We start from the raw sequence: 51266 nt of genomic DNA, 5'->3' as shown, positions 1-51266 counted from the left end.
GATGGAAAGCTGCTGCTCAGGAGTGTCATTACTGAAACATTTGTGACACCGTGTAAATTCAATCTGTGTTAAAATGTTCTACAGTGCTACTGCTCAGTTAGCAGCTTGGTTCTGTCCATGGGAAGATATCACCCAGGACAGGCTGTGGATGAAGGGAGGAAGGGAAACCAGAAGGCTGCTGTGTGATGCAATAAAATTTTAATGAGCAAGGAATGCTTATGTTTGCAAAGCGAGATATCACAGAATATGAAAAATCTGTTTCCAGACAATTTCAGAGAATGTACAACAAATGTCCCGCTCAAAGATACTGCTGTCCTCAGCCGGCTTTCTTCTGTCAGCTGTGCAACTGCTGCTGAAGATACATGTCATTATGAGTGATGTCCATATGGAATACGCTGCCCCACGATGGTTAAAAAAAATGAGAAAGCTGGAACGGGCAACAATAGCAAACAACAAACTAGAAACTGAAGGGTAAACAACAAGTAGAAAAAAGATCAGAAATGCAAGTGGCAGTAGCTCCATTGCAGGGCTGCAGGAATGCTGAACCCACATCCTCATTGCTCTGCATATGGGCCTTCATGTGTGGCTCTTCTGAGACCTCTGATGCCTTTAGCAGGGCCCACAGCTGCTCCGCAGGAACCGGCTGTACCGGCGGGAGGAGTACGGGGTGCAGTACCCGCTGCCAACTGTGGACAGGGCTGAGCCCCCATATCCATATTGGGCCCCATATCCCAGAGAGCCCCCATAACCATAGAGGCTCCCAGAGCCGTAGAGGCCCCCCAGCCCCAGGTTGCCCCCAAAGGCGGGTGCTCCAGAGGACCCCACCACAGCTTGCTGGGGGAAGGAGCTGAGGATGGGGCCGGGGAAGGTGACGACGACAGGGGGTGGCTGGATCAGGGCCGTTGAGTCGGGGCACTGCCGGACACACGGCTCATTGCAGCTGTTAGCGAGGGGCTGGGGGCAGGCGATGTTGTTGGTAGTGGGGCACAGGTCGTAGCAAGACATTTCTTTGCAGGGATGAAGGTGATCCTGAAACACAGAGCATAGAGCTGTGTAAAAACAGAGCACAAGGTCTGCTGGAACAACAGGTCAAGGTTTGGTGCTGGGTCGTTGGGGAACAGGCAAAATGGTCAGCAGATGCATAAACAAAATTGATGATGCTGTTCACAAACTTTCCTGTCAATCAGCATTGCTCTGATCTTCCCCATTCAGTAATTCCTGCACTTGTCACATCTACCAAACCTTCTGAAATTGCTGCTTCTTTTTTTTTTTTTTTTTTTTTTTTTTTTTAAATTCACATTCCCTCCCAGAGGAACAGAGTGTCAGCAGCACCTTTTTTACTAAGCACCAGTGCTCCTCCCCAGTGAATGTGGGTTGAACTCCAGGAGCTGCAGGAGCTGCACCAGAGCTGACCTCCTCATTACACTGAATGGGACAGAATTAGGTTTTGTCTCGGGAGAGATGGGATGGAGTCAAGAACCCAGCACTGCTTTAACCACACATTTCCTCCTTTCCTGGTCCTTGTTTCTGTTCAAGCTCTTTGGGGTAGTATACTTTCAGTTGTTCTCTTTTACTTCTACGTTCTCTTAATCTCTGTAATCTCTCTGGTAAAATCCCCAAAGCATTTGAGCCTGAGGATAGATTAATATACTTGGTGTAATAAGTAAATATACCCTATAAAATATTTATATCCAAATATTTCTTGACATAGCAGTGTAAATTCATACAGAATATGGAGCAAGTTTGTAAAATGCAAGGGGACAATTTCTTTCATCAGATAAAAACACAGTTTGCAAGCAACCATTTTAGCTAAATGTCTGGTCACAAAATCTTGTGGTTGAGCACTTTTTCCAGTAAAAATAGGAAATATTAATTTGTTCATAAAGTAGTCCTGAAATGCAGAGAATCAAATCATTGAACTCGGTGTATCTGAACAGCTAATCTGGATCTGGATTTACAAATGGACATATGACAAACGCAGTGGATCAGACCACCAGTCTACTTCCATCATTATTGTCTTTGGTGAAAATAACTAAGGGTTAAATAAGCAGGTTTTAGTTTTTTCCTGTCCATAAAAAATAAATACAAGCTAGGATTATTTTGTAATAAAATCCCATGTAGATAATGCTCTTTCTTCAGCTCTCTGATTCAGTCATTAACTGAAATTGTACAGGAGAATTCTGCATTTTAAAGATTATGCCGTCTTACATTTTCAATCTGCTAACAGTACAAGAATGCCAAATATGAATTACAGTGAAATAAATGCCTCCAACTCTGGTCTTGACTTGTAAAGCCTACCAGTAACAGAACATGAAAACATACTAAAAAAAAAAAAAAAAGAGAGAGAGAAGAAGAAAGACAATCAAAAAATAGTCCTAAGAACTCTAATGTAATAGTATTGAACAGTATTCTAAGCTCCAGTGCAAAGGCATTCTGGCATTTAGGAAGAAATGAAATGGCATCAGACTTACCTGATGTAGAGGAGAGTACACAGGAGAGGAAGATGCAATACGTCTACGTACCTGCTCCTTTTATACAGTGCTTCAGATTGCCTGGGGGGTCTGAGACACACGGTACACATGAAGTCATAATCACCAACCAGCCCAAATTTGAAGCACGTATAACTTCCCAAAGTGATGAAATTGTTTTCGCTTGCTGTTTGCAAAATCATCCTAAATCTCTGAATAGCGTGATACGCACATTCCAGCTCCCAGTGCTCTTTCATCTTGAAGCCTAATTGACCAGCTTCTTTGCTGGTATCATTCCGCCCTGCTCACTGGCATTGCAGGAGGAATTAAACTGGTTCTATTTATTTAGCACTTCCTTCATTAACTTCCCTTAATGATTTTAATCAGAGCTATAACCTGCTGTCGTATACATCTTCGTATTTAAGTGCTATAAATCTAGGCTGTCATCTAATCTACTCACACATTTTGCAATGATATGTTCAGTGAGGTGGAAGGCACCTTCTGATCCTTTTCCCACCCACAGCCAAAAACATGAGAGAGGTCCTGTACCTGTGGTAATTATAGACATTGTCTAATGGTCTTTGATTTAGAAATTCTGAATTTTCATTGCTGTCTGGCAAGACCAGCAAAACCCATAATATTTTAGTACCTGAAATGGTGTTTAAACCAAAGTCTAAAGTTTTCTCTGAAGGGATATCAGTATTTTTTTCCTTATTTTTCACCTGGAATCTGCAAAGGCGCACAGAGATTATCTCACAGATCCAGCAATGTAGAATGGCTGCAAATGCAAACAGATTAATAGCTACTCTGCACAGTTCCAAAGGAGGATGTAACACAAGACAGTGATGAAGCAGGTGCAAATTTCTCAGTTTCTTTGTGAAATTATATGTTTCTGTCCACCACTGATTCCACTCAGTCTATACCTTCTCTTTCTTTTTGTTCATATGATCAAGTGTAGTTTGCCCTTAGATCTACCCCTTCACTTTAGAAAGAAATGGAAGAAAGTTTTGCTGGAGAATGTCACAGGAACAATTTTCGAGTGCTTCCGTCCCAGACTTGCTGGCTAAGTGGCAGGAAAAGCAATGGAATTATGTAAGGAATAGTTATTGCAACAAGGGACTTATTTTTTTTTCCTTCTTCTTTCTTTCATGACTATCAGGACACACTCTGCATATTGTTGCAGAGCCCAGTTTTGATGCCAAGATTTCAAATGACTTGAAATTACTCAGGCTTCCCCAATACTTAGTGGGGAGGGACAAGAATTTCTGCAAGACAATTCATCCCATCTCAAACGCTTACCTTACCAGAATTGGTATCACCCTCAAAACGTAACAATTTTTCTTTCGTTGACTATGGAGACAGACAACAAGCTCAGCTGAAACACCCAGCTTTCAAACAGGGAAGGTTTGATGAGATGTGTCCCACCCATATTCTGAAATTCTGTGTAATAAACGCTGCCTGGTCCAGCCCCAGAAATCCTCATTTGCCTATGGATCAGTTGTTTGTCAAATAATAAACACTGCAATATTTCTACCAGAAGTTAAATTATGAGGTTCTTTTTTCCAGACTGAGACGGCCCTAGGGGATCACAAGAACAATAATACTCACTAAGGTTGTTCAAATATTTTTTGTGTGTGTTTTTAAGCACTTCCCAAACCCTCCTTAGTAGTTTACACATAAGTGGTGTGTCATTATTGTAATATAAGTATGTGGTTGGATTCAAGCCGCCCAACGTTTTGAAATGTATTTATTAAATTGTACTGGTCAAGAGAACTGTTCCTGTTTCTTTTACTAGCCTTAGGACTGCAGCTGATTTTCTTTTATAATTTAAGTTTTCATTTATTTAAGATTGTGTATAAGCTCCTTCAGTGTTGATGTTGCATTAATTCACATCCCCTTCAGTGTCTGTAGCATGGAGATCTGCAACATCTGCCTCTGTCCTCATGTTTTGAAAGCTTTTCCTAGGACTTACCTAGTTTAACGGTGAGTAGTTTACCTTTCTTCTGAGTTTTAAACACATGTTCAGCTTCCTAAAAGAAATATATTTAACAAGTTGCCTGTCATCTGGTTAAGAAACTCTTTACCTTCATTGTGATCAAAGAATTTACCTCTAAAATGTGAAGAAACCATACAAATTGATCTTTCCCGTGAAAAGTGCAGGATGCTCCTGTCCAAATCTTAATTCCAACCTCATATATGGGTTGCTGATTTCACAAGAAAGACACCATGCTTTATATCAATTGCACTTTATCTAGCAAGGGTAAGGAAGGATGGAAAGAAAACCTGCATATGAAAGCAGATGGCAATTATGATTAACATTTGAGCCACCATCATTATGTCAACCAATAAAAGAAGAGGTAAATAAATGAAGCCAGCGTAATTCCTCCTGTCATTCTAATGTATTTAATGGAATGTTACCAGGAATGAATCTTGCCAATTAAGTGCTAAGATGAAAGAAATATTTGTTCTGTAATTTGCATTTCATACAGTGTTAGAATTTGAATCAACTAATAAACATAAATATTGAGCAAAACTGTTTCATCATTTTGAGGTGAACCATGTGTGATAAATGTGGGCTGGTGTTAATAAGAGTCTCAGGTTCTTCAGGCCATTTGAGGAAATGTATAAAAAGTCCCACCTCAAAACTGCCTTGTATTTACTTCTCTTGCCTCCTTCTTCCCAGAGCCAGCTATTTTCTACATATCAGACTGTTCTTTTCCTGTAAATTTAAATTAGTCCTCTTTTGTCACTTATGAGGAAGCAATGTTATATGCAGGTTTTAAGGACTAAGCTGGTGTTTTCCACAATTTATTTTATAGGAGCTACCAGCTCTCCACTAGCTCAAATCTTAATTATAATCTGCTAAACAGATACCAAAACCCCAGACTAGTGCTACAAACTGCTCTGTACTCCTGCACCACAAAGGTGGAGGAGCCACGGATGGTCGCAGCCATGTATAACAAAGGATATCTCCTCTTGATAGTTAATGACTTGCATTCCAGCTGCTGTTTCAAATTACTTTGTATGGAAGAAAGCCAAAGCTTGAAAGGGATGTAAGCAAAGATTCCTCGCTCACAGCAAAAAGGACCTCCAGGGGGTTAGGAATCAGGTGAGCCTTTGGACGGTTCATTCAATAATGCACAGCACCATGATTTTTACACTAAACTTCAGACCACATGGAACTGACTTTTATCAGAGACAACATATAGGATAAGAGCAACCATTTGTCTGAGGAAGAATGTAACTTTCTATATTCCTATGTTTCCACTAAGCAATGATTAACCATCACTTAAAAAACATTTTTCTTACAGGACTTATACAAATTTGAGGAATTACATCCAGAGCAGCAGGTTGGTCTTGGTGAGGTAGCTCCAATTAGGTGGGATGAATCTGGAACTAAATTAGTGTTGCAGAGGATCCAGACCACTGTGTCTTTCCCATTTTCATGAGATCTAAGGTTTTCTTCCTGTTCCAGGGGAATTCGTGCTGTGTTATGCTTATGCTTAGTCATGTTTCTGGTTGGCCAATTAGTGTCCAGCACTGGCACCAATAGCTGTCAGGAGCTGACTGCCCTGACCTGAGGGCAGTGGCTCAGCCACCATCCATTGTCATAACCTTGCCAGCCCAGATGCTTAGTTCCTTCCTTCAGGACAGCGTAGCGGGATCTCTGTTACCACCCACACTTAAGGGCTCTTTTTTTTTATGGGAGCTTTTGTTACGGTAGTCTTTACCACAGCAGATTTTCCTACAGATTTTCAGGTCCTGGCAGTGAGTAGAACATCCCTTCTGGCTGTTGTTTTGATACTGGATACCACTGTGGAGATGTGGGTCTTGCTGGAAGAGCTACTCAATTTACCAGAGACAACTAAATAAAAAACAAATAAAAGGCAGATTTATAGATGACTTTTTAGGTAACAAGAGCTGAAAATTGTGCTGTATGGACTGTCCAGTTACAGAGAGTGGAGCTGAGCATGTGCAGCAGCTCTTGTCTTTCTTTCTTCATATTCTGCCTTCAGTTTCTGGTCGGATGTTCTCTGAATGCTGTTACATTACGCTTAGCCATACTTCTTACTGCAGTAAAATATGTAGCCTAAGGTCTTTTGGCAGCTGAACCACATAAAGAAAACTATCTTGTGAGATAAGCATCTGCTTGAATCAGGAGATGGCTACGTGCTTTACTGATAAACTAAAAGGAAGTGCAATGTATGGTGCAGTACTTCTGTTCAGTTTTAGGCTACCTATATAATATTTACACAAATTCTATTTATATTTAATATATACAGAACGTAAAGACAATCAAAGAAGTCCCAAACCCTGGAACGCAATCAGATACAGTGTGAAATTAGGCACATGGTCCTTATTGTGTTTTTGAAGTGTCATCTGCACACAGCCAGAATTTTGGAGAGTGAGACAATTTAATCACATGGATCTATGCTGGTCTGTGCTAGAGAAACACAGAATCTGAAATTCATTTAATATCAGTCGCCAATCTTCCATTAAGAGCTGTGGAGGTCTAATTACTTGTATGACACTGGATTAGAAGTCTGCAGTGGAATAAGCAAGAGCTTAACTTTCAGAGTGTGAACATTCACTTGTTCAAAGGATTATCTCAGTAACGCATGAATGGGAAGTCTAATAAGGTAATGTGTAGAGAAGGCCAGCATTTTGTGACCATGTTGTTGCAATTGAGTGGTGAAACAGGCCTAGCAAGGGCTCCTCGTGGAGGCTTTCACTATGTGGGCAGGGTTTGCTCAATATTATTGCAGCCAGATGTACCACAGGCAACTTTATCCAGAAAAGTTGGCAAATTCAGAACGGATGAGAACACAAAACCACAACACACTTATTTTAAATGATGCAACAGAATTTTAATTAGAACGAAAACAACAAAAATATATTGCAGTATCAAGAATATATATCCAAATTGTCAGAGGTAAATGCATTTTGAAAGTTGCTCTTAAATGTCTCACTGCATTCAGTCACAGGTATGATAAAGTAGAAGATAACAAGGAATTGAAGCCATTAAGATGTCAGGAAAGAATTCAAAGGAAAAAAGGAGAGGTGTGGAGCATGCAGAAGGCACGGCACTGAACAGGATTTGTGAGTGCTTTCACAAAGCTGTCACTCATCCACTCACTGGTGAATCTGCATTTTGTATTTCACTTGTACATTATTCAGTGGCTTTTCCTGTTATGTTTAGCAGGGCCCGCAGCTGCCACGGCTGTACCTGTTGTACCAGTAGGAGTGAGGGCTGCAATAGCCATAGCCATAGGGTCTGCCGTAGCCATACAGGCCCCTGTAACCCAGGGAGGAGCCCCCATAGCCATACAGACCCCCACAGCCCAGGGAGCCATAGCCCCCATAGCCATACAGACCCCCATAGCCCAGGGACCCATAGCCACCATAGCCATACAGACCCCCATAGCCCAGGGACCCATAGCCACCATAGCCAAAGGAGCCCCTATAGCCCCCAACAATGGGTGCTCCAGAGGATCCCACAACTGAATCCTGGGGGAAGGAGCTGAGGATGGGGCCGGGGAAGGTGACGACGACTGGGGGTGGCTGGATCACAGTCGTGGAGTCAGGGCACTGACGGACACATGGCTCGTTGCAGCTGTCAGCGAGGGGCTGGGGACGGTAAACGCCAGAGGCAGAGGTGGAGCACAGGTCGTAGCAGGACATCTTGCAGGGATGGAGGTAAGCTGCAATGCACACCAATGAGTAAAGGAAAGATGCAAATACAATGGGAAAAGGAATTTGAAAACTGGACATGTGGACTAGAATAGTGGCTTTATCTTTCAGGTCTTGATTGTCCTTCCTTCAGTATTTTTCATGAAACATCTCTCACTCTTGTAAATCAGCACTGCCCAGAATGCACTCTGAGCAGTCAGCTCTTCTGTGGTCTTATTCCTAATTTCTTATCCCTGGTTCCCTTTAAGAAGCACTTCTTTGTTCTACCCCACCACCAAAAATATTATCCAGCACTTTACTTAACAAATTATTTCCAGTATATTTTGTAGCCACTCTTACAATGTCTGTGTCTGAAAGGTCATTTCATGTTTGTTTGATATTAGCAAAACCAAAACAGTGTAACCTGACAACCAGCAAAGGTTATGTGGTAAATTAATGGGTAGCTGGAAGAACAACTCTGGCATATTGACTTTTAATATGATTCCAGAAGCAATAGCTAAAATCATGCTGCCAGTATGCTGAACCTGCTATAAACATGGATTAAATAAGGCATTCCCTGCCCTGAAGTGCTTGCAAAGTAGCTTGAGAGTCACAGGGTGAATGAAAAGATTATTTGTCTGATTTCCCAGATGGGAAACTGATACACTCAGGTAACTAGGGCTAGGTTTCTACTGCAGATAAATATGTTGGGATCTGAGCAATTCAGAAAGTTTTTCACCATGGGACCTGATCCAATCTAAAAGAAAATCCATGGAAGGACTAGGAATACCACCTGTGAACAATTTTTTTCCCCACTAGAACCAATAAAATATGAGATTAGGAGAGACTTCTGGAGGTTATCTAGCTCAACTCCCTGCTCAGAGCAAGGACAGTGTAAAAGGTAGGTTAGGATTTGTTTGTTTCATCTCTGTTTTCCAATACTTCTTTAGACAATAATTCCATATTCTTTCTGGTCAAGCCCATCCCCTCAACAAATACATACATATACATATACATATACATATACATATACATATACATATACATATACATATACATATACATATACATATACATATACATATACATATACATATACATATACATATAGCAAAATCTTATATACAAAATCCTTAAAAAATTCCTAGTGTCTGAACAAGCCTTCTGCTGATGTTTTGGAAGCTGCTTTGATAGCTCAAATTTGTACTAACGGGAAACAATAATTTTTGGTTTTACCATTTTAAACCCAAATACACATATGTCCAACACCAAAAAAGAAAAACAAATTCATGGTGAAATAATTCAACATTATTAAGAATCTTAGAATATTTATGGATTATTCCAACATGAATTCCAACCGACAGAAAAGAGATACCTGAATTTTAGGAAAGAGATCACCTAGAATGGTACTTACCCTTTTCACGGAGATGAATAAAGCGAGCAAGGTGGAATGAAGAACTCTGAGTTGGGAGAGCTTTTATACAGTTCCCTAGATCATGGGGATCACCTAAGATGCAATTTGTGCATATGCATAATTGGGGCAAACCCAAAACTAATATGACACGTAGGTCCTTAAAGTTTTGCTGACTATTTATTCGTTGGTTCAAAGTCTCATGAAATATCATAGGTGCATTTCATCACAAAGCCTCTTTCATCTCAAATGGCTACATGTCATATTCATGCCTGTTATCATTCCATTCACATCCTTGGCGTTACAACAAGAATTATACTAACTCTCTTCCTTAGCATCTCCATTATTAATGGTAAAACCCGGCTGCTCACTGCATGGCTGTGGTCACCTGATGTGCACAGATTTTTCCATTCAGTGTAGGCTGTAAGATATCTGGAGATAAAATGGTCTTCATTAGAGCAACTTTTGGGGTCATCATTTTTGTCTTTATCATTTCCACTCTCAGCTACTTAACATGAGACCAATACTGCACCCAAAGGAAGCCATAGAAAACATCCTGTGGTCCTTAAATTGTTTTCTATTGTTTGGCTTTTGCTCCTGAACACAATGCTGGCCTCATCTAATGAACAAGGGACTTGGGGAACTACCTCTTGCTTTCTTTGTAGTGCATTCAGCTGTGGATTACTCTTCCTGTCCTTTTCTCAAACACTGGCAAGTCCTTTGGACCATTCTAAGCAGAAGACAGAGACAGAACACCCTTTTAAACTACTCAGAGTTTTCTAACAGGTCTCTCTCACTGTATTTCAACCCAGGCTGAAGTCTAGAGGCAAACTAATACTTATCTTTTCTGTTCCCAAGATTGCAAGGCACTTTCTTTGTGAAGCATTTGTCATTCACATTTACCAGTTTTCTGTCTCCTGATACAAAGCCTTCAGGGATCCATTTTCAGTCCATCTTCAGATCAGGCAATATTGAAGACTACTGAGAAATGAAATTAGATGAAACATGACTTGCTAAAGCTATCTAGAGATACACCGCAGTAGAGACAGAGAAATCATTTACATGTATAAAGGCTGATCATTGATAGAATTGCGACAGCAATTAAATCCTCTGTTTCTGTGGTCTGATGCGCAATTGAAAAGTATAAAGATACACTGATTATACAGCTTATGAAATGCTGTATTTTATTTAAAAATTTATATTTCATTCTATTCTTCTATGTTGAAAAAACCTGAAGATGTGCAAACCCAAAGTATTCAGCCATGATCTGATTATACCAAGGACACAAATACCTTGACTTACATATTTTAATGTGATGTCATTCCATAATTGTTAGGCACCTAAATCCAGGTACATGCCTTTAATCTAATTGTAAGAATGCATTCTCAAACCATTAGTGGATAGTTTGAGGCATTTGAAAAGACTTGTTCCCTGGAAGCTTGAAAATATTGTTGTCCAAAAAACTTCTAACCACCTCAAAGGCTGAGAAACCCAACTCAAAATTTAGAGATCATCTATGGCACAGAGTCTGCAGTATTAAAATAACACATCTGTAAACAAGGGAAGAACCAGCCTTTGTTTTGCGTGGTGTGTTCCAAGATCGTAATTGTTCCCTGTTCTCAGAAACTGCCAGCTCAGCCCTGTTCTGGACTTATGGCTTGCAGCAACAACAGTGTGTTACAGGAGGTCATGAATTCCTGAGAATCAAAGTCAGCAATTCAAAGCACTTCTGTCACATTTCAATTTTTGCACCAGAGGATCCATTTGTACTGAAAAAGCTCAAGTTTCCTAAGGCTTATTAAATATTCTCAAGTACCATTTTTGTACTGACAACATCAAACCAACAATACCTGGAAAAAGTCTCTTTGGGATCTCCAATCCCTTTGTAGCTTTCGTTAACTTCATAAATTCATTTCTTGTTCATCTCTTAAAAAATAAAAACAAGCCTCAGGAAGATAAAGGCTTCATCTCCATCTCCCATGTGAAATTCTGCAGACTTAGCCCTACACATTTTTGTAAGAGAATACAACTCGTTGAGTGACTGATGGATGGAGAAACTGATTCAGCTCATATCTGCATGAAAAGAATTCCCAGCACTCCAAAATGAAAGATTTCAGTATTTTTTCTGCTCAAGGTTAAATTTCGATTTCCACACAAGCCCTATTTAGAGACTGAAGCACACATTGCAGGTCACTGGAGTTGCTGCTGCTCTTCTGAGCAGAATTGTCCCCAATACAACCAGTGTCAAATACTACTGGAAAACATCATTGACTCCCAAGGGTGCTGTGTCTCCCAACTGTAGGTGGGGAAGATAAACATGCAGAAACCACCTCCAACCTTCCTGCAATTCACATTTACAGTCTTTAACTTCTGTCCTGACAGGTTGTAATGTGAATTATATGTACTTAAACAAAAATCCTGTCCATGACAGCAGTTTGTAATTCTGATAAACCCATGAGACACTCTTCAGGTGAGCTGTCTTAATAATTTCTGTTGTAATTTCAAGGAAGTGACTGGAATAATGCCAGGTATTAATCTTCCCCAAGTCGTCACAAAATGAAACAATTCTCTGTAATCTAAAAGTAATGTTTAGGTCCTTATTACAAACAAATTTGACAGGACTCATAAACTCCAATAACGAACACAGCAATTTCATCATCTTGACAGGTTACACATGTTTGAAATTGGGGCACGCAACCAATGTTGATCTTGTACATCCACCTGCTCCGATATAAAAGCTCTTCTCTCTCATAGCTCTTCCAAACACTTCCCTTGACTTCTTGGTGACTTGGGTAAGTCTGATTCTTCTCTACTGCTATCAATGTATCTTTTTATTCCTGGTTTCAGCTTCAGTTGATGTCCACCATCCATATTGTTGAGTGGATCTGCATTGCCTTGGGACAGAGATTCTAATGCTGGCTCTAGGGTAGCAGATACACCTATTTGGTGCGTGGGACCCTGTGGAGTCTTCAGTGTCAGAACCACTGGACCCTGAAGTGACTGGATGACTCTCCTTGTCATCTCATTTAGTTTTAGGTAGCCCTGGAAGGAGCAGGGAGTTGGACTCAATGATCCTTATGGGTCCCTTCCAACTTAAGATATTCTATGATTCTTACTTCAATGCATTTAACCTATTCCAAAGTTTGCATATGAGGTTCAATGTTTAATAAGGGCATTACCGCTGCAGCCATTCATGCAACCTGAGATGAACCAGTGATGCATCTGAGAACGTCATGTGTGTTTTCCTGGTATAGAAAATCTTCTGGCTGTCCTTTACTTTCTTGCTTTCATATTCTCCCTCAGAACCCTGCTAAAGACTTGCAGGACATAGTGAGTGGAGAAGAGTAAAATCACCCTTAGAGAAAATAACTAAGTTCAGAGAGGAAAATAGAGGTTGAATTGTTGGGTTTACCAAGAAGTCCTGGTTTTTCCTGGGAACAACAATTTGAAATGAGTTTTTTGAAAGACATTAGGGACTAAAACACTATTTATATTGAAATTGTCCAGGCTGTATCCATACAGTGGCTGCATAGGTGGGAATTAGGATAATAATGTTGCCATATGCCCTTTAGTTTCTTGTCAAATACCTTTCTGAGCAATCTGGGGAGTAACAATCCTATAATCTGTTGTTCCTACAACTCTCAGCAAAATTGGGATGAGTGGGAAGAAGAAGCTACTGTAATTAAGTTATGTATAAACTACATCTCATGTAAACCTGCTGAACACAAATCCAAGATTTCCTACTGACTCATCAAATGACCTTGGACAAAGTCACTTTGTTCTCGCTGCTTTTGCTTCTCAGTTTTCAGTTTAATGTGTAGAAATATATCTAACTTCTCTGAAGGCTATTTGTGAGGGACAACACTTTCAGAGCTAGGCATAACATTTCCTATATGTTTTTGTATTGTGTAGATGCCTTTTAGAAAATTTTGAAGAATGTCCTTTTTGAAAAAAGAGGGTTATGATTGCAAAATGGGAAATCAAGGTTTTTACTCAAAATCCTGTACTTGACTCACTATTTTATTGTAAACTGTTTAATTTTGAAGTCTCTGTGTTCTCCTTAGTTTACTCATCGGTGTGCATTGCAGCTTACCTCCATCCCTGCAAGATGTCCTGCTACGACCTGTGCTCCACCTCTGCCTCTGGCGTTTACCGTCCCCAGCCCCTCGCTGACAGCTGCAACGAGCCATGTGTCCGTCAGTGCCCTGACTCCACGACTGTGATCCAGCCACCCCCAGTCGTCGTCACCTTCCCCGGCCCCATCCTCAGCTCCTTCCCCCAGGATTCAGTTGTGGGATCCTCTGGAGCACCCATTGTTGGGGGCTATAGGGGCTCCTTTGGCTATGGTGGCTATGGGTCCCTGGGCTATGGGGGTCTGTATGGCTATGGTGGCTATGGGTCCCTGGGCTATGGGGGTCTGTATGGCTATGGGGGCTATGGCTCCCTGGGCTGTGGGGGTCTGTATGGCTATGGGAGCTCCTCCCTGGGTTACAGGGGCCTGTATGGCTATGGCAGACCCTATGGCTATGGCTATTGCAGCCCTCACTCCTACTGGTACAACAGATACAGCCATGACAGCTGCGGGCCCTGCTAAATCCCACAGAAATATCCCCTGAGTAAGGAATAACCGGGAACTGAGAGATACAATCTTGATCCACAGCAGTGGTCCCAAAGGAGGTGTTGTGAAGTCCTGATCACTGCCACCGGACTGCAGTGGAACTGGGAACACACAACACATCCTTAATTTCTTCACCCTCTACTCATGGTCTTTTGGGCTTTTTTTCCCTCTGTGTGTATAATGGGCAGGATAAAACAATCAATTTATGTTCTTATAAAATGTCACTTCACTGTTCAACCAAAGAAGAACAATTATGGAAGGAATTGCCTGCACTCTGATGCATATTCTTGATATTCTACAGTGCTTTTCTGTGAATGTTTATTGCTCATTAAAGTCATTCTACTCTGCATCAAACAAATCAACTTCTAGTTTTAATTTCTTCTGCTACGGACATACAGCTATCCTCTCTGTAAATGGGGAAAACTCACATCCTTACATGAGATGAGCCTCAGACTTCAAAAACACAGCTGAAAAAGCCCAGCTATCAGTGAAGTCAGTCACCCTTTGTTGTACTCAGTGCACACATTTGGGAACAGGAATGCTCCCTCCCCATCTGGCCTGGGTTACAATAATAACAATATGTTTAGAAATAAACCACGCTAAACCTCCATTTGTTAATGAGCCACTTGAACATCTTTGCTGATCACAGCAGGAGCAGAGCCAGTGGCTCAACTGAGGCTGGATTCAAAGCAGATTATGGGGAAAAGGGTGGTGGATTAGGCCCTCAGGTGGGATGGATGCTCCTGAGTCAGAAGGGATTTAGGGAGGTGGGGAGAGAGTGGTGAAGGGTGTTGGCTTGGAGCTGCTGAGAGGGAGATGATTGGAGGAGTTGCAACAAGGAAAAACGCTCTTCAGCAGTGGGTAAGTTCTCTAATGGACATTTTAGATGAGGAATATCATGGGAGAAGCTGAAAGTTAGAGCTGCTGAAAATGGGGTTTTCTGTTGTGAGGACTTCTTATGCAGAAGGAATTGGGAAACACAACAGTGTTAAGGATAGGTATACAGGGTTATGACTTTTTCTACCTTTTAAGCTTTCTGGGCACCATAACTCTGTTCTCTCTGTTCCAGCTGTTCTTGCTGGCATAAATGAATTAGTTCTTTAGGTAGCTGTAGGGAGTAGCTGTTTTTCAGTCAAAAACCATGCAACACCTTAGATTTCATGATTATACAGAAAGACCTTTACCCACACTTCAGATTTAAAAGTTCCATTGTATGGCCTAGGAAACTTTCTTTAAGGATTTGACAGAAAATTAATTCAACTTTCTGCAGAGACTATTACTGAGTTCAGGGTTTAAGTATTTGAGTGAGAACCTGAAGTTCAAAGAGTTGAATCAGAGACTTACCTGGAAGAAATTCTTACTGAAGTCTAATGTTTTTAAGAAAGAGTTTAAAATTAGTAAGCTACTGTTTCATTTCTCTACAACTACTAATTTGTAACCAGTGGATGTACATCCAAGAAGCTGAATTCCTCAAAAATGTGGAGAGCAGGACAGTAGTTCATTCTGTGCTGATGGCTTCACACTGCTTTTGTACACTTGAAATCCCTGATTTTTTGGACAGACTATTCATCTACGTAGTTTAGACTGTTACTGACAACTGAACAGTTTAGAAGTCTACTAAGACAAATAGCAAGGGTAAAAACATGAGAAAAAAAATACCAGAACATGGCAACTTTGATGCAATAAACTTTTAATGATAGTGAGAAAAGAAATACATTTTCCAAGTCTCCAAGAAGTACAAAACTGTTCTCCAGTCAGGGATATATTCACGTATGATTTCTTTTCTTCCCGAATCTTGGCTGTTGATTTGAACAAACAGGAACCATTCTGAGCAACTCTGTCACAGGTTTACCTCAGGCAAGATGGAACTCTGACAGGAGAAGCATTAAGACAGAAGCTGAAAGTAGAAGTGGAGAAGTTCAAAAGGGGCTAAAGGGGTGCAGCTCCCTGGTCATGGAACACAGCAGTGGAGGTTCAGACTTCTTTAGCTGTGAAACCATCACATCTCATTGGTCGATTACACTTCACTTGGGATATTTCTGTAGTATTTAGCAGGGCCCACAGCTGCCACGGTTGTACCTGCTGTACCGGTAGGAGTAAGGGCTGCAATAGCCATAGGGTCTGCCATAGCCATACAGGCCCCTGTAACCCAGGGAGGAGCCCCCATAGCCATACAGACCCCCACAGCCCAGGGAGCCATAGCCCCCATAGCCATACAGACCCCCATAGCCCAGGGACCCATAGCCACCATAGCCATACAGACCCCCATAGCCCAGGGACCCATAGCCACCATAGCCACCATAGCCCCCATAGCCCCCAACAATGGGTGCTCCAGAGGATCCCACAACTGAATCCTGGGGGAAGGAGCTGAGGATGGGGCCGGGGAAGGTGACGACGACTGGGGGTGGCTGGATCACAGTCGTGGAGTCAGGGCACTGACGGACACATGGCTCATTCCCACTGTCAGCGAGGGGCTGGGGGCGGTTGATGCCACCAACAGCAGTGGAGCACAGGTCGTAGCAAGACATCTTGCAGGGATGGAGGTCAGTCTGTAAAACATAATCGTTAATGTTAAAGAAGTGTGAAGCATTACATTATGATGAAGTCCAACAGGGAATCAGCAATACATCTGGCAAGTAAACATTTTCTATTACCATTCTTCCTAGCACTGTAACCTGGAGGTTAGTTTTGACTTTAGTATGACAAAGTCATGTAATTTTCAGTTGTATCTTTGGTACTTCCACATGAGCTAATTTTGATAGTATTACATTACTATTAGTTGATGTTTTCTACTTAATAAGTTTGATCTTTCCCATTGTAAACTCAGCAGAACTCTACTAAATGCATCTATATATAGCAATGTATATGAACTATATCTCTTAAAATAGTCAAGAAATTCTTTGAAGTGATAAAAAGTTACAAGTATGGGATTCAAAACTGCTTGATATAACCCTCTTCTGGAGCCTGTCTTTACAGGGCCTGATCATGAATGAGAAACTAAATGTTGTTTCCAGCGGCAAATAATCTACAGATCACTGGCAGCCTGGCAGTAACTGAAGAGGACTTGGTCCTAAGTTAAAATCAAGAGTTCTTGACAGCAAGTTAAGTTTAATAAAGTTTGAGAGAAATCTGACTTACCCAGTTGATGAAGGCGAGTAAGGCGAGAGAAGTGGATAGAAAGACTTAAAGCAGAGAGCTTTTATACAGCTCCATGATTGCCTGGAGGACATTAAGCATCCTATGTGTGAGTTCATAATTAGGTACCAACCCCAAATTGTAGGACACGTAGTTCCTCAAAGTGCTGAAATTGTTTTTGCTTATTGCTTGTGCGTTGCAGGCACTTCAAACCCACACATAGCGTGACATGCGCACTCCACCACAGACCTCTCTATTATCCCCAGGCTTTATGTGTGGAATTATTTTTTATTATTCCATTACTCTCTTCAACATTAAGGGAGGAAGTAAGCTGACTAGATCTATTTAAGAGTCTTGCATAATTAGGATGACAGGAAGACAGTCATTTCTTTTGTCCAGTTACAGATCTTTAGTGTAATCGACAGTATACCTGGAGACAAAATGGAATTTCTTTTTGGATCTCAAATGAAGACTGGAGACATATAACAAGGGTAAAAGCATTCTTTCTGCAGGCTTAGCACTTCTACCTCCAGCTGCTCAACATAAGGTTGGATGGTTGTCTACTAGTTGTCTTCCAGTCCTGGGAGCATAGAATTATTTCAGCTGACAGTCACAAGTCTATGGAAACTGATTTTTCTGAGTTTTTTCATGAAACTTTGCTTTCCTTTACATTTTATTGTGCTTTCTCCTCCTACTGTTACATGTTAGAGAGACATACCTAGGAACATGGGACTAAGAGATGCAAGTAAATCAGTAAGACACGACTACTGAAAGGGATTCTAGCCCTGAAACAATGAAGACAGATCCCATTGTACCCCGGGTTGGGTTTTTTTTGGCTAATAGTTCAGATTTCTGTTTCTGGACCAATGTGCACTTAAATAAAAAAGAAGGTAAAATGTATTTTTAAAGTCAATGAAAATAAGGTTCAAAAAGCATTATAAACCATGAACTGATTATGGGAAAGACCCAAGTGACCTTGACTTACCTATTTTAATGTGATAATCCCTCATAATAGTGGGGTGTATGCATTCAGGCATACTTTTTATCTAATTATGACACAGTATGTACAAGTCAGTAATGGGTGTTCATGAGGTATATGAAAATCCCTCGGAATGTTCTTGTAAAACTTGGAGATTTTTTTTTCAGTATTATAGCTCAGGAAATCTCCATATGTATCTCCAGATTTAGAAAAGCTCATAATTTAGAAATAATATGTGGTTTGAAGATAGTCACGTTGATGATTATGATAACCTTGATAATGATATAGTATTACAGTAATGGCATAAACAAAGAAAGAAACCTCAGCAAAAGCCAGCATTTGCCTTTCCCAGTGGATTCCCACCTCATAATTGCTCTCTACTGAAAGATGCCATCAATGATGGGGTTAGCTGCAAGCTCAGTTGTAGACCAGGATTAAGGACTCCTGAGGAGCAAGTTAGAAATTAAAGGAAGCTTCAGAAAAATGTACCTGCTCAAACTTGTGGATCAAACTGAGCTGAAAGTTCTCACTGATCATGATTTCAGATGTTCACTGGGAATTGGTCCACTTTTTGATGTCACTTTGATGACACTTTAGACATTTTTGTATCTAAAAGGTTGCTTTTATCTATTGGATATGCAAGTGAAACAAGAGCTGCAGAAATCCTTTAACACCTGTGAATGGTCTTTGATTTAAGCAGGAGGTCTCAGCAGTTTTGAAGAGCCAGAAGGAGCCTGTTCAATGTACCTGCAGAGATGAAACATAGAAGATGGGTAAATAGGACACCAGTAAGAATTGCATATTCTGGTATGAATCCATGGGGTTGATAAAGTTATTAGTCTGTGGCTTAGTCTGTTACTCTGAAATCTCACTTCACAGCCCTCTCAGTAAATCACAAATTTAGATCTTAATTCAATGTACACTTTAATTATTTTTAGCTTTCTATCCTGAGTAATAAAAATATAAATGTCTTCTTTCAGAACTAAATGCAGCTTTAAGCTGTAGTTTGAGGGTCAGATAAAACCTAAGACTGTTTTGGACATCCACCACTGTGTTCAGGAATGCTCACAATACAATTTGATTCAGAGACTATTGAGAATCTTGTGTGGATTCCAATATGAAATGTATCACATCTCAGATATAAACCTAAGCACACAAAAAATATTGCCCGTCTTCCTAAGGATTTAACAGTAGATTGTATTTTATCTTTAAGAAAAGAGAGAAAACTGACATAAGGGTCTTCGAAAGAAACACTTCACAACAGGTTATTTCTGATAAATGTCTGAGCATCATTGTCATATACAGCAGCAAAAGAAGAATATCTATGTATAAGCAGCTTACTGCATGGTGCAGCTCCAAAGAGAATAGAAAACTGATATTAATTTAATGAATCATGTTTTAGGATGAAAGATACATTAATTTCACCCATCATTCTTTTAGATGAAAGATCCTCGTGTGATGTAATGTGTGTGTTATGTTACGTGATAATTGAAATCAAGCAATAAACAAAACCAAAGCAAACCAATTTCATCACTTTGCAGAGCTATCAATACAAAAAATGTGCTGTGTCAACTAATTAGATCCACGTTCACAAAACCAGCCTCTCATCCCTCAGGCAGTCTGAACTGTATAAAAGCTCTCTCCACTCAGGGTTCTTCCAGTCTCTCCTCTTCACTTCTCAAGTGAATTGGGTAAGTCTGAATTTGCTCTTTATGACTATTGGAATAGCTCTTTGTTATACAGTTTAATCTAGGATGGTCTCTTGCAATTAGAACTAATGGCTAAAATTCTAGGTGAAAAGATTAAAGGCTACAAAAAGTATTAAAAGTGTTATGGACAGCTGATCTCTGCGTTCAGGATTGGCATTTAATTTCAGAGCAAACTGGAAGTTTCTTGATATGGCAAAAAATTAAGTTCATTATTATGTCACTTCCAACAGATGAAGGAATGATGGGGCTAGTTCAATATGCATTCCTCTTCTGTTTGTTTATACGGGTAACTGGAAGTTATTTGTAAAAGTTTAAATCTTAATGGTTCGTAGGGAAATGCTGAGCTTAGAAGCAAACCTTCCATTATCTCCAGTTCATTCTGTTACAGATCACTCAAAGTGCTTTTACATGAATTCAAGATAAAAGGGCATGAATACCACCAGAGATCAGGCACTGGCTTAGAGTAGGACACAGAAAAATTGAGAGATGTTGAAAATGCTCAATAAGAAATTTAATTAAGAGGGGTGATGGAGGGTATTTAAGGACCTGACAGGTGAAGCATTGGGTTTTTCACGTTAATGGGGACAAGTTGTTTGGGCTGAGACTTTTTTTCAGAAGAGTTCAGAGCCCAGAATCAAAACACTGCGTTAAGGTAGTTGTAAATATCTCAGTGCCCTGATTCAATGTTTAGAAATTGGGGACAGTAATCTTTGCAATTCCCTTGTAATGGTCTCATCAAACAAGTTACTGAGCAAATCTGAATAGACAATGATTTATAATCCCTGTTCTGACAAGGCTCAGCACAAAGGAGATCAGTGGGAATGAAGAGTTAGAGTCATGAAATCATGCATAACAACACGCTCCATTCTTGGAGTCCCAGTCCTTGCTGATCCACTGACTCACCAAAGCATCTGAGCAAATAACTTTGTTGTTCTGCTTCAATTTTCATTTCTAATAGACATAGGCAAATTGGTGCACTTTAAAACACTTGTCTGAGGAAAGACAGTGAACTCTCTAGCACTTCTATGTATGTGAATAATGTTCTGTACTTGGTAAAATCAGCTTTTGTAGATTGACCTCCATCCCTGCGAGATGTCTTGCTACGACCTGTGCTCCACTGCTGTTGGTGGCATCAATCGCCCCCAGCCCCTCGCTGACAGTGGGAATGAGCCGTGTGTCCGTCAGTGCCCTGACTCCACGACTGTGATCCAGCCACCCCCAGTCGTCGTCACCTTCCCCGGCCCCATCCTCAGCTCCTTCCCCCAGGATTCAGTTGTGGGATCCTCTGGAGCACCCATTGTTGGGGGCTATAGGGGCTCCTTTGGCTATGGTGGCTATGGGTCCCTGGGCTATGGGGGTCTGTATGGCTATGGTGGCTATGGGTCCCTGGGCTATGGGGGTCTGTATGGCTATGGGGGCTACGGCTCCCTGGGCTGTGGGGGTCTGTATGGCTATGGGAGCTCCTCCCTGGGTTACAGGGGCCTGTACGGCTACGGCAGACCCTATGGCTATTGCAGCCCTTACTCCTACCGGTACAGCAGGTACAACCGTGGCAGCTGCGGGCCCTGCTAAATACTCCAGAAATATCCCTTGACTAAAGAATGACTGGCAAATGCACGATACAATCTTGATCCTCAACTGAGCTCCTGAGTAAGGGGCAGAACATCAAAGACTTCCTCTTAGTGAAGTCAGAAGAGCTCCACTTCTCATTTCCTTCATTTGTTTCATCTCTTCTTCTTTGCCCCTGCCAGTGGACAAATGTTTAACTCCACCATCATCCCAGAGAACACTTGCTTCTCCCTGCAACTGCCACTGCCTGGCAGAAGCCTGAAGGAACAGTTTTCTTGAAGCCTGCAGGGACAACCTGCCTGTCTCTGACTTATGTATTTTTCTCCAGTGGTTCTTTCCTGCCCTTGCAATAAAACAATCCTGCATCTAAAGCCTGCCTCTCTGTTTTTCCTTTCAAGGAGCCGGGTGGGCTGCAGGGCTCCCTTGCCCTGCATGTGGCCCCTGTGAACCAGGCCAGGGCAGTCTCTTGGCACCAGCAAAGTCAGGCTGAGCTGCCTTTGGGGAGACCCCACAGCCCTGGCAGCTCTGGCCACACACAGTCCTGCTGCTAAGAAACCCATCTGCCCAATCTTTCATTGCTACTGAGCTGAAATTATCATCTCTATACTAATTATTCTAGTTGTCAGACTTCCAGTAGTTAGTCCAATTTTTGTTCACTACCTAATTTAGTGCTGAATTCCTTTTAATTTTACATCTTCCCAGATGATGTACTAGAAATCATCAAACTGTGTTCAAAAGCAAAGTAAAAAAAACATGGCCTGAAGTTCTGTCAAAGGATATTCTGAAAAGGAACAATAAGAGGAAGGTAGACAATGGGAAACAATTTTTAAGATAGGTATCTGATGAGTAAACATCAAGCACTACCTCTTTTCTTTTTTTTTTTTGTTAATCACGGCTGTGATAACAGTTGCCTCAGGGAAGTTTTGGCTGTCTGTAAGTCAGCTTGGTGAAGTAAAAAGAATATGGAGTAATGCATTACAGAGGATTTACCTGTTACTTCACTGAGACTCTTTCAAAGAAAAGCTCTGTATATGGATGTTCAATTTCTTGATCTCAACCCTTTGTCAGTGTAATGGATTAGCAAGTCTGATTTTAACAGGTAATTTCAATGTTCCCTGCCCAAATGTAACGATATGTCAGATGGCTGTGTGCTGTAAGTAGTAGCAAGTTGAAATGAAAATTAGTCTATGGTACTCATAAATCTTGCTTTTATTTTAAGAAAAGACTATTTTATTTTTAATGATTAACAAATACTTATTGAGAATATTTTGACCAGAAAAGCCCTTCACTGAAAGGTTCTTCTCTCTCTCTCTCTGCTTCATCCTTCCTGTCCCAACACTGCCTGCCCTCATGACCATGAGCTTTTTGGGAAAGATCTAGGGGGATCTGGGAAGGGACTGGATCTTGCAGGGCCCAGCTGTGAGCCCAACCCCTGCCCCACAAGCACCTGGGATATGTGAAGAGCCTGGGCAGCTGAGGTGGAGAAGAAAGGCTCCTGTCTTTTGGACACAAAGGAACAGCTCGCTCTCCCTGTTACCGCTTTCCATCCTCACATGGCTTGAGGCAAGGACGCTGCTGCCATGAATTCCCAGGAGCCCAGCAATCAACCTCCTGGCCCGTGCTGCACCAGCCCTGCATCTCCTCGGCTCGGGTACCTCTCTTGTGCTGAGAAAAGCCCTCTTTCCTCCCAGCTACTTCAGCCAGGGCAGTCCCTGGGACAGCTTTACAAAACAGGGATGTCTGGTTTCCTCTCCATTTCTCTTCTGCTCAACAACAGGATACTTGTTCTCATGCACAGCCTCTAAGAGGTACTTCAGTGTAAATCATACATGACCACAGCTGAACACCTGAGTTCTGATTGCCAACTTTTCTACAGATTCTCTCAACAAGGCAGTGTCAGGCAGGTACCAGCCAGCACCCAATTAGACGTGTATTGTGTCAGACAGCAAGGGCCTAGCCCAAGATAACAAGATTGGTGAGAGCTATTAGCACCCAGCTAACAGGATTACACAGCTTCTATTTGGGCTGGATGCCTGTTCAGGGTGAGCTCATGTCTGATTACAAAACAGTACATAGAGATACCCTTTCTGTCAGTGTCTAATGTTATATGGGAGTTATAGGAATAGAGGGAGTTTACTACACTGGTTACTCAAGGATCAGCCTCAGAAAACCTCTAATTATTTGTTTGCATCAATGGCATTGGGACATAATTTGGGAGCACTGTTTTATGTGCCACACAGAAAGCTGAGTGGCATTAAACAGAAGGGAATCAGAATTTAAGATTGGAAAAATGAGATGGCTTAACTGATGGGAGTAACATTAACGGCACGATATTCAGTAATACAGTGCAAAGCCATACACTTACTGACTACGGAGAAAAGATCTGTTGTAACACAGGCTATAATCAGAAAGAAGTGAAGAAGAGAATAAATTCTCTGAGTAGCCACAAATTGGTGATGGTAAGGTATAGGGACATAACATGCTCTTGAGTGAATCCATTGTAAATACAGAATACCAGGGCAGTGATAATATAAGAACCTGTAAAAACAAGGGGAAAAACACACCCACTTTCCCTTTTACTGGCAGCCTGTCAGTACTTCTCCAAAAGACAGGGTGAATCCAAAAAATTTGAATGGCACCAATCTCAACTTCAGTAATCTCATATGTACCTTAATAAGGGGTAAAATAATGTTGTGGGATGGGTCATCTTGAGTAAAACTAAGAAAAAGATGATCTCTGTTTTCTTTTGAACCCAAGGGAGTTTAAATTTCCCTGAATGTGATATAGTAGCAGTTTTCAAGAAGTACAAAATTTTGGTGAATAAGAGGAGAGCATCATGCTGTCTGGAAGAACATCAACAGGAGCTAAGACACCACCCAGTAATATGTGAATATTATTAGCCCAAAAATATATCTGTATGCCTATTTATATATAAGTACACATAGATTTTGTGAAGAGGCATCTGTAGTCCAACCACCTGCTCCCAATTCTTTGCTACACTTCTGTAACTGAATCATTCCTCTCACAAATTAGGGAAAAGAAGATTTTCCCTGAGCTTAGAACCATGCATATGGAGCTGCAGAAGCAGCGAGGAACCACCTCTTTGCTCCTAGAAATGGCACGTGATAACCATTGGTAAAATGGTTACCAGAGAGACCACCATTTGTCTGCCACAACTGCAGGGCAATGACATTCAGACAGGGAGAGAGGGAGATACGACATGGATGCAGGAAAACTTTATTGTGCCCAGAGGGGCAGGAAAGAGACATCCAGAGAATCTCTTTGGGACATGTTAGGGGAGGCAGAGGGATCTTCTCCAGGGCATTGTTTCTCAATCCAGATTCTCCCTTGATGCAGCAGGTCCTGAGGACTTGGCCCTGCAGCCTCACAGAGCCCTTCAGGTCCACATCCTGCCTCGTCCAACAGCTGGGAGGAGAAGGGAGGGGAGGGGAGCAGAGGGCAGGAGAAGGGGGAAGGGAAGGCCTGAGGGTGTGTGGCACTGCCAGCTGCCCAGGTGTTGACTGCGACTGCTCAGCCCTGCACGGGGGTGGTGTTGGTGTTTGGGCTGGGGCCAGCGCCTGAGGCTGGGCTGCGTCTAGCAGGGCCCACAGGTGTCCCAGAGCTTCCTGCTGTAGCGGGGCAGGGCGCAAGGGCTGCAGGCGGGAGAAGCGTAGGGTCTGCCAAAGGTGCAGAGGCCCCCTGAGCCCAGCGTGGCCCCGGCGCCATAGAGGCCTCCCAGCCCCAGGGAGCCCCCAAAGGCGGGTGCTCCGGAGGAGCCCACCACGGCTTGCTGGGGGAAGGAGCTGAGGATGGGGCCGGGGAAGGTGACGACGACGGGGGGTGGCTGGATGAAGGCCGACGAGTCGGGGCACTGCCGGGCGCACAGCTCGTTGCAGCTCTCAGCGATGGGCTGGGGGACGGCGACGCCAGTTTTTGGTGGGCACAGGTCGTAGCAAGACATCTTTGTGTGAGAGAGCTGAGCCTGAAACACACAACCCCAAGAACAGATGTCGTGAATGCGGATGAGATATCCTAGCTGTGCAGTGCCCTCTTCCCAGGGCTGCCCTGAAGCTGGAAAGGCCATAGCAACCACCATGACCTCAGTGCCCACCACTTGCCCTTAGCCCAAACAGCCCCCCTCAGTGCCCTCATCTCTACAGACCGAGGGCACACAAAGACTCCCCGAGAGTCTGGCTCTGCGAGTCACAGCCACAGGGATCCCTCCTCCTCTCGCTGTGGCTCAGCCCGCCCTGGCCGTCCAAGGCAGCTGCCACACGCCTGCTGCCCTCACAGCTCTCCTGGCCAGGGAGGCCCAAAGCTGGTCCCTGCCACAGGAGGCAGAGACACACAGGCACCCACCTTCCCTTTTCCTGAACAGAGTGAGGCAGGAGCGATGGATGCCAGTGCTCACTGAGGGCAGAGCTTTTATGCTGGGCCAGTGCGAGTGGCGAGGAGCTGGGTGACTTGGGGGCATGTGGCCCGTGGCAGACGAGCCCCTGGATCCTCCCTGCGTGGCACGGGGCTGTTGTGCTGACGCCGCTTTCTAAGCAGCCCCAACCCGCTCTATCAGCCCCTGCAATTACCCTGCTCGGATGCTTGCCAGCTGCTACCTCATGAGTCAAATGAGCCCCAGGGTCCTGATACTGGCCAAGAAAGCAGCTCGCAAAGGCATCCCGCATACCAGCGACCGCATGACGTACGCTGTGTGGCTGTAATCTACAGAGGCGCGAGGTTACGAAATGGCACAGCAAAGGCACTCCTCTGTGGCACTGCCTTCTCAGCACGATACATCACTCACAAGCCCAACAGAGCCAGCCTCCCTCTGCCTGCATGCGTTGGTCATCGACCTCAGCCAGTCTGGGGCAGAAAGACCCTCGTGTTCTTTCCTCCTGAGCTGTGTGGTGCAAGGATCAAAGATCCCCTCCTGATCCCACATGGCACAAGCTCATGCCAGCCCTGCCCCAGCTCCGCAGGTCCCTCACAGGTGTCCCGCGAGTCCCATTGCTGGGGTCCAGTGCTGGGCATGGGCTGCCCTCGGGTTGCTGGGAAGCTGGGAGTCCCATCTAAAGCCTCAGCTGCAGCTGCCCGCAGTGGGAATGGCCCCGCTGGGCTCGGGGGCTACTCTCCTCCCAGCAGAGCCCGGCTGCGGGTACAGGGCAGAGATGTCTTCCCAGGGCAGAGCACAGGGCAGGCAGGAGCTACACAAGCACGGCCCTCTCCTGCCATGCGCAGCCCCCAGCAGGGAGATGCTGCTGCCACAGCAGAAAGAGCAGGAAAGGCTCTGAGGCATCGTGTGCTGCTGTGGCGAGGGGATGCTGACTCAGGGAGGGCCAGTAGCTGGACAGCGCCGTTGTCACCATTGTCATCGGCAGGAGGGAGTGTCGCCTCTGCACATTGGCCCACGGGGTGCTGAGCAATGGCGGGGATGGTATAAAAGCTCTGCCTCTGCCAGGCTCTCCCATCCTCTGCTCTGGCCGCCTTCTCCTTGGGGAACAAGGTAAGTCCGGGAGCGCTTCTCCTCCTCGACCCCTGAGCCAGTCCCTCCACCTCAGGCGCTCCCCTCTACTGCACTCTTGCTATCTCTGTTCTCTTGCAGAGCACCATCCAAACCCACACAAAGATGTCTTGCTACGACCTGTGCCCACCAAAAACCGGCGTCGCCGTGCCCCAGCCCATCGCTGAGAGCTGCAACGAGCTGTGCGCCCGGCAGTGCCCCGACTCGTCGGCCTTCATCCAGCCGCCCCCCGTCGTCATCACCTTCCCCGGCCCCATCCTCAGCTCCTTCCCCCAGCAAGCCGTGGTGGGCTCCTCCGGAGCACCCGCCTTTGGGGGCTCCCTGGGGCTGGGGGGCCTCTACGGTGCCGGGGCCACGCAGGGCTCAGGGGGCCTCTGCACCTTTGGCAGACCCTACGCTTCTCCCGCCTGCAGCCCTTGCGCCCTGCCCCGCTACAGCAGGAAGCTCTGGGACAACTGTGGGCCCTGCTAGACTGAGCCCCAGAAAACCCAGAGACCCTGGGCCATCTCAGCCTCACTTCTCCTCTCCTTGTCCCTCCCTTCTTCTCTCTCCATGCTGCCTCTCCTCCTCCTTGCTCCTGCCCGTCCCCAGAGGCACGAAGCCACCATCCACCCACAGGGCACTTGCTTGTCTCTCCAACAGCCACTGCCTGGCAGAAGCCTGAAGGAACAGCTCTCTTGAAGCCCACAGGGACAACCTGCCTGCCTGTGCCTTATGTGTCTTTCTCCACTGGTTGTTTGCTGCACTTACAATAAAAGAATCCTGCATCTAACCCCTCTCTCTTTGTTTTTCGTTTCACCGAGCCACGTGGTTTGCAGGGCTCCCTCGCCCTGCATGTGACCCCGCCCATCTGGGCCAGGGCAGTCTCTCTGTCCCAGCAGATCCAGGCTGAGCTGCCTTTGGGGAGACCCCACAGCCGTGGCAGCTCTGTCCACATAAGGTCCCACAGCTGAGCTCAAAGGGCCCTGCCTGAACAGACAGATCTGCTGCCTGCAGCACCTGAAGCCCTTGGGCATTTGCAGACCTCAAGCTTCCCTGGGCATGAGTGTGACTGCCCCAGGGGCTGTGAGCCACCCAGGGGCAATGCGTGTTGTGACTCCACCCCCTTCGTGCCTCCACAGCTCTGTCTGAGCCCCTGCGGGAGAAAGCAATGGGGACGCTTCCCTTTCCTCTTCCCTATCCCGTTCCCTTTCCTCTCCTCTTTCTTCTTCTTCTTTCCCTTTCTTTCTTCTTCTTCTTCTTTTTATTCTCCTTCACAGTCCACTTCCCTTTCCCCATCTTCTCGCCTGTCCTTCTGCTGTACTCTCTTATCCTTCACCTTCGCTTTCCCCATCCTTTTCTCCTTCCCCTTCTCACCCCCAACACAGGCCAACTCTGCCACAGACAGAAAATGACAGAAATAACTGCCTGATTCCTGGGGCAGGAGCCTTTGCAGGGCATCTTGTCATGCTGCCACCTCAGCAGGGTCACCCAGAGCCGGCTGCCCAGCACTGTGTCCACACAACTTTGTCTCCAAGAACAGAAATGCCACAACCTCCTGAGACAACCTGTGCCCGCACTCGGTCACCCTCACAGTGCCAAAAGAGTTTTGCGCTTTTCAGGCAGAGCCTCCTGTGTTTCAGCTGGTGCCCATTGCCTCTTGTCCTGGCACTGGACGCCTCTGACAAGAGCCTGGACGCATCTTCTTGATGCCTTCCCTTCAGGCATCTGTGCACATTGATAAGAAACCCCCGGTCCTCCTCAGAGACAGGAGGAACAGTTGCAGAACTCTGAGACTCTCCCCGGGAGAGAGCTGCTCCCTGTCCCTTCATCATTGTTGTGGTTTAACCCCAGCTGGCACCTAAAGAGCCCAGAGCAGCTCGCTCACTCCTCCGCTGCTGGGATGGGTGAGTGAATCGGAGGGCTAAAAGTGAGAAAACTGGTGTGTCGGGATAAAGAGAGCTTAAGAAGTAAAGGAAAAGCCTTGCATGCCTGTCAAGCAAATAAGGAATTCATTTTCTACTTGGCATTAGCGGCAGGTGTTCAGCCATCTCCAGGACAGCAGGGCGGCCACACTGGCAACGGTTACGTGAGAGACAAATGCCATCACTCCCAAGATCCTCCTTCCTTCTTCTTCCCCCAGCTTTCTGTTGCTGAGCATGATGTCCTATGTCATGGAATATTGACGGTCATTTCCCAGGTGTGAGGTTAAACAGTAGCTCTCATCCAGCCTCCTCTGTGCATATGCCTGAAGATTCTCCTGTGCTTCTGCAGAGCACTGGAACCTTGTAGAGTTGATGCTGCTCCTGGGCTCAGAAGATGAAGTGATGGAGCACTGAATGCACCTACCCTGCTCCCTGCCCTCTGCCCTTTCCCCAGCTCCTGCAAGTCCCACCACAAGGCTCTCTTTCCCCTGCCTGCTGCCTGCGTCCTCCCTCCCTCTCCTAGCACTTCCCACCCTCACCTCCCTTGGGCATCTAGAACCCAGCATTTACCCTCCCACAGCTGCTGGGCACCTACCCCCGGGGTTTCCCAAGCTTGGCACAATGAGGGAGTGAGACATGACTTGGATGCAGGAAAACTTTATTGTGCCCAGAGGGGCAAGACAGGCTGTCAGGCAGACCGTGGGCAAGATCAGAGAGGCTGGTTACCACGTATTGTGGGAGGCAGAGAAATCTTCTCCAGAGCATGGCTTTCCACTCCTGATGCCCCCTTGGTGCAGCATTCCAGATCCTGAGGACTTGGCCCTGCAGCCTCACAGAGCCCTTCAAGTCCACGTCCTGCCCCATCCAACAGCTGGGAGGAGAAAGGAGGGGAGGGGAGCAGAAGGCAGGAAACGGGGGCAGGAATGGGCCGAGGGTGTGTGGCAGAGTCAGCTACCCAGGCGTTGGCTGGGGCTGCTCAGCACTGGTCAGTGCCTCGTGCCCACCATCTCAGCCCTGCATGGGGGTGGTGTTGGTGTTTGGGCTGGGGCCAGCGCCTGGGGCTGGGCTGCGTCTAGCAGGGCCCACAGGTGTCCCAGAGCTTCCTGCTGTAGCGGGGCAGGGCGCAAGGGCTGCAGGCGGGAGAAGCGTAGGGTCTGCCAAAGGTGCAGAGGCCCCCTGAGCCCAGCGTGGCCCCAGCGCCATAGAGGCCTCCCAGCCCCAGGGAGCCCCCAAAGGCGGGTGCTCCGGAGGAGCCCACCACGGCTTGCTGGGGGAAGGAGCTGAGGATGGGGCCGGGGAAGGTGACGACGACGGGGGGCGGCTGGATGAAGGCCGACGAGTCGGGGCACTGCCGGGCGCACAGCTCGTTGCAGCTCTCAGCGATGGGCTGGGGGACGGCGACGCCAGTTTTTGGTGGGCACAGGTCGTAGCAAGACATCTTTGTGTGAGAGAGCTGAGCCTGAAACACACAGCACCAACAACACATGTCGTGAATGCAGATGAGATACCCTAGCTGTGCAGTGCCCTCTTCCCAGGGCTGCCCTGAAGCTGGAAAGGCCATAGCAACCACCATGACCTCAGTGCCCACCGCTTGCCCTTAGCCCAAACAGCCCCCCTCAGTGCCCTCATCTCTACAGACCGAGGGCACACAAAGACTCCCCGAGAGCCTGGCTCTGCGAGTCACGGCCACGGGGATCCCTCCTCCTCTCGCTGTGGCTCAGCCCGCCCTGGCCGTCCAAGGCAGCTGCCACACGCCTGCTGCCCTCACAGCTCTCCTGGCCAGGGAGGCCCAAAGCTGGTCCCTGCCACAGGAGGCAGAGACACACAGGCACCCACCTTCCCTTTTCCTGAGCAGAGCGAGGCAGGAGCGATGGATGCCAGTGCTCACTGAGGGCAGAGCTTTTATGCCATGTGGCGAGTGAGGGGAGGAGCTGCTGAGTTGGGAGCAAGTGGCCTGTGACGGACGAGCCCTTGGTTCCTCCTTGTGTGGCACAGGGCTGTTGTGCTGACGCCGCTTCCTCAGTAGCCCCAACCTGCTCTATCAGCCCCTGCAATTACCCTGCTCGGGCGCTTGCCAGCTGCCATCTCACGGGCCAAATTAGCCCCGGTGTCTTTTCATTATCTCGGTGTGTAAGAGGGCACGCAGCGTGACAAAGGCTGACTGCAAGCGCCCTGCGTGCCAGAGCTCTTGCCCAAGGGCTTGGTCTCGGGGTGGATGCATGCCATCTTTGCATAGCCACTGGGAGGGTCAGGGTCCTGGCATTGACCAAGAAGGCACCTCGCAAATGCCTCCCGCATACCGGTGACCGCATGACATACGCCGTGTGGCTGTAATCTACAGAGGCGCGAGGTTACGAAATGGCACAGCAAAGGCACTCCTCTGCGGCACTGCCTGCTCAGCACGATGCATCACTCGCCAGTCCAACAGAGCCAGCCTCCCTCTGCCTGCATGCGTTGGTCATCGACCTCAGCCAGTCTGGGGCAGAAAGACCCCTCATGCTCTTCCCTCCTGAGCTGCATGGTGCAAGGATCACAGATCCCCTCCTGATCCCACACGGCACAAGCTCGTGCCAGCCCTGCCCGAGCCCCACCAGCCCATCACAGATGTCCTGGGAGCCCCATTGCTCGTGGCCAGGGCTGAGCAGGGGCTTCCCTCGGCGTGCTGGGGAGCTGGGAGTCCTGTCTGAAGGCTCAGCTGCAGCTGCCCCTGGTGGGAATAGCCCCGCTGGGCTCGGGGACGACTCTCCTCCCAGCAGAGCCCGGCTGCGGGTACAGAGCAGAGATGTCTTCCCAGGGCAGAGCACAGGGCAGGCAGGAGCTACACAAGCACGGCCCTCTCCTGCCGTGCGCAGCCCCCAGCAGGGAGATGCTGCTGCCACAGCAGAAAGAGCAGGAAAGGCTCTGAGGCATCGTGTGCTACTGTGGCGAGGGGATGCTGACTCAGGGAGGGCCAGTAGCTGGACAGCGCCGTTGTCACCATTGTCATCGGCAGGAGGGAGTGTCGCCTCTGCACATTGGCCCACGGGGTGCTGAGCAATGGCGGGGATGGTATAAAAGCTCTGCCTCTGCCAGGCTCTCCCATCCTCTGCTCTGGCCGCCTTCTCCTTGGGGAACAAGGTAAGTCCGGGAGCGCTTCTCCTCCTCGACCCCTGAGCCAGTCCCTCCACCTCAGGCGCTCCCCTCTACTGCACTCTTGCTATCTCTGTTCTCTTGCAGAGCACCATCCAAACCCACACAAAGATGTCTTGCTACGACCTGTGCCCACCAAAAACCGGCGTCGCCGTGCCCCAGCCCATCGCTGAGAGCTGCAACGAGCTGTGCGCCCGGCAGTGCCCCGACTCGTCGGCCTTCATCCAGCCGCCCCCCGTCGTCGTCACCTTCCCCGGCCCCATCCTCAGCTCCTTCCCCCAGCAAGCCGTGGTGGGCTCCTCCGGAGCACCCGCCTTTGGGGGCTCCCTGGGGCTGGGGGGCCTCTACGGTGCCGGGGCCACGCAGGGCTCAGGGGGCCTCTGCACCTTTGGCAGACCCTACGCTTCTCCCGCCTGCAGCCCTTGCGCCCTGCCCCGCTACAGCAGGAAGCTCTGGGACAACTGTGGGCCCTGCTAGACTGAGCCCCAGAAAACCCAGAGACCCTGGGCCATCTCAGCCTCACTTCTCCTCTCCTTGTCCCTCCCTTCTTCTCTCTCCATGCTGCCTCTCCTCCTCCTTGCTCCTGCCCGTCCCCAGAGGCACGAAGCCACCATCCACCCACAGGGCACTTGCTTGTCTCTCCAACAGCCACTGCCTGGCAGAAGCCTGAAGGAACAGCTCTCTTGAAGCCCACAGGGACAACCTGCCTGCCTGTGCCTTATGTGTCTTTCTCCACTGGTTGTTTGCTGCACTTACAATAAAAGAATCCTGCATCTAACCCCTCTCTCTTTGTTTTTCGTTTCACCGAGCCACGTGGTTTGCAGGGCTCCCTCGCCCTGCATGTGACCCCGCCCATCTGGGCCAGGGCAGTCTCTCTGTCCCAGCAGATCCAGGCTGAGCTGCCTTTGGGGAGACCCCACAGCCGTGGCAGCTCTGTCCACATAAGGTCCCACAGCTGAGCTCAAAGGGCCCTGCCTGAACAGACAGATCTGCTGCCTGCAGCACCTGAAGCCCTTGGGCATTTGCAGACCTCAAGCTTCCCTGGGCATGAGTGTGACTGCCCCAGGGGCTGTGAGCCACCCAGGGGCAATGCGTGTTGTGACTCCACCCCCTTCGTGCCTCCACAGCTCTGTCTGAGCCCCTGCGGGAGAAAGCAATGGGGACGCTTCCCTTTCCTCTTCCCTATCCCGTTCCCTTTCCTCTCCTCTTTCTTCTTCTTCTTTCCCTTTCTTTCTTCTTCTTCTTCTTTTTATTCTCCTTCACAGTCCACTTCCCTTTCCCCATCTTCTCGCCTGTCCTTCTGCTGTACTCTCTTATCCTTCACCTTCGCTTTCCCCATCCTTTTCTCCTTCCCCTTCTCACCCCCAACACAGGCCAACTCTGCCACAGACAGAAAATGACAGAAATAACTGCCTGATTCCTGGGGCAGGAGCCTTTGCAGGGCATCTTGTCATGCTGCCACCTCAGCAGGGTCACCCAGAGCCGGCTGCCCAGCACTGTGTCCACACAACTTTGTCTCCAAGAACAGAAATGCCACAACCTCCTGAGACAACCTGTGCCCGCGCTCGGTCACCCTCACAGTGCCAAAAGAGTTTTGCGCTTTTCAGGCAGAGCCTCCTGTGTTTCAGCTGGTGCCCATTGCCTCTTGTCCTGGCACTGGACGCCTCTGACAAGAGCCTGGACGCATCTTCTTGATGCCTTCCCTTCAGGCATCTGTGCACATTGATAAGAAACCCCCGGTCCTCCTCGGAGACAGGAGGAACAGTTGCAGAACTCTGAGACTCTCCCCGGGAGAGAGCTGCTCCCTGTCCCTTCATCATTGTTGTGGTTTAACCCCAGCTGGCACCTAAAGAGCCCAGAGCAGCTCGCTCACTCCTCCGCTGCTGGGATGGGTGAGTGAATCGGAGGGCTAAAAGTGAGAAAACTGGTGTGTCGGGATAAAGAGAGTTTAAGAAGTAAAGGAAAAGCCTTGCATGCCTGTCAAGCAAATAAGGAATTCATTTTCTACTTGGCATTAGCGGCAGGTGTTCAGCCATCTCCAGGACAGCAGGGCGGCCACACTGGCAACGGTTACGTGAGAGACAAATGCCATCACTCCCAAGATCCTCCTTCCTTCTTCTTCCCCCAGCTTTCTGTTGCTGAGCATGATGTCCTATGTCATGGAATATTGACGGTCATTTCCCAGGTGTGAGGTTAAACAGTAACTCTCATCCAGCCTCCTCTGTGCAGATGCCTGAAGATTCTCCTGTGCTTCTGCAGAGCACTGGAACCTTGTAGAGTTGATGCTGCTCCTGGGCTCAGAAGATGAAGTGATGGAGCACTGAATGCACCTACCCTGCTCCCTGCCCTCTGCCCTTTCCCCAGCTCCTGCAAGTCCCACCACAAGGCTCTCTTTCCCCTGCCTGCTGCCTGCGTCCTCCCTCCCTCTCCTAGCACTTCCCACCCTCACCTCCCTTGGGCATCTAGAACCCAGCATTTACCCTCCCACAGCTGCTGGGCACCTACCCCCGGGGTTTCCCAAGCTTGGCACAATGAGGGAGTGAGACATGACTTGGATGCAGGAAAACTTTATTGTGCCCAGAGGGGCAAGACAGGCTGTCAGGCAGACCGTGGGCAAGATCAGAGAGGCTGGTTACCACGTATTGTGGGAGGCAGAGAAATCTTCTCCAGAGCATGGCTTTCCACTCCAGATGCCCCCTTGGTGCAGCATTCCAGATCCTGAGGACTTGGCCCTGCAGCCTCACAGAGCCCTTCAAGTCCACGTCCTGCCCCATCCAACAGCTGGGAGGAGAAAGGAGGGGAGGGGAGCAGAAGGCAGGAAACGGGGGCAGGAATGGGCCGAGGGTGTGTGGCAGAGTCAGCTACCCAGGCGTTGGCTGGGGCTGCTCAGCACTGGTCAGTGCCTCGTGCCCACCATCTCAGCCCTGCATGGGGGTGGTGTTGGTGTTTGGGCTGGGGCCAGCGCCTGGGGCTGGGCTGCGTCTAGCAGGGCCCACAGGTGTCCCAGAGCTTCCTGCTGTAGCGGGGCAGGGCGCAAGGGCTGCAGGCGGGAGAAGCGTAGGGTCTGCCAAAGGTGCAGAGGCCCCCTGAGCCCAGCGTGGCCCCGGCGCCATAGAGGCCCCCCAGCCCCAGGGAGCCCCCAAAGGCGGGTGCTCCGGAGGAGCCCACCACGGCTTGCTGGGGGAAGGAGCTGAGGATGGGGCCGGGGAAGGTGACGACGACGGGGGGCGGCTGGATGAAGGCCGACGAGTCGGGGCACTGCCGGGCGCACAGCTCGTTGCAGCTCTCAGCGATGGGCTGGGGGACGGCGACGCCAGTTTTTGGTGGGCACAGGTCGTAGCAAGACATCTTTGTGTGAGAGAGCTGAGCCTGAAACACACAGCACCAACAACACATGTCGTGAATGCAGATGAGATACCCTAGCTGTGCAGTGCCCTCTTCCCAGGGCTGCCCTGAAGCTGGAAAGGCCATAGCAACCACCATGACCTCAGTGCCCACCGCTTGCCCTTAGCCCAAACAGCCCCCCTCAGTGCCCTCATCTCTACAGACCGAGGGCACACAAAGACTCCCCGAGAGCCTGGCTCTGCGAGTCACGGCCACGGGGATCCCTCCTCCTCTCGCTGTGGCTCAGCCCGCCCTGGCCGTCCAAGGCAGCTGCCACACGCCTGCTGCCCTCACAGCTCTCCTGGCCAGGGAGGCCCAAAGCTGGTCCCTGCCACAGGAGGCAGAGACACACAGGCACCCACCTTCCCTTTTCCTGAGCAGAGCGAGGCAGGAGCGATGGATGCCAGTGCTCACTGAGGGCAGAGCTTTTATGCCATGTGGCGAGTGAGGGGAGGAGCTGCTGAGTTGGGAGCAAGTGGCCTGTGACGGACGAGCCCTTGGTTCCTCCTTGTGTGGCACAGGGCTGTTGTGCTGACGCCGCTTCCTCAGTAGCCCCAACCTGCTCTATCAGCCCCTGCAATTACCCTGCTCGGGCGCTTGCCAGCTGCCATCTCACGGGCCAAATTAGCCCCGGTGTCTTTTCATTATCTCGGTGTGTAAGAGGGCACGCAGCGTGACAAAGGCTGACTGCAAGCGCCCTGCGTGCCAGAGCTCTTGCCCAAGGGCTTGGTCTCGGGGTGGATGCATGCCATCTTTGCATAGCCACTGGGAGGGTCAGGGTCCTGGCATTGACCAAGAAGGCACCTCGCAAATGCCTCCCGCATACCGGTGACCGCATGACATACGCCGTGTGGCTGTAATCTACAGAGGCGCGAGGTTACGAAATGGCACAGCAAAGGCACTCCTCTGCGGCACTGCCTGCTCAGCACGATGCATCACTCGCCAGTCCAACAGAGCCAGCCTCCCTCTGCCTGCATGCGTTGGTCATCGACCTCAGCCAGTCTGGGGCAGAAAGACCCCTCATGCTCTTCCCTCCTGAGCTGCATGGTGCAAGGATCACAGATCCCCTCCTGATCCCACACGGCACAAGCTCGTGCCAGCCCTGCCCGAGCCCCACCAGCCCATCACAGATGTCCTGGGAGCCCCATTGCTCGTGGCCAGGGCTGAGCAGGGGCTTCCCTCGGCGTGCTGGGGAGCTGGGAGTCCTGTCTGAAGGCTCAGCTGCAGCTGCCCCTGGTGGGAATAGCCCCGCTGGGCTCGGGGACGACTCTCCTCCCAGCAGAGCCCGGCTGCGGGTACAGAGCAGAGATGTCTTCCCAGGGCAGAGCACAGGGCAGGCAGGAGCTACAGAAGCACGGCCCTCTCCTGCCGTGCGCAGCCCCCAGCAGGGAGATGCTGCTGCCACAGCAGAAAGAGCAGGAAAGGCTCTGAGGCATCGTGTGCTACTGTGGCGAGGGGATGCTGACTCAGGGAGGGCCAGTAGCTGGACAGCGCCGTTGTCACCATTGTCATCGGCAGGAGGGAGTGTCGCCTCTGCACATTGGCCCACGGGGTGCTGAGCAATGGCGGGGATGGTATAAAAGCTCTGCCTCTGCCAGGCTCTCCCATCCTCTGCTCTGGCTGCCTTCTCCTTGGGGAACAAGGTAAGTCCGGGAGCGCTTCTCCTCCTCGACCCCTGAGCCAGTCCCTCCACCTCAGGCGCTCCCCTCTACTGCACTCTTGCTATCTCTGTTCTCTTGCAGAGCACCATCCAAACCCACACAAAGATGTCTTGCTACGACCTGTGCCCACCAAAAACCGGCATCGCCGTCCCCCAGCCCATCGCTGAGAGCTGCAACGAGCTGTGCGCCCGGCAGTGCCCCGACTCGTCGGCCTTCATCCAGCCGCCCCCCGTCGTCGTCACCTTCCCCGGCCCCATCCTCAGCTCCTTCCCCCAGCAAGCCGTGGTGGGCTCCTCCGGAGCACCCGCCTTTGGGGGCTCCCTGGGGCTGGGGGGCCTCTACGGTGCCGGGGCCACGCAGGGCTCAGGGGGCCTCTGCACCTTTGGCAGACCCTACGCTTCTCCCGCCTGCAGCCCTTGCGCCCTGCCCCGCTACAGCAGGAAGCTCTGGGACAACTGTGGGCCCTGCTAGACTGAGCCCCAGAAAACCCAGAGACCCTGGGCCATCTCAGCCTCACTTCTCCTCTCCTTGTCCCTCCCTTCTTCTCTCTCCATGCTGCCTCTCCTCCTCCTTGCTCCTGCCCGTCCCCAGAGGCACGAAGCCACCATCCACCCACAGGGCACTTGCTTGTCTCTCCAACAGCCACTGCCTGGCAGAAGCCTGAAGGAACAGCTCTCTTGAAGCCCACAGGGACAACCTGCCTGCCTGTGCCTTATGTGTCTTTCTCCACTGGTTGTTTGCTGCACTTACAATAAAAGAATCCTGCATCTAACCCCTCTCTCTTTGTTTTTCGTTTCACCGAGCCACGTGGTTTGCAGGGCTCCCTCGCCCTGCATGTGACCCCGCCCATCTGGGCCAGGGCAGTCTCTCTGTCCCAGCAGATCCAGGCTGAGCTGCCTTTGGGGAGACCCCACAGCCGTGGCAGCTCTGTCCACATAAGGTCCCACAGCTGAGCTCAAAGGGCCCTGCCTGAACAGACAGATCTGCTGCCTGCAGCACCTGAAGCCCTTGGGCATTTGCAGACCTCAAGCTTCCCTGGGCATGAGTGTGACTGCCCCAGGGGCTGTGAGCCACCCAGGGGCAATGCGTGTTGTGACTCCACCCCCTTCGTGCCTCCACAGCTCTGTCTGAGCCCCTGCGGGAGAAAGCAATGGGGACGCTTCCCTTTCCTCTTCCCTATCCCGTTCCCTTTCCTCTCCTCTTTCTTCTTCTTCTTTCCCTTTCTTTCTTCTTCTTCTTCTTTTTATTCTCCTTCACAGTCCACTTCCCTTTCCCCATCTTCTCGCCTGTCCTTCTGCTGTACTCTCTTATCCTTCACCTTCGCTTTCCCCATCCTTTTCTCCTTCCCCTTCTCACCCCCAACACAGGCCAACTCTGCCACAGACAGAAAATGACAGAAATAACTGCCTGATTCCTGGGGCAGGAGCCTTTGCAGGGCATCTTGTCATGCTGCCACCTCAGCAGGGTCACCCAGAGCCGGCTGCCCAGCACTGTGTCCACACAACTTTGCCTCCAAGAACAGAAATGCCACAACCTCCTGAGACAACCTGTGCCCGCGCTCGGTCACCCTCACAGTGCCAAAAGAGTTTTGCGCTTTTCAGGCAGAGCCTCCTGTGTTTCAGCTGGTGCCCATTGCCTCTTGTCCTGGCACTGGACGCCTCTGACAAGAGCCTGGACGCATCTTCTTGATGCCTTCCCTTCAGGCATCTGTGCACATTGATAAGAAACCCCCGGTCCTCCTCGGAGACAGGAGGAACAGTTGCAGAACTCTGAGACTCTCCCCGGGAGAGAGCTGCTCCCTGTCCCTTCATCATTGTTGTGGTTTAACCCCAGCTGGCACCTAAAGAGCCCAGAGCAGCTCGCTCACTCCTCCGCTGCTGGGATGGGTGAGTGAATCGGAGGGCTAAAAGTGAGAAAACTGGTGTGTCGGGATAAAGAGAGCTTAAGAAGTAAAGGAAAAGCCTTGCATGCCTGTCAAGCAAATAAGGAATTCATTTTCTACTTGGCATTAGCGGCAGGTGTTCAGCCATCTCCAGGACAGCAGGGCGGCCACACTGGCAACGGTTACGTGAGAGACAAATGCCATCACTCCCAAGATCCTCCTTCCTTCTTCTTCCCCCAGCTTTCTGTTGCTGAGCATGATGTCCTATGTCATGGAATATTGACGGTCATTTCCCAGGTGTGAGGTTAAACAGTAACTCTCATCCAGCCTCCTCTGTGCAGATGCCTGAAGATTCTCCTGTGCTTCTGCAGAGCACTGGAACCTTGTAGAGTTGATGCTGCTCCTGGGCTCAGAAGATGAAGTGATGGAGCACTGAATGCACCTACCCTGCTCCCTGCCCTCTGCCCTTTCCCCAGCTCCTGCAAGTCCCACCACAAGGCTCTCTTTCCCCTGCCTGCTGCCTGCGTCCTCCCTCCCTCTCCTAGCACTTCCCACCCTCACCTCCCTTGGGCATCTAGAACCCAGCATTTACCCTCCCACAGCTGCTGGGCACCTACCCCCGGGGTTTCCCAAGCTTGGCACAATGAGGGAGTGAGACATGACTTGGATGCAGGAAAACTTTATTGTGCCCAGAGGGGCAAGACAGGCTGTCAGGCAGACCGTGGGCAAGATCAGAGAGGCTGGTTACCACGTATTGTGGGAGGCAGAGAAATCTTCTCCAGAGCATGGCTTTCCACTCCAGATGCCCCCTTGGTGCAGCATTCCAGATCCTGAGGACTTGGCCCTGCAGCCTCACAGAGCCCTTCAAGTCCACGTCCTGCCCCATCCAACAGCTGGGAGGAGAAAGGAGGGGAGGGGAGCAGAAGGCAGGAAACGGGGGCAGGAATGGGCCGAGGGTGTGTGGCAGAGTCAGCTACCCAGGCGTTGGCTGGGGCTGCTCAGCACTGGTCAGTGCCTCGTGCCCACCATCTCAGCCCTGCATGGGGGTGGTGTTGGTGTTTGGGCTGGGGCCAGCGCCTGGGGCTGGGCTGCGTCTAGCAGGGCCCACAGGTGTCCCAGAGCTTCCTGCTGTAGCGGGGCAGGGCGCAAGGGCTGCAGGCGGGAGAAGCGTAGGGTCTGCCAAAGGTGCAGAGGCCCCCTGAGCCCAGCGTGGCCCCGGCGCCATAGAGGCCCCCCAGCCCCAGGGAGCCCCCAAAGGCGGGTGCTCCGGAGGAGCCCACCACGGCTTGCTGGGGGAAGGAGCTGAGGATGGGGCCGGGGAAGGTGACGACGACGGGGGGCGGCTGGATGAAGGCCGACGAGTCGGGGCACTGCCGGGCGCACAGCTCGTTGCAGCTCTCAGCGATGGGCTGGGGGACGGCGACGCCAGTTTTTGGTGGGCACAGGTCGTAGCAAGACATCTTTGTGTGAGAGAGCTGAGCCTGAAACACACAGCACCAACAACACATGTCGTGAATGCAGATGAGATACCCTAGCTGTGCAGTGCCCTCTTCCCAGGGCTGCCCTGAAGCTGGAAAGGCCATAGCAACCACCATGACCTCAGTGCCCACCGCTTGCCCTTAGCCCAAACAGCCCCCCTCAGTGCCCTCATCTCTACAGACCGAGGGCACACAAAGACTCCCCGAGAGCCTGGCTCTGCGAGTCACGGCCACGGGGATCCCTCCTCCTCTCGCTGTGGCTCAGCCCGCCCTGGCCGTCCAAGGCAGCTGCCACACGCCTGCTGCCCTCACAGCTCTCCTGGCCAGGGAGGCCCAAAGCTGGTCCCTGCCACAGGAGGCAGAGACACACAGGCACCCACCTTCCCTTTTCCTGAGCAGAGCGAGGCAGGAGCGATGGATGCCAGTGCTCACTGAGGGCAGAGCTTTTATGCCATGTGGCGAGTGAGGGGAGGAGCTGCTGAGTTGGGAGCAAGTGGCCTGTGACGGACGAGCCCTTGGTTCCTCCTTGTGTGGCACAGGGCTGTTGTGCTGACGCCGCTTCCTCAGTAGCCCCAACCTGCTCTATCAGCCCCTGCAATTACCCTGCTCGGGCGCTTGCCAGCTGCCATCTCACGGGCCAAATTAGCCCCGGTGTCTTTTCATTATCTCGGTGTGTAAGAGGGCACGCAGCGTGACAAAGGCTGACTGCAAGCGCCCTGCGTGCCAGAGCTCTTGCCCAAGGGCTTGGTCTCGGGGTGGATGCATGCCATCTTTGCATAGCCACTGGGAGGGTCAGGGTCCTGGCATTGACCAAGAAGGCACCTCGCAAATGCCTCCCGCATACCGGTGACCGCATGACATACGCCGTGTGGCTGTAATCTACAGAGGCGCGAGGTTACGAAATGGCACAGCAAAGGCACTCCTCTGCGGCACTGCCTGCTCAGCACGATGCATCACTCGCCAGTCCAACAGAGCCAGCCTCCCTCTGCCTGCATGCGTTGGTCATCGACCTCAGCCAGTCTGGGGCAGAAAGACCCCTCATGCTCTTCCCTCCTGAGCTGCATGGTGCAAGGATCACAGATCCCCTCCTGATCCCACACGGCACAAGCTCGTGCCAGCCCTGCCCGAGCCCCACCAGCCCATCACAGATGTCCTGGGAGCCCCATTGCTCGTGGCCAGGGCTGAGCAGGGGCTTCCCTCGGCGTGCTGGGGAGCTGGGAGTCCTGTCTGAAGGCTCAGCTGCAGCTGCCCCTGGTGGGAATAGCCCCGCTGGGCTCGGGGACGACTCTCCTCCCAGCAGAGCCCGGCTGCGGGTACAGAGCAGAGATGTCTTCCCAGGGCAGAGCACAGGGCAGGCAGGAGCTACACAAGCACGGCCCTCTCCTGCCGTGCGCAGCCCCCAGCAGGGAGATGCTGCTGCCACAGCAGAAAGAGCAGGAAAGGCTCTGAGGCATCGTGTGCTACTGTGGCGAGGGGATGCTGACTCAGGGAGGGCCAGTAGCTGGACAGCGCCGTTGTCACCATTGTCATCGGCAGGAGGGAGTGTCGCCTCTGCACATTGGCCCACGGGGTGCTGAGCAATGGCGGGGATGGTATAAAAGCTCTGCCTCTGCCAGGCTCTCCCATCCTCTGCTCTGGCCGCCTTCTCCTTGGGGAACAAGGTAAGTCCGGGAGCGCTTCTCCTCCTCGACCCCTGAGCCAGTCCCTCCACCTCAGGCGCTCCCCTCTACTGCACTCTTGCTATCTCTGTTCTCTTGCAGAGCACCATCCAAACCCACACAAAGATGTCTTGCTACGACCTGTGCCCACCAAAAACCGGCGTCGCCGTGCCCCAGCCCATCGCTGAGAGCTGCAACGAGCTGTGCGCCCGGCAGTGCCCCGACTCGTCGGCCTTCATCCAGCCGCCCCCCGTCGTCGTCACCTTCCCCGGCCCCATCCTCAGCTCCTTCCCCCAGCAAGCCGTGGTGGGCTCCTCCGGAGCACCCGCCTTTGGGGGCTCCCTGGGGCTGGGGGGCCTCTACGGTGCCGGGGCCACGCAGGGCTCAGGGGGCCTCTGCACCTTTGGCAGACCCTACGCTTCTCCCGCCTGCAGCCCTTGCGCCCTGCCCCGCTACAGCAGGAAGCTCTGGGACAACTGTGGGCCCTGCTAGACTGAGCCCCAGAAAACCCAGAGACCCTGGGCCATCTCAGCCTCACTTCTCCTCTCCTTGTCCCTCCCTTCTTCTCTCTCCATGCTGCCTCTCCTCCTCCTTGCTCCTGCCCGTCCCCAGAGGCACGAAGCCACCATCCACCCACAGGGCACTTGCTTGTCTCTCCAACAGCCACTGCCTGGCAGAAGCCTGAAGGAACAGCTCTCTTGAAGCCCACAGGGACAACCTGCCTGCCTGTGCCTTATGTGTCTTTCTCCACTGGTTGTTTGCTGCACTTACAATAAAAGAATCCTGCATCTACCCCTCTCTCTTTGTTTTTCGTTTCACCGAGCCACGTGGTTTGCAGGGCTCCCTCGCCCTGCATGTGACCCCGCCCATCTGGGCCAGGGCAGTCTCTCTGTCCCAGCAGATCCAGGCTGAGCTGCCTTTGGGGAGACCCCACAGCCGTGGCAGCTCTGTCCACATAAGGTCCCACAGCTGAGCTCAAAGGGCCCTGCCTGAACAGACAGATCTGCTGCCTGCAGCACCTGAAGCCCTTGGGCATTTGCAGACCTCAAGCTTCCCTGGGCATGAGTGTGACTGCCCCAGGGGCTGTGAGCCACCCAGGGGCAATGCGTGTTGTGACTCCACCCCCTTCGTGCCTCCACAGCTCTGTCTGAGCCCCTGCGGGAGAAAGCAATGGGGACGCTTCCCTTTCCTCTTCCCTATCCCGTTCCCTTTCCTCTCCTCTTTCTTCTTCTTCTTTCCCTTTCTTTCTTCTTCTTCTTCTTTTTATTCTCCTTCACAGTCCACTTCCCTTTCCCCATCTTCTCGCCTGTCCTTCTGCTGTACTCTCTTATCCTTCACCTTCGCTTTCCCCATCCTTTTCTCCTTCCCCTTCTCACCCCCAACACAGGCCAACTCTGCCACAGACAGAAAATGACAGAAATAACTGCCTGATTCCTGGGGCAGGAGCCTTTGCAGGGCATCTTGTCATGCTGCCACCTCAGCAGGGTCACCCAGAGCCGGCTGCCCAGCACTGTGTCCACACAACTTTGTCTCCAAGAACAGAAATGCCACAACCTCCTGAGACAACCTGTGCCCGCGCTCGGTCACCCTCACAGTGCCAAAAGAGTTTTGCGCTTTTCAGGCAGAGCCTCCTGTGTTTCAGCTGGTGCCCATTGCCTCTTGTCCTGGCACTGGACGCCTCTGACAAGAGCCTGGACGCATCTTCTTGATGCCTTCCCTTCAGGCATCTGTGCACATTGATAAGAAACCCCCGGTCCTCCTCGGAGACAGGAGGAACAGTTGCAGAACTCTGAGACTCTCCCCGGGAGAGAGCTGCTCCCTGTCCCTTCATCATTGTTGTGGTTTAACCCCAGCTGGCACCTAAAGAGCCCAGAGCAGCTCGCTCACTCCTCCGCTGCTGGGATGGGTGAGTGAATCGGAGGGCTAAAAGTGAGAAAACTGGTGTGTCGGGATAAAGAGAGTTTAAGAAGTAAAGGAAAAGCCTTGCATGCCTGTCAAGCAAATAAGGAATTCATTTTCTACTTGGCATTAGCGGCAGGTGTTCAGCCATCTCCAGGACAGCAGGGCGGCCACACTGGCAACGGTTACGTGAGAGACAAATGCCATCACTCCCAAGATCCTCCTTCCTTCTTCTTCCCCCAGCTTTCTGTTGCTGAGCATGATGTCCTATGTCATGGAATATTGACGGTCATTTCCCAGGTGTGAGGTTAAACAGTAACTCTCATCCAGCCTCCTCTGTGCAGATGCCTGAAGATTCTCCTGTGCTTCTGCAGAGCACTGGAACCTTGTAGAGTTGATGCTGCTCCTGGGCTCAGAAGATGAAGTGATGGAGCACTGAATGCACCTACCCTGCTCCCTGCCCTCTGCCCTTTCCCCAGCTCCTGCAAGTCCCACCACAAGGCTCTCTTTCCCCTGCCTGCTGCCTGCGTCCTCCCTCCCTCTCCTAGCACTTCCCACCCTCACCTCCCTTGGGCATCTAGAACCCAGCATTTACCCTCCCACAGCTGCTGGGCACCTACCCCCGGGGTTTCCCAAGCTTGGCACAATGAGGGAGTGAGACATGACTTGGATGCAGGAAAACTTTATTGTGCCCAGAGGGGCAAGACAGGCTGTCAGGCAGACCGTGGGCAAGATCAGAGAGGCTGGTTACCACGTATTGTGGGAGGCAGAGAAATCTTCTCCAGAGCATGGCTTTCCACTCCAGATGCCCCCTTGGTGCAGCATTCCAGATCCTGAGGACTTGGCCCTGCAGCCTCACAGAGAGCCCTTCAAGTCCACGTCCTGCCCCATCCAACAGCTGGGAGGAGAAAGGAGGGGAGGGGAGCAGAAGGCAGGAAACGGGGGCAGGAATGGGCCGAGGGTGTGTGGCAGAGTCAGCTACCCAGGCGTTGGCTGGGGCTGCTCAGCACTGGTCAGTGCCTCGTGCCCACCATCTCAGCCCTGCATGGGGGTGGTGTTGGTGTTTGGGCTGGGGCCAGCGCCTGGGGCTGGGCTGCGTCTAGCAGGGCCCACAGGTGTCCCAGAGCTTCCTGCTGTAGCGGGGCAGGGCGCAAGGGCTGCAGGCGGGAGAAGCGTAGGGTCTGCCAAAGGTGCAGAGGCCCCCTGAGCCCAGCGTGGCCCCGGCGCCATAGAGGCCCCCCAGCCCCAGGGAGCCCCCAAAGGCGGGTGCTCCGGAGGAGCCCACCACGGCTTGCTGGGGGAAGGAGCTGAGGATGGGGCCGGGGAAGGTGACGACGACGGGGGGCGGCTGGATGAAGGCCGACGAGTCGGGGCACTGCCGGGCGCACAGCTCGTTGCAGCTCTCAGCGATGGGCTGGGGGACGGCGACGCCAGTTTTTGGTGGGCACAGGTCGTAGCAAGACATCTTTGTGTGAGAGAGCTGAGCCTGAAACACACAGCACCAACAACACATGTCGTGAATGCAGATGAGATACCCTAGCTGTGCAGTGCCCTCTTCCCAGGGACCCTGAAGCTGGAAAGGCCATAGCAACCACCATGACCTCAGTGCCCACCGCTTGCCCTTAGCCCAAACAGCCCCCCTCAGTGCCCTCATCTCTACAGACCGAGGGCACACAAAGACTCCCCGAGAGCCTGGCTCTGCGAGTCACGGCCACGGGGATCCCTCCTCCTCTCGCTGTGGCTCAGCCCGCCCTGGCCGTCCAAGGCAGCTGCCACACGCCTGCTGCCCTCACAGCTCTCCTGGCCAGGGAGGCCCAAAGCTGGTCCCTGCCACAGGAGGCAGAGACACACAGGCACCCACCTTCCCTTTTCCTGAGCAGAGCGAGGCAGGAGCGATGGATGCCAGTGCTCACTGAGGGCAGAGCTTTTATGCCATGTGGCGAGTGAGGGGAGGAGCTGCTGAGTTGGGAGCAAGTGGCCTGTGACGGACGAGCCCTTGGTTCCTCCTTGTGTGGCACAGGGCTGTTGTGCTGACGCCGCTTCCTCAGTAGCCCCAACCTGCTCTATCAGCCCCTGCAATTACCCTGCTCGGGCGCTTGCCAGCTGCCATCTCACGGGCCAAATTAGCCCCGGTGTCTTTTCATTATCTCGGTGTGTAAGAGGGCACGCAGCGTGACAAAGGCTGACTGCAAGCGCCCTGCGTGCCAGAGCTCTTGCCCAAGGGCTTGGTCTCGGGGTGGATGCATGCCATCTTTGCATAGCCACTGGGAGGGTCAGGGTCCTGGCATTGACCAAGAAGGCACCTCGCAAATGCCTCCCGCATACCGGTGACCGCATGACATACGCCGTGTGGCTGTAATCTACAGAGGCGCGAGGTTACGAAATGGCACAGCAAAGGCACTCCTCTGCGGCACTGCCTGCTCAGCACGATGCATCACTCGCCAGTCCAACAGAGCCAGCCTCCCTCTGCCTGCATGCGTTGGTCATCGACCTCAGCCAGTCTGGGGCAGAAAGACCCCTCATGCTCTTCCCTCCTGAGCTGCATGGTGCAAGAATCACAGATCCCCTCCTGATCCCACACGGCACAAGCTCGTGCCAGCCCTGCCCGAGCCCCACCAGCCCATCACAGATGTCCTGGGAGCCCCATTGCTCGTGGCCAGGGCTGAGCAGGGGCTTCCCTCGGCGTGCTGGGGAGCTGGGAGTCCTGTCTGAAGGCTCAGCTGCAGCTGCCCCTGGTGGGAATAGCCCCGCTGGGCTCGGGGACGACTCTCCTCCCAGCAGAGCCCGGCTGCGGGTACAGAGCAGAGATGTCTTCCCAGGGCAGAGCACAGGGCAGGCAGGAGCTACAGAAGCACGGCCCTCTCCTGCCGTGCGCAGCCCCCAGCAGGGAGATGCTGCTGCCACAGCAGAAAGAGCAGGAAAGGCTCTGAGGCATCGTGTGCTACTGTGGCGAGGGGATGCTGACTCAGGGAGGGCCAGTAGCTGGACAGCGCCGTTGTCACCATTGTCATCGGCAGGAGGAGTGTCGCCTCTGCACATTGGCCCACGGGGTGCTGAGCAATGGCGGGGATGGTATAAAAGCTCTGCCTCTGCCAGGCTCTCCCATCCTCTGCTCTGGCTGCCTTCTCCTTGGGGAACAAGGTAAGTCCGGGAGCGCTTCTCCTCCTCGACCCCTGAGCCAGTCCCTCCACCTCAGGCGCTCCCCTCTACTGCACTCTTGCTATCTCTGTTCTCTTGCAGAGCACCATCCAAACCCACACAAAGATGTCTTGCTACGACCTGTGCCCACCAAAAACCGGCATCGCCGTCCCCCAGCCCATCGCTGAGAGCTGCAACGAGCTGTGCGCCCGGCAGTGCCCCGACTCGTCGGCCTTCATCCAGCCGCCCCCCGTCGTCGTCACCTTCCCCGGCCCCATCCTCAGCTCCTTCCCCCAGCAAGCCGTGGTGGGCTCCTCCGGAGCACCCGCCTTTGGGGGCTCCCTGGGGCTGGGGGGCCTCTACGGTGCCGGGGCCACGCAGGGCTCAGGGGGCCTCTGCACCTTTGGCAGACCCTACGCTTCTCCCGCCTGCAGCCCTTGCGCCCTGCCCCGCTACAGCAGGAAGCTCTGGGACAACTGTGGGCCCTGCTAGACTGAGCCCCAGAAAACCCAGAGACCCTGGGCCATCTCAGCCTCACTTCTCCTCTCCTTGTCCCTCCCTTCTTCTCTCTCCATGCTGCCTCTCCTCCTCCTTGCTCCTGCCCGTCCCCAGAGGCACGAAGCCACCATCCACCCACAGGGCACTTGCTTGTCTCTCCAACAGCCACTGCCTGGCAGAAGCCTGAAGGAACAGCTCTCTTGAAGCCCACAGGGACAACCTGCCTGCCTGTGCCTTATGTGTCTTTCTCCACTGGTTGTTTGCTGCACTTACAATAAAAGAATCCTGCATCTAACCCCTCTCTCTTTGTTTTTCGTTTCACCGAGCCACGTGGTTTGCAGGGCTCCCTCGCCCTGCATGTGACCCCGCCCATCTGGGCCAGGGCAGTCTCTCTGTCCCAGCAGATCCAGGCTGAGCTGCTTTGGGGAGACCCCACAGCCGTGGCAGCTCTGTCCACATAAGGTCCCACAGCTGAGCTCAAAGGGCCCTGCCTGAACAGACAGATCTGCTGCCTGCAGCACCTGAAGCCCTTGGGCATTTGCAGACCTCAAGCTTCCCTGGGCATGAGTGTGACTGCCCCAGGGGCTGTGAGCCACCCAGGGGCAATGCGTGTTGTGACTCCACCCCCTTCGTGCCTCCACAGCTCTGTCTGAGCCCCTGCGGGAGAAAGCAATGGGGACGCTTCCCTTTCCTCTTCCCTATCCCGTTCCCTTTCCTCTCCTCTTTCTTCTTCTTCTTTCCCTTTCTTTCTTCTTCTTCTTCTTTTTATTCTCCTTCACAGTCCACTTCCCTTTCCCCATCTTCTCGCCTGTCCTTCTGCTGTACTCTCTTATCCTTCACCTTCGCTTTCCCCATCCTTTTCTCCTTCCCCTTCTCACCCCCAACACAGGCCAACTCTGCCACAGACAGAAAATGACAGAAATAACTGCCTGATTCCTGGGGCAGGAGCCTTTGCAGGGCATCTTGTCATGCTGCCACCTCAGCAGGGTCACCCAGAGCCGGCTGCCCAGCACTGTGTCCACACAACTTTGTCTCCAAGAACAGAAATGCCACAACCTCCTGAGACAACCTGTGCCCGCGCTCGGTCACCCTCACAGTGCCAAAAGAGTTTGCGCTTTTCAGGCAGAGCCTCCTGTGTTTCAGCTGGTGCCCATTGCCTCTTGTCCTGGCACTGGACGCCTCTGACAAGAGCCTGGACGCATCTTCTTGATGCCTTCCCTTCAGGCATCTGTGCACATTGATAAGAAACCCCCGGTCCTCCTCGGAGACAGGAGGAACAGTTGCAGAACTCTGAGACTCTCCCCGGGAGAGAGCTGCTCCCTGTCCCTTCATCATTGTTGTGGTTTAACCCAGCTGGCACCTAAAGAGCCCAGAGCAGCTCGCTCACTCCTCCGCTGCTGGGATGGGTGAGTGAATCGGAGGGCTAAAAGTGAGAAAACTGGTGTGTCGGGATAAAGAGAGCTTAAGAAGTAAAGGAAAAGCCTTGCATGCCTGTCAAGCAAATAAGGAATTCATTTTCTACTTGGCATTAGCGGCAGGTGTTCAGCCATCTCCAGGACAGCAGGGCGGCCACACTGGCAACGGTTACGTGAGAGACAAATGCCATCACTCCCAAGATCCTCCTTCCTTCTTCTTCCCCCAGCTTTCTGTTGCTGAGCATGATGTCCTATGTCATGGAATATTGACGGTCATTTCCCAGGTGTGAGGTTAAACAGTAACTCTCATCCAGCCTCCTCTGTGCAGATGCCTGAAGATTCTCCTGTGCTTCTGCAGAGCACTGGAACCTTGTAGAGTTGATGCTGCTCCTGGGCTCAGAAGATGAAGTGATGGAGCACTGAATGCACCTACCCTGCTCCCTGCCCTCTGCCCTTTCCCCAGCTCCTGCAAGTCCCACCACAAGGCTCTCTTTCCCTGCCTGCTGCCTGCGTCCTCCCTCCCTCTCCTAGCACTTCCCACCCTCACCTCCCTTGGGCATCTAGAACCCAGCATTTACCCTCCCACAGCTGCTGGGCACCTACCCCCCGGGTTTCCCAAGCTTGGCACAATGAGGGAGTGAGACATGACTTGGATGCAGGAAAACTTTATTGTGCCCAGAGGGGCAAGACAGGCTGTCAGGCAGACCGTGGGCAAGATCAGAGAGGCTGGTTACCACGTATTGTGGGAGGCAGAGAAATCTTCTCCAGAGCATGGCTTTCCACTCCAGAATGCCCCCTTGGTGCAGCATTCCAGATCCTGAGGACTTGCCCTGCAGCCTCACAGAGCCCTTCAAGTCCACGTCCTGCCCCATCCAACAGCTGGGAGGAGAAAGGAGGGGAGGGGAGCAGAAGGCAGGAAACGGGGGCAGGAATGGGCCGAGGGTGTGTGGCAGAGTCAGCTACCCAGGCGTTGGCTGGGGCTGCTCAGCACTGGTCAGTGCCTCGTGCCCACCATCTCAGCCCTGCATGGGGTGGTGTTGGTGTTTGGGCTGGGGCCAGCGCCTGGGGCTGGGCTGCGTCTAGCAGGGCCCACAGGTGTCCCAGAGCTTCCTGCTGTAGCGGGGCAGGGCGCAAGGGCTGCAGGCGGGAGAAGCGTAGGGTCTGCCAAAGGTGCAGAGGCCCCCTGAGCCCAGCGTGGCCCCGGCGCCATAGAGGCCCCCCCAGCCCCAGGGAGCCCCCAAAGGCGGGTGCTCCGGAGGAGCCCACCACGGCTTGCTGGGGGAAGGAGCTGAGGATGGGGCCGGGGAAGGTGACGACGACGGGGGGCGCTGGATGAAGGCCGACGAGTCGGGGCACTGCCGGGCGCACAGCTCGTTGCAGCTCTCAGCGATGGGCTGGGGGACGGCGACGCCAGTTTTTGGTGGGCACAGGTCGTAGCAAGACATCTTTGTGTGAGAGAGCTGAGCCTGAAACACACAGCACCAACAACACATGTCGTGAATGCAGATGAGATACCCTAGCTGTGCAGTGCCCTCTTCCACCCTCTTCCCAGGGCTGCCCTGAAGCTGGAAAGGCCATAGCAACCACCATGACCTCAGTGCCCACCCGCTTGCCCTTAGCCCAAACAGCCCCCCTCAGTGCCCTCATCTCTACAGACCGAGGGCACACAAAGACTCCCCGAGAGCCTGGCTCTGCGAGTCACGGCCACGGGGATCCCTCCTCCTCTCGCTGTGGCTCAGCCCGCCCTGGCCGTCCAAGGCAGCTGCCACACGCCTGCTGCCCTCACAGCTCTCCTGGCCAGGGAGGCCCAAAGCTGGTCCCTGCCACAGGAGGCAGAGACACACAGGCACCCACCTTCCCTTTTCCTGAGCAGAGCGAGGCAGGAGCGATGGATGCCAGTGCTCACTGAGGGCAGAGCTTTTATGCCATGTGGCGAGTGAGGGGAGGAGCTGCTGAGTTGGGAGCAAGTGGCCTGTGACGGACGAGCCCTTGGTTCCTCCTTGTGTGGCACAGGGCTGTTGTGCTGACGCCGCTTCCTCAGTAGCCCCAACCTGCTCTATCAGCCCCTGCAATTACCCTGCTCGGGCGCTTGCCAGCTGCCATCTCACGGCCAAATTAGCCCCGGTGTCTTTTCATTATCTCGGTA

General features: G+C 51.1%; 11 protein-coding genes across 11 annotated transcripts; 7 read left to right on the top strand and 4 right to left on the bottom strand.

Moving 5' to 3' along the window:
• Window positions 1-609: 609 nt before the first annotated feature.
• Window positions 610-1553, bottom strand: LOC141916675 (scale keratin-like). The gene has a single exon (XM_074809406.1). The coding sequence runs from the start codon at window positions 1003-1005 to the stop codon at window positions 610-612; it is 396 nt and encodes a 131-aa protein (XP_074665507.1). The 5' UTR covers window positions 1006-1553.
• Window positions 1554-7664: 6111 nt separating this feature from the next.
• On the bottom strand, window positions 7665-8150 carry LOC141916626 (scale keratin-like). The gene has a single exon (XM_074809319.1). The coding sequence runs from the start codon at window positions 8148-8150 to the stop codon at window positions 7665-7667; it is 486 nt and encodes a 161-aa protein (XP_074665420.1).
• Window positions 8151-13657: 5507 nt separating this feature from the next.
• Window positions 13658-14143, top strand: LOC141916625 (scale keratin-like). The gene has a single exon (XM_074809318.1). The coding sequence runs from the start codon at window positions 13658-13660 to the stop codon at window positions 14141-14143; it is 486 nt and encodes a 161-aa protein (XP_074665419.1).
• Window positions 14144-16215: 2072 nt separating this feature from the next.
• Window positions 16216-16695, bottom strand: LOC141916580 (scale keratin-like). Its single transcript, XM_074809233.1, has one exon. It carries the CDS (start codon window positions 16693-16695, stop codon window positions 16216-16218), a length of 480 nt encoding a protein of 159 aa, XP_074665334.1.
• Window positions 16696-21082: 4387 nt separating this feature from the next.
• On the top strand, window positions 21083-21562 carry LOC141916581 (scale keratin-like). The gene has a single exon (XM_074809234.1). It carries the CDS (start codon window positions 21083-21085, stop codon window positions 21560-21562), a length of 480 nt encoding a protein of 159 aa, XP_074665335.1.
• Window positions 21563-25154: 3592 nt separating this feature from the next.
• Window positions 25155-25520, bottom strand: LOC141916582 (feather keratin 3-like). Its single transcript, XM_074809235.1, has one exon. The coding sequence runs from the start codon at window positions 25518-25520 to the stop codon at window positions 25155-25157; it is 366 nt and encodes a 121-aa protein (XP_074665336.1).
• Window positions 25521-27179: 1659 nt separating this feature from the next.
• On the top strand, window positions 27180-27545 carry LOC141916725 (feather keratin 3-like). Its single transcript, XM_074809482.1, has one exon. The coding sequence runs from the start codon at window positions 27180-27182 to the stop codon at window positions 27543-27545; it is 366 nt and encodes a 121-aa protein (XP_074665583.1).
• Window positions 27546-32218: 4673 nt separating this feature from the next.
• LOC141916819 (feather keratin 3-like) lies at window positions 32219-32584 on the top strand. Its single transcript, XM_074809622.1, has one exon. The coding sequence runs from the start codon at window positions 32219-32221 to the stop codon at window positions 32582-32584; it is 366 nt and encodes a 121-aa protein (XP_074665723.1).
• Window positions 32585-37257: 4673 nt separating this feature from the next.
• Window positions 37258-37623, top strand: LOC141916814 (feather keratin 3-like). Its single transcript, XM_074809617.1, has one exon. The coding sequence runs from the start codon at window positions 37258-37260 to the stop codon at window positions 37621-37623; it is 366 nt and encodes a 121-aa protein (XP_074665718.1).
• A 4673-nt stretch (window positions 37624-42296) lies between these two features.
• Window positions 42297-42662, top strand: LOC141916821 (feather keratin 3-like). The gene has a single exon (XM_074809623.1). The coding sequence runs from the start codon at window positions 42297-42299 to the stop codon at window positions 42660-42662; it is 366 nt and encodes a 121-aa protein (XP_074665724.1).
• A 4671-nt stretch (window positions 42663-47333) lies between these two features.
• Window positions 47334-47699, top strand: LOC141916815 (feather keratin 3-like). Its single transcript, XM_074809618.1, has one exon. The coding sequence runs from the start codon at window positions 47334-47336 to the stop codon at window positions 47697-47699; it is 366 nt and encodes a 121-aa protein (XP_074665719.1).
• Window positions 47700-51266: the final 3567 nt, after the last annotated feature.

Source organism: Strix aluco, chromosome 30 (assembly GCF_031877795.1).
Source record: "Strix aluco isolate bStrAlu1 chromosome 30, bStrAlu1.hap1, whole genome shotgun sequence".
In the NCBI taxonomy this organism is placed as follows: Eukaryota; Metazoa; Chordata; class Aves; order Strigiformes; family Strigidae; genus Strix; species Strix aluco.
This window is presented reverse-complemented; position numbering and strand designations above follow the sequence as displayed.

Bases quoted from the DNA above. Each gene is read 5' to 3' on its own strand.
- LOC141916675 (XM_074809406.1), bottom strand. From the start codon at position 1,005: ATGTCTTGCTACGACCTGTGCCCCACTACCAACAACATCGCCTGCCCC.
- LOC141916626 (XM_074809319.1), bottom strand. From the start codon at position 8,150: ATGTCCTGCTACGACCTGTGCTCCACCTCTGCCTCTGGCGTTTACCGT.
- LOC141916625 (XM_074809318.1), top strand. From the start codon at position 13,658: ATGTCCTGCTACGACCTGTGCTCCACCTCTGCCTCTGGCGTTTACCGT.
- LOC141916580 (XM_074809233.1), bottom strand. From the start codon at position 16,695: ATGTCTTGCTACGACCTGTGCTCCACTGCTGTTGGTGGCATCAACCGC.
- LOC141916581 (XM_074809234.1), top strand. From the start codon at position 21,083: ATGTCTTGCTACGACCTGTGCTCCACTGCTGTTGGTGGCATCAATCGC.
- LOC141916582 (XM_074809235.1), bottom strand. From the start codon at position 25,520: ATGTCTTGCTACGACCTGTGCCCACCAAAAACTGGCGTCGCCGTCCCC.
- LOC141916725 (XM_074809482.1), top strand. From the start codon at position 27,180: ATGTCTTGCTACGACCTGTGCCCACCAAAAACCGGCGTCGCCGTGCCC.
- LOC141916819 (XM_074809622.1), top strand. From the start codon at position 32,219: ATGTCTTGCTACGACCTGTGCCCACCAAAAACCGGCGTCGCCGTGCCC.
- LOC141916814 (XM_074809617.1), top strand. From the start codon at position 37,258: ATGTCTTGCTACGACCTGTGCCCACCAAAAACCGGCATCGCCGTCCCC.
- LOC141916821 (XM_074809623.1), top strand. From the start codon at position 42,297: ATGTCTTGCTACGACCTGTGCCCACCAAAAACCGGCGTCGCCGTGCCC.
- LOC141916815 (XM_074809618.1), top strand. From the start codon at position 47,334: ATGTCTTGCTACGACCTGTGCCCACCAAAAACCGGCATCGCCGTCCCC.